Genomic DNA, 72,089 nt, shown 5'->3' on the forward strand with positions numbered 1-72,089 from the left:
TAATAGGTCCATACGTTTTCGAGGAATGTCTGAATGGACATCGATATTTGGAGTTTTTCAATATTGATGTACGAAATTATTTATCCATTATGTTATGTTGGTAATAAATGAATTGGGAGAGGCGGCCCATTTCCATGGCTACCACGTTCTCCAGACTTTAACCCGATGGACCTCTTACGTCGGGAAGTTTAGTGTACGCAACCCCAGCACAGGCAAGGGATGAATTGCTACAAAGAATTAATTTCCATTATGATAATATTAGACATACCTCAGATATGCTTTTTGTGTACAGACAATAAAATTCGTAGACTTGGGAAGTGTGTGGAGGTGGAAAGTGCCCTTATTGAAAATGTATTTTAATGGTTTTCTACCTTCTAAATTATTTTCTTAACTTACTTTAACTTATTATTGTTTTGTTTTTCTATTTTATGTTATGTCAAATTTTATTAGTGAAAATTACATTAGCAGACAGAAAATATTTACGTAATTAAGTGCAATTAAAAATTAAAAACAAAAAATGGTGGAGGCGCCGCTCGATGTGCATTGTGACATAAAATCGCAAATATTTCCTAAACTGTTAATTTTACCGAGTTGAACCAAGGGGGTATTATCGTTGGCAAATTCTTCACAGAACTTATTTTTGATACAGGCAGATTGCGATCGTCATCTATGCAAAAATTCTGGGTTGTTAACCATTGGGCATAGTCCGTTCCTGGCGTTCTGGGCATAATGAAGTTTCACTTATAACATCAAAAAAAAGCTGTACGCATGTGTTATCGATCACCAAATTTGCATCATGCTGAAGTTAATGGTTTAGAGACTGTAAATAAAAATAACTTTTTAATTTTCACCTTTGAGAAAGAAAGAAATAAAGAAATTTTACTTACTTATTTTAGAAGTTTATGTTTAAATACATTTAAAGAGACACAATTTTTAATATTACTTGGCAAGGAGTTAAATTCTTTGAAACCTTTATAGAAAATAGTTTTTTGCGCGGATGCTCTTTTTGCATGATTCAAATATAAGCAATTTGCATTTCTTATATCATAATTGTGTATTTCTCTAACATATTTTATAAATGGCTCGAAATAAGAAGGTAATTGATGATTGATTATTTTGTAAATAAAAACTAATGCTAAATATTTCAAACGTAGTTCTACAAACGTCTATTCCAACACGTTAAGCATTAAATACATATATGGGAGTACTTAGTACTTCTATTGCATCGTAATATAATTATTCTCATTCCTCTATTTTGCAAAATTTGAAGCTGTTTTTGCACGTTACTGTCAAATAAATAACTACTTGTTCAGTAGTCAAAACGTGGTTGGATAACTGTTTTATAAAGAATAATATTTGTCATAGTCGATAAATGTTGAAACTCTTGAAAAGAAATAAAGTTTTTTTGTTATTTTATTTTTTATATACAATAGTAATATATAATCTTTAAAACTTAATGTATTATCTATATAGAATCCCAAATATTTAATATTTTTAAGTTATTTGCATTAATTTTAGAATATTTATATTTTGTTGTAATTATCACCCCTTTAGTTTTATTAGTATTTAATCTTTGTTTATTGCAATGTAAATAATGTTCTATATTTTGTAGATCCTGATTCATTCTATCAATAGACTCATTTAAATCACTATCCACAGTGGCAATTGAAGTATATCATCCGCAAACAAATTAATAGTCACTGGTAGTGAGGGCCCGTAACTTGTTAACGAAGGCCCATACGAAAAAAATTTATATGAAGAACTGATATTATTTTGACCTCATCTATTTGTAAGTACCGGGACACCCTGTATAATGCAACAAAAATACCAATATGGTGTAACTTCGTTAAATAAATATTTTTCTTAAAAAATGTTTTTATTTCCTAAAAAACTATATTTTTTAGGTAGGTATTTAATAATTTAAAGTACGACCAATTACCAATAAAATGTTGCTAGGTCACTCCGGATTAAAAATAGATAATATTGACTATTTGAATGTTTATTATTTTATTTTACGGTTTAAACTATGCATTATAAGGTATTTATTTTAATAGTTTTTCTTTAATTAAACTGATTGTTGTTAATTAATTGTAGATCCACATTTCATAATATTTGAAAATAGATTTAGGTGGTAGTATTTACCTATACTTTTTGTTCATAACATTTTATTATTTTATTGACTATTTTTTTTAATTAAATTAAAATTAGCTCGTTTGTAACTAGTACAATAAAAACCATGATCGAATAAATTATTTTTACTAAAACAGTATCATCAAACTTGAAATTAAGGTAAGCACTGACGTAATAAACTGTTTAAATTGTCAATATATATTTTTCGAGTGATGACTGAGACAGTATTTGACTAATCAATCTGAAATTAAAATATAATTTAATTTACACAATATAACCTTAGCATTGTCGTCCTCCAAATTTTATATTTAAAAAATGTAATAACTTATTCTGAAGAGCACACACATGGTATTTGTAATGAATTGAATACCATTTGAAAGGTACAAATAAATTAGTTTCTACCAAGAACATCCTTTTACAAATACCACCCCGTCACTGCGTAATATTGTTACACTTCTTAATTCTTTGATCGATTGATAGTTTTATGAAAATTGAGAAATTAAAGGAAATTTTTCATATTTACAAAAAGCAATCTCCAACAAAAATTAAAAAAAAAATGATGTAAGTCCGATTAACCCTTTAATAAAATATTGAACACTTGTACTAATGAAATTGTAGGAAATAGAAAGACCTTTAAATATAAGGCTGAATTGAGGACGCCCTATATTCTATTTATAAATATAGTTCTACATTTTCGATCTAAATTATTGTACTGAAAAAAGAATAAATAAGCTCATTTGTTTAAAATGCGCTTTTATAAATAGACCACTTTAATTACATTATTATTATTAACCAAATACAAATTTATATACATTTATTTATATAAATATGCTTTTTAGTATCTAAATATTTTTTAATTATAAAATTATTTCTATTATTTTAACTTTAATATGTATGCACCTGATATTTATAAAACGTTGTCTTCAGTGAAAGTAATTTTGTCGCATTGGTATTTTCCCGCTTCAGCCTGCTGCTACTATTATTTTTTAGTTGTACCACATCTACCTACTTGATAAGTGGCACAAACTATGAGTATACTAATTTTAATGTTTTTAAACATTATATAAAAATCTGTGAGTCATATTTCCTTAGCGGTCAGTTGTATCTTAATACGTCGTATATATTAAAGATATCTTCTAATTAAGAAAAAATGTAATTTACTAATTTTATGAATTAAGGTATGCCAAACTGATTCTTTTATATGATATAATACTACTTACTTGCTTTTATAAATTTTTAAAGACAACATTTTTGTAATTTCGTCACCTGTACTAAAAATACGCCAATGCATATGCCATTTTTGTGGCTCACTCAGCTGGTATATGTTTATCGTCAACTAGCAGATGTTCATATAATGTAAATGTTATTTTCGACACACCTTGTACAGTCGTTATTTTTTAAATGTAGATTATGATGGGGTAAACCTTATTATTTTTACGAATTATTTACGACATACATTTAGACATTATTTTTACGAATTATCGAAAATTTTATTAAAAATACCAATAACTGAAAGCGAAGAAATCGAGTTTCATTGTAAGAATCATTTTAATTCAGCATTTATTTTTTCATTTTTTATGTATGATGACATAACGATTATTATGGCGAAATTTATTTGTAGACATGACATATGACCTATGGCTTAGGTAAGCAAAAGTATTCAATAAAACCAAATTATGCAATAAAGTTATATATAATTTATTGTTTGAATATGTTATGAGTATCTGATGGTTATTTATGTTTCAAAATGAATGAATTATATTTACTAGAATCATCTAAGTAGCATTGTTCTTGTTTTATAAAAGACATAAATATGAGAAACAACATTCTTAAAACAAGAATAATATATTTGTAGATACCTACGCAAAGAAATACCTATATTCTTAATGCTCATATACCATTATCTGAAACTAAGGAAAATCTCTTCCATCAAGAAAACAAGAAATTTTATTTAGTTCAAGATTGTGGTGTATGAGCATCAAGGACATATTTCTTTAGGTATAATTATGTTATTCGTGATCAGTGGCGGCTGGTGCGGGGGTGGCGCCTAGAAATTAGCATAGTAAAAAAATTAAATTTAAAATGTAGTTTATAATGTTATCTACATAATTAAATAGATTAGCTTTATGAAGCACATTAAAAAAATGTTAAATTTGTAATGTGCAGTCAATTTAACTTGTAAAATTCATCCGAAAAATTTATTAAAGGTAATTTGTTTACGTGTGGTTTATAATTTTGTTACTTATTTCTTGTGTTTTTTAAAAAATTGTAATAGTTTAAATTAAATTGTAAAGACACACTAACAGCACTTGCAATGTTATCTATTGAAAAATTAGTGGTACGAGAAATACCAATTAATAAATAGTAATTGAAAAGTTTATTTCGGACAAAAGCAGAAGATTAGACATTCACTATAAAATATAATATTGAGCACAGTTTCCCTATATTTCAATAGTACTTATTAAAATAAAACTACCTAAATATATTTTGTTTTCAATACTTTGTACTAAAATTTTTCTACCCTCCCTGATATGAAAGTCAAGAACCGCCACTGTTTTTGATTTTTAGAATATTTTTTGTGTGCAATAAATTATTTTATATAAAATCTGCACTAATTTACTCATCTGCAAAGTTACCTTATTTACAATTAATTTTAATTGAGCACTACTCTCAGACAGTTTTCAACAATTATAATATCTGAAAATCTAAAATCACTTGGTGCTAAATCAGGAGTAAAAATGTATACCAGAAGAACAATAACATAACAAAAGCGCATGCATTGTATGGTATCCAAAGGTTTATTAACTGAAGTTTAGGCTCTAACTAAATGGTTGTTGCTAGAGGATTTGGTTAAATCCATTTTTTTTTGCGATAAACCCAACCTAGTCAGAGTCTGATAGTAACTATCTATTTTTATTGTTTCACGAACTCATTTGAACTCAATGTGTTCTATTGTGAGCAGGAATTAAATTTAAATACTATTAAGCGTTTGAGGTAGGCAACCAACATCACACAAAGATAAACTTATATTATTTGTGGGTCCATTTTTTCAGGTTAGCAAGTGTTTTTTCTTACTCCAGGCTTGAACATTTTCATAATGGAAATAGTGGTGTTAGCAACCTTAGAGGTTTTTGAATCTGCTATTATAATTGTGCAAATAACAGGTCAACAGGTTCTTTGCTTGGCGCTATGTAACACTTTTATTGTATTATAATCACATAAGGCCCAATAGTTTCCAGTGTGGTTCATCGAAGCACTTATCCAATAAACTAATTTTGTCAAAAATATTTATCTCGAGACATACATAAATGGGAGAATTGGCTTGAACTGAGAAAGTGAGGAAGGATTACTAGTGTTGAGTGCCAGATATTTGCATTTTTTCAGAATATACGAAATTGTCCAAAAGAAAATAAATTATTGGAATAATAAACATAATAATATATAATTATTTAAATAAGAGGGTAAGGTGTAATATAAATGTAAAGAAATTTCATCAGAGCCAGAGCACCATTGTAAGAGTTTCTCAAGGTCATCTGATACTCATTTGAATATAAATTGACTAGCAATGTTAAGCCAAATATCGTTGCTATATGTTAATTCAATAAAATCGTCAATATTTCTATCAGCTCTAGAAAAAAAAAAAAAACAGTTGTGCATCTAGCTAAATTGGTCCTTTAAGTAATAAACTTCACACACCTTGCTATTTTAATCTGACTGTCGATCGTTTGTTTGTAATCTTGTACAAAAATATTTTTTATATTCATAATAAATATAAAAACTGAAAATATTTGTGCATGAAGAATCTAGCTTTGTAGCGGTATGTTGCCGATTTAAATATTGAAGGATTTTGACATTTTATGGGATTCTATGATGTAGGTATATTTATTTTACTGCTTATTAAATTCATATTCTGGAACCCGCAAGATGTATAAATATACCAGTTATGTTTTCGGTCCGCACAATTCGCTTTTTAAAAACAAATGTCGAACTCGATTATAACAAATTTATTTGGTTCTCAAACGTACAGGACACTGAGGATACTGATAAAAGAGCGAGTAGGTAGCGAGACGTCTAACAAGACCAATACGTACCAACTTACTAACTAGTCGCCCTTGCACATCTTTTATAAGTAAGGGTGGTATTTACATTAACGTTATCTTAATGACAAACAAATGATTAGAAAGTATCCGTTTGCTTTCCAATGTATAATGGGAAGTCGGCGACATAATTTACCTACCTAAATAAAATGAAACATGAAAGTACAATCTTATAAATGAATATTATCCCATAAATTATTTTCACACCATAATTGTATTTAAAATTAAATTATCTTGACAAGTATTAACGTATCTTTGGAGTAGGTAGGTACCTTCTGCATAAAATCCTAATAGGCAAAAGAAGAAAAAAAGAATATAAGTATTAGTACTATTTGTAAAAGGGACAAAGTAAGTACAGATTATTTCCAAATATGGTGAATAAAAAAATGCACTATTAGTTCAAGAAAATATTTTGTAAAACAGATTTAACATATGTTATAACAGAAACATTGAAAGGTAGGTAACTGTTAAATTAGCTTAGTAATTATTTGATTTCTTACAATATTTGTTTTTATTACAAGTATTTTATTACATAAAATTATATATATTTTTTTAGCGACACAGTTATTGTTAATCATTTCTCCCATATATTCTAAAAATCATATAATTGAAGCAGGCAACGGCCATACCACGATGTAAAATACCAGTTCTCGTCCGATCACTGAAGTCAAGCATCGTCGGGCGCGGTTAGTACTTGGATGGGTGACCGCTTGGGAACACCGCGTGTCGTTGTCATCTTTTTTTTTTCATTTTTTCGTTTAAATATTTCTTTATTTGAACACCTTGGCTTTTTATATTTTTCTGTCAGTACTTATGATATAAGTTATGGATTTTTAATATTAAGAGAAACAATCGAATGTTTTTATATTAGATTCATTTCTTATAATACGGTCGTTTTCCTCTTTCCATATGTAAGTAACATCGTCATTTTAGAGAAGTAAACAAAACATTTACTCATGGGCTACATGTCAACTATGAGATTGTATATCTTTTGCATGCCTATATTTTGGCATCTAAGGATATCGTTTGAATTCATTGATAGGAATTATTGAAAAAAACATTGTATTTATTTGAATTAGCTTAATACCATTTGTAATAAAGTAAACATACTAGAGCCTATTATAAAACACACACAAAAAAAAGAAATTTTGTAAAAAGGGCAATTGAATCTGTATTTCTGTTGGGCTATTTTGTTTAATGCTATTTTGCTAACGAATTCAGGTTTTCACCTAATTTGTATCTGTCTGTACATTTTCTCAGGTTTATTGTTAAAACACTAATGGTTTTTAAAGTGCAAAATGATTGCGAATAAATCTCCTTAAATTATGCAACACACCATTAACAGATTATTGAAAGCCATCTCAGTATTTGCTGAATGCGAAACTTGCCATGAGGATGGTTGTCTACATATGGATTTCATATTAAATATTCGTGAAGAAATTTTGTGTTCTCAATATTTTAGCGTAGTAGAATATGTATTTTGGTTTCTTTAGTTCTTGTAGTAGTTTAGTTTAGTGGTAGTTCTTTAATCTCCGTTTAGCAGTAGAATCAACTAAAGCTTATGCTGCTCTCTTTATAATGTAATATTACTGTAAATTGCTCTCATTCATCTCATTATACTTTGTCAAAACGATCTTCGCATTCTTTCTCTTCTGGCAAAAGAACTTTTTAAGTTAGAAGCTCTTGGATTTACCAGAATTTGGGCATCAGATGCTTCAACTTTGAAATTGTATTGCTTGTTCATATTGATGCTTTTCTCAATATAATTCAAACTCTGTGTTTTGCATGACTATAGATTTGTTATTATAGCAAGCTTCTTATTTGTGTCCTTTCTATTTCTCTATTACTAAATAAAAGGACTGTGGTATGAGATTTTAGTTGAGCTTTCAATAAACATCGCAGGACAGTTGTGGAGACGCATACGAAATTCTTCTCATATTTCAAGGAAGTATGCAGATATCGTGAGAAGAGTTAAGTTCAACTTTCTTCGGCGGGTTAACCTTTGTGTCCAAGAAAACGGGAGTCATTTTGAACATCTACTTTTAGTTAATTGAATTAACGTACTCCATTTCTTCTTTTTCATCTCATCTTCACAATTTTTTTTTGGAATTTTGATTGTTCCTGACGCCTTTGATTTCTACATAAGTACCTGTTGTCGTTGTTATTATTGGTATTTAATTTTTTTTTATTACTATTGGTTCATTGGCATCTAAACATGCTCCAAAATTATATAACTAGTTTGAATCAGCCTTTATAAAGTGCAAAGCTAGGCAATGACAAATTTATGAAATGAAACCTTTAAATCCAGATATCCAAAAAACGGTTGTTGGAAACGACATTTACCAGGCTTACCTTTTTTTATAAAAAACGTCAGAGAATAAGAATTTTTTATTAAAAATTCAATAAACCAGAGCACGAAGAAGTTATGAAAATTTACATGCATGTGGGTACTGGAGGTGGCACCCTCTAATAATTCATAGCAAATTCGAGAACAATTTCTCATGTCAGAAAACTTTTCTCTACGAAGTTGTATGTATTTACTAGAATTAATAATGAAGTTACTGAAGAAAAATGAAAATAAAATTGTAACTTCAATACCCTGTATCTCGGAATCATTTTTGGACTAATGTAACTTGGATTAGATCATCATATATTGACCCCAGGAATATGTGCTAGAAGTTTGTTCAGACATTAAATCAAGTACTAGAAGAATTGGAAGAATGGAGAGAGTAAGTCATATGACTGTCCAACGAATCCTGCATGATAATTTGTTATACCCATACCATCTGCAAAGAGTTCAGGCACTTTCTGTCGAAGATTATGCACCACGTCTTAGATTTTGTACCTAGTTTTTAAATAAGTGCAATCGAAACTTGTTATTCCACTCATCCATTTTATTTACCGACGAAGCTGGATTTACAAGGGATGGTATAATCAATTTCCACAATAGTCATATATGGGCTGATGAAATTCCGAATGGAATAATACAATCCCGGCACCAGCAACGATTTTCAATTAATATTTGGGCCGGAATAATTGGCGATTTTTTTATTGGTCCCATAGTACTACCAAACAGACTAGGCGGTTTATCGTATCTGGATTTCTTCGAAACAGATTACAACCTTTATTAGAAGAAGTTCCAATTGAAACACGCCAGAACATATGGTTTATGCATGATGGCGCCCTCAATGAAACGTTCCCCAGTGAATGGATAGGTCGTGGAGGGCCAAGAGTGTGGCCTGCTCGTTCTCCCGAACTTAATCCATTAGACTATTATGTGTGGGGGCACTTAAAAAACATAGTTAATTCCGTTTCCATTTCTGGTGTACAGATTCTTCGTCAAATAGTTGAAATGGGCTGTCAGCAAATTCGAGATAGTCTGGTATTTTTGGACGAGTAAGAGAATCCATGAGAAAGTGTATTGAAAAATGTATTGGGGGCAACATTTCCAGCACCTTTTGTAATATTGTTTGTTGTTTATTACTTCTTATTACTTACTCAATAAATTCTTTATATTCCTAAATCGCAAGTGTTTTTTTATTATTGTTAAAACAATGTGATATTTTAATATCATCTTGAAAATAAACAAGTCTTTTTTTAATGCCTATTTGACCATTTTCGGTAGCTGAGTCAAAACATACTTCATAATGTTTTTGTTATTTTCATTTTCCTATGTTAGCAGAGGGAAAAAGGTATTTACAAAAGTTTTATTTACGGAAAAATAACAAGAGCTAGGAATAAAACACAAGAGGGTAATTTAGTTTAAAATAAAATGTGGATTACAAAAAAATATTTAAAAAATGTTTTTACCAGTGGCGTACCACAATTTTCTTCGAAAAACCTTACGGTATAGTACGCACGCACGCCACTGAGTAACTTACAAAGCCAATCTTTTTCCTTTTACTAGGGGATTATCAAATTAAGCTATGGATAAAATTTCAATCTATTATTTTCTTTCTGTTCGAAAGTTATTGGAGAAAAACTAAATCTTTTGAAATTTTTTAGCGCCCTGTAGCTTGGAAAAGAAAACCCGTAGAGCATAACTTCATATGACAAAAATTTATTTTTTATACTAAAGAATCCACCGTTTAATTTATTCCCAACCTTTACGTTACACCCTGTATANTCCCCAATAAATGGATAGGTCGTGTAAGGCCAAGAGCGTGGCCTGCTCGTTCTCCCGAACTTAATCCGTTAGACTATTATGTGTGGGGGCACTTAAAAACCATAGTTTATTCCGTTCCCATTTCTGATGTACAGATTCTTCGTCAAAGAGTTGAAATTGGCTGTCAGCAAATTCGAGATATGTCTGGTATTTTTGGACGAGTAAGAGAATCCATGAGAAAGTGCATTGAAAAATGTATTGGGGGCAACATTTCCAGCACCTTTTGTAATATTGATTGTTGTTTATTACTTCTTATTACTTACTCAATAAATTCTTTAAATTCCTAAGTCGCAAGTGTTTTTTTATTATTGTTAAAACAATGTGATATTTTAATATCATCTTGAAAATAAACAAGTCTTTTTTTAATGCCTATTTGACCATTTTCGGTAGCTGAGTCAAAACATACTTCATAATGTTTTTGTTATTTTCATTTTCCTATGTTAGCAGAGGGAAAAAGGTATTTACAAAAGTTTTATTTACGGAAAAATAACAAGAGCTAGGAATAAAACACAAGAGGGTAATTTAGTTTAAAATAAAATGTGGATTACAAAAAAATATTTAAAAAATGTTTTTACCAGTGGCGTACCACAATTTTCTTCGAAAAACCTTACGGTATAGTACGCACGCACGCCACTGAGTAACTTACAAAGCCAATCTTTTTCCTTTTACTAGGGGATTATCAAATTAAGCTATGGATAAAATTTCAATCTATTATTTTCTTTCTGTTCGAAAGTTATTGGAGAAAAATTAAATCTTTTGAAATTTTTTAGCGCCCTGTAGCTTGGAAAAGAAAACCCGTAGAGCATAACTTCATATGACAAAAATTTATTTTTTAAACTAAAGAATCCACCGTTTAATTTATTCCCAACCTTTACGTTACACCCTGTATAGTAAACATATATCTTATATTTATGTACAATAACCATTCAGATTATATTATTTCTAGTTTATACTAACATGTTGTTTTCAATTAATGTAATGATCCAATTTAATGCTGGTCGTCTAATACCGTAGTTACCTATTTAATTTCAGCTTTAAAATTGCATGAATGAAACATTATACATTTTTATTTATATTTTTATTATAAATACGTACGTATATATGTACAAATCATTTTCATTTTATAAAAATACATAAAAACTTAAAGTAGTGTCGTTGTTAGTTTTTAAATGAGCATTTCAATAAATTACGTATAATTTTGTAATAGATAACTTACTAACACTATAATTATATTATGTAACAGTAGGTACACATGAATAATTGAAAATTCCTATTTCTACTTTAATGTGATCATTATGGTACATACATGATAGATACATAAAGATATCTATACCAGCAGTAAATATTTTCGATATTTTTGTTACTAGCTTTCATAATAAAGATAATCGTTGCAATGGAAATTATTTTCTTACTTCCGATTCTTCTTCAGATAAATTCGGCAGAGGAGAAATTCTGCTAATTGTAAAAAAGGTGTTGATTCTAACTTTTAATCATAATTCCGTTGTTTCTAGTTTCCTGTTGGGTGGTACAGGCAACGTCTGGTATACGTTTTGATTTCTGGAACTGTGAGAATTCTGTTGCATTTGCTGGACAGAATTTGTCGAATCTTCACAACCAACAACATTTTCGTCTAGTGAATCATGATCTGATGTTTGACTGAAAGAAAGAAATAATCAACTTCATTTTATATTTATATTTCACTCTCATATAGTCATAATCAATTTTAGGAAACCAAAGTAGTGATTTGTAAGTAGATATAGAGTGCGCCAGAGAGATTAAAAGAACCTTAAATTTTGGAAAATTTTACAGATGTATTTTCACTCTTCTCTTACTAATTTCGAAAAGGAAGACGCTTGTTAGGTACTTTCTTTATTAGCACGATAGAAGTATATATTTGATATGAATTTTGCCGTTTTTTTATTTTTTGGCAAGGACAATAACTTTTATTTTTCTGTCATACTGAATAATTTCTCGTGTACTACCACTTGAAATAAGCTATCGAATTCTTTTATTTCATTTAAATCAGAGCCCAATGTTGGTTAACATTTGAAATGACATAAGGTCAATGTGAGGGAGCTTATACTTTGGAATAATGACAAAAAGAAAATAAATAACGGCCTATTAGATCACGATTGGTATTGGTTTTAACACTTTTTTTAATTACTATACTACTGTCACTTTATCAGTCGACATCTTAAAATAATCCAAAACAATGTAAAATCCCAACAAAATTTAACCACGAATGATATGCATTAAATGAAAACTATATATATGTCCGAGTCTGTTTTCGTCGGGAGGATTGCCAAACAATAGTTTCAAAGCCACGTGCTTATTATCCGTGTTTGATCATTGTATACTTCATTGGAATATGTAAAACGACCATAACTTTTATCGAAATTACCTATAAATTTTCTTGTTAAATTGTATATCTTTGAAAAATTGTTGAAGTGAATAAGAGATAGAAACTTGAATATAAAGTATTTGTTGCCGTTATAACATTGCAAAACATAATTTACACATATTTCTATCTTATACAAATTACTGACGTATACATTAGAAATATATCTCGTTTAACATATCTTGTGTTTAAAACAACTGGTTCAATTTCTACAATTTTCTGTTAAATTAGAAACAACATTGGTCAAGACAAATTTTATTTTTATAAGAAAAAAAGTAAAAATTTTAAGCTAGTTCGGAATGAAAATGATGCACAATACAAATCCCTCGTTCCTTTTGAGAACCTTTATTATTGCAACTTAATTTAGTCGGGTGATACTTTATATTTAAAAACTAAGTATTATTTATATTGCGAATTAGTATCAAAACTGTTTACACGCTTTACATGAAAATAAGACTTGATGCTCTAGTCCTCTAGTACTAATACCTAATGTATTATACCAACCTGAATTCGTCAGCATTTTTGTACCATTCATTTTCATACGCCCTCAACCAGATTGGATTGCTTCCTTCCATGCTGTGTTTATTCGTGTTGGGTACTCTGCCGCTTATCATACTGACCCCTCTGCCATCAATTTCTGAATCTGCACTCACTAAAACAGATTAATATGAAAATACCTTTTTAACGTTATCGATTTCTAACGAACCATAGGCTGTCGCGGTAGCAGCTTTCAGTTTTCTATGGTATGTTTGTCTTTGGTTTATACACAGAGCTAAGCACAGAAACAGAAGTAAAAGTAGGAAAAGGCAGGAAGCTGTAAGCCAAAATGTAGCACTGACGTTTTGCATCTGTGATTTGAGCGCAAGTGTTCCTCCAGGTTGCGTATCCAAAACGTTGAATTCCTGGAACATTTTAAAATTAGAAAGGAATTACTTCACATAATTAGATATTTTTAAAAGAAGTTGCAAAATTATTTGGGATCACAAAATATATACGTAATAAGATACTCGCAACAATTAAGGTCTTACTAGGCTTTGAGTCATTATAGCTACTAGATTATTCAATAATTTCTTAATAAGAATTCGAAATGAAAATGTTCCTTTTACAATAGCTTATCTTGTTGCTGATGACTTCAGAGGGGCATATTTTCTGAAAATTTTAACCATATATTTAATGTTTCGTGGTCAATAATAAAAGTTCGCAGTTTATTGTTTTTTAAAACTCATCAAAATTACTATAATCATAGTTTTTTTTAACACTTCAAACTTTCCACTATAGCAATGGCGACTTCAATTTAGCATTTTATTCTCAATATTGTTTCCTCATTACACATTATTGCTTAAGTAGCCAAAGTAGCATTTACAAAAAATCGATAAACAGTACCTATCTTTTTTTGCTCTATGCTTTTAAATCGCCTTCAAATATATACATTACACTAAGAAAATTGCTTATAGAAGTGAAATATATAAGCTTAAAAAGACACTATTTATAAAAAAGTTGTGAAGAAAATACATGGAGGAAAGACAAGGATATGCCTATGGCAGAGAAGAACAAATGATTAATTAATGGTTCTCTGAGGTAGCCAGTGATAGCAAATATAGTCAGAGCACAAAGAATGAAATCTAGGAAGATTAGAAGAAGAGAAAGTGAGAAAACAAATACTGGCAAAAGGGGAGAAATACTGGGCATAGGAAGAGGCAGTCAACATACCTACCAAATGGATACAAATGGTTGATATAAATTTAGTGTATATGGGAATAAGAGACTACAGAAGAAATATAAGAAATAAAAAGGAATGGAATATAACGTGTAATCAAGCCATGGACCTTTTTGGCAGCGCTTAATGCTACATTATATAATTTGATGTAAACATTTTATCCCCAATATCAATATTAAATTTGAATAATTGCCCATATTTTGTCACTAAGGAAAGATGTGCCAAATTGATAAAAAAACAATTAAGAGGGTATAAAATATATTTTATTGTTATTAAGAGATGAACAGAGAACATAAGTAATAAGTATATTAATAATTTGGTTGTTGAGTTAATTAATTCTGAATTTACTACAAAATTTCACAAAAACTAGTCGTCCGATTTCAGTTTCCTTATTTCATTGAATAATAGGTAGGTACGTAATTTTATGCACATTCAAATGATATATTTGAGACTATGATATCCAGGATGTCCACAAATTTCACCGACAACGTTTGACAACATATTCACGACGATAAATAAATACGATCTACGAAAAAAAGTTAAATAAAAACCTTTTGGTTTTTGAGTTACATGCTTTCAAAGTTGTCAAAAATAAAACTAATTTAATTAATAACTTCATAACCCTTTTACCAATCGCGTTAAAATTTGGTACATTTATTTGGACTATTATTGCGTATTAATTCTTAAAGTTTTAGTCAAATCGATATACTGGGTGATAGTTTTCTCCGGTTACCTCCCCCTCTTAACGGTCAAAACTTTTACAGTGGTCGTATTTTTTTAAAAAGGTTAGCAACATTGAAATGGTCGTTTTATTTAAAAAAATAGTGTCCTTTTAAAAAGTCGCCTGCAGAAAGCCATTCTAGAGAAAAATGGCATTATTTGCAGGTCTGTACGTTTCGATTTGTATAGCGGTGTCACGGATTTAAAACTTTGAGTTCAGTAGACAATGAAAATAAGATGTCGATTGCTGTGGCTATCAGGGAATGTCATTATTGTCGTATTTCTTTAGGTTCTCATCACTCTACACATGCAAATTATGAAGTGTTCGCAGTGTATCAAGACAATTAAACGGAGTTATAAATTTTCATAATTTGCATGTGTGGAGTAATGAGAATACTAAAGAGACGAGAATAATCACATTACCTGATAGCCACAACAATCAAGATCTTGTTTTCATCGCCTACTGAACTCAAAGTTTTAAACCGAAACATACGCATATACTAATAAGTAATGCCATTTTTCTCAAGAATGGCGATATTAATATAATATAGGCGATTTTCTAAAGAGACAATATATTTTTTTTTAAATAAAACGACCTTTTCAATGTTGCCGCCCGCTTTAAAAAAATTCGACCATTGTAAAAGTTTTGATCTTTTGGCGGTCAAAGAGGTCCGAGAGGTAGCCAGAGAAAACTATCACCCAGTATATCGATTTGACTAAAACTTTAAGAAATAATATGCAACAATGGTCCATCATCATCATCATCATCATCATCATCTAGTGGTTGGTCCTTTAAAAGTCCCATAGCGCTGCGGCCTAATTAGGCCTATTGTGCGTCCCACTACTAGTCCTATTCAGCAAGTAGATTTGTCCTTTTTACAAAGTCCAAAAGCTTCCTTGCTGACACTTCTCTCAGCTCCTTGGGTTCCAAATAGGGTCTCCCAAGGAGCGCCATTCTGCTACGTGCAAATCCCGGGCACTCGCCCAGGATATGCAGAGAAGTTTCATCCGCCGATTCACATCCTCGGCAGACCGGACTGTCTACAAGCTTTAGTCTATGTAGATGTTTCTTAAAGTGACAGTGTCCCGTTATGAGTCCTGTCACTCTCCTGAGCCGGATTCTATTCAAGCTCAGTAGCTCATTCGCTCTTCCCTTCGAAGGATACTCCATAAGCTCCTTAGAATGGCTATGTCCTGGCCTTGAAGTCCAGTATTTCCTATGTTCTGTCTCTGTCCATTTGCCCAGAGCCCGCCTGACCACACTGGGAGATGTGCCACAGAAGGGCTCCGGGCCAATGAACACTGTTTCGGATCCCTTCCTCGCAAGTTCATCCGCTTTCTCATTTCCACAAATGCCTTTGTGCCCTGGCACCCAACACAGTCTGACTGTATTGTTGGTGGCCAGTTCAGTTAGCATTTGTAAACAGTCCCACACCAGTTTTGAACTTACCTTGTGTGCGGCTAAAGCTTTAATTGCAGCTTGACTATCAGAGAATATATATATGAGTTTACGTCTATAACCTCTACGTACATTCTCTGCCAGACACGCCATTATTGCGAAGATTTCTGCTTGGAATACAGTAGGGAACTCCCCCAGACTGTAGCTTGCAACAATGGTCCAAATAAATGTACCAAATTTTAACGCGATCGATAAAAGGGTTATGAAGTTATTAACTAAATTAGTTTTATTTTTGACAAATTTGAAGGCTGGCAAATCAAAAACCAAAAATTTTTTATTTAACTTTTTTTCGTAGATCGTCTTTATTTATCGTCGTGAATGTGCAGTCAAACGTTGTCGATGAAATTTGCGAATACCCTGTATGTTCTTGAAATAAAATGAAAAGGTAGCCGCCAAGTAATGACTTTGGAAAATTCATTCTTACATGGAAATGCTTTGATGTAGTAAAAGATCATCAAACCGATGAGTTTTTTTCTTTGTATAATAATGTAAAGAAACTACACTTAATCGCGCAACGCATAAAAATATTAAATAAAATCTAACCTTAAATAGATCGTCTAGTTTTTCAGTATTTTGATCCACCAACCGCAAAACTTCATCCACTTCCAAAATAGAATTATCATTTCGGTTTACCAAGTGTAAGTACAAATCCGTTCTTGTTTTATCCACTGTGCCATCATGATTGGCATGAACACGAAACTCGTCAATATTAACGATTGCTCCAGTAACGTTACCTAGAACCCTAAAAAATTTAATTAGTCGATGGTGGATTTTGAGCAAATATTATATTTACTCTCTGAATGCCTCTATGCGACTTCTCAATTCTGGAGGATGCTGTCGCAATACAAAACGGACTCTTTGGTCTTCTCGAAGAAGATATATAAAAACCCTTGCCATGTCTTGTAAACCTCCAGTATCATTAGCTAAGACCTACAAAGTAATATGTCTTAGTTCTAGAAATAGTTCTCTATAATAAGCGTGATTCACACATTTTTTTTAGTTTAAACAACTGTTTTTTTCCCTAATTTTTTATGTGATTGGAAAGCACATTGAAAAAATTGCAATTGAAAAATTCAAGGCGTGTGACATCAATGGCTTTGACTGTAATAACCAATCGAACATAAAGCGCCTAGAAATGTTCGCAACATATTGCCTACTTTGTTCGTGACTAAGCGTTCACCTAAGTTCAATTGTAATTGGTATATGCATTTAGTGACAAGGCTATTATTTTCACTTATACACATAATACAAGCTTTTGTCAACCCGAATTCTGATAGTTTGTTACAATCCTGTGTTTAAGGGTTTGAGCTACATAAGAATATTTTTTTTAATCGGCCGAGTATTAAGATATAGGTAGAGAGAAGAAAATTCTAAATTACAAGTAATTACGGATTTTGAATTTATATTGTATAATCGCATTTTCATAAAATAAATTCAATTTCAAAACATTACCTTTGTTACTTCTTGAATGACATTTGTATTAATTCAACCTTATGCTAACGTGTCTTCATTGTATACTTTAGAGTTACCTTAGCAGGAAGTTAAAGGAACGATTCTAGAAAATAACAAGGGATAAAAGTTAGAGTTGGTGAGCAAAAAAACAGATCCGGAAAACTTAAAAACTTACTAAAGAAGAAGAAGAAACTTAAAAGATCTAATACCAAACTAATACCAAAGTTCTAATAAGAAAATGAAAACTTTGGTAAAGGTTGAATAGAGAAAAAATAGAAGTCCAGAAAAAAATAAAATAATTGTGGCTTCAAGGCATTCACCAGGACTACACAGTAAATAAAGGATGTCGCAAAATTACGCAACAAGTAATATTAAAGGGAAACAGATTTTTAATTAAAAATTGTAAATTTTTTATTTATTCATAAGGTATACAGTATTGGGTTATGTATGGAATAGTATATCGGATAAATGACTCCACGGCTTTGATGGCTCACTCTTTTGTCGAAATTTTTTATGACCGTTTTACATGAATGCGGCTGAATTTCGTTGATAATTTCCTCCTTCAAGGCGTGGGTGGTTGTGGGCTTGTTGGTATAAACCTTAGACTTCAAAAAACACCAATGGCGTTAATTCGTATGATCTGGGCGGCCAAATTTTGATCACAAATAATCACACAAAATTACACGACTGGGAAATAACTCATGCAGTAATTGATCTGTTTGTCGGTTGTACGGCATATAGCAGCGTCTTGTTGAAACCACATGTCGTCTACTATATCTTGCATTTTAGGCATAAAAAACTGGATTAACGTTATTGCCTGATCAGTCACAGAAGACTGGTCCGATGAGATCCCCAGCCCCAAATCCGCACCAAACAGTAACACATTGAGGGTGCAGTTGTTTCTCAACCATCCCTTGTGGATTTTCTGAACCACAAGTGATAGTTTCATCAATTAACGAACCCACCAAGATGAAAATGACCCTCATCACTGAATATGATTTTGTTCGAGAAATCATCATCCACTTGTTGTTCCATAATCTATTCAACAAACTCTCTTTGTTCTGCGTGATCAGTAGTCTTCAACTCTTGAGTCAATTGAACTTGAATGAAGATGTAAATCTTGAGAATACGCTGTAGAGAGCTTCTCGAAATGTCCAATTCTTGACCACGGGGTCGAATTGATATTCCTGAACTCTCAGCAATACTCACACGAACTGCTTCGATGTTTTGTATTGAAAAACTTGTTGTAGGACGGCCAGAGTGTAGATCATTAATTGATCCAGTCTCCCTAAATTTTTCCATTAATCTCTTCACAGTTGATGAAGTTAAATCACTATTCCAACCATATTTTGTAGGAAAACTGCGCTCAACAATGAAAACGCGTTGTTCTTTCGTGTAATGCTCCATTTTTAATAACCGCGAACTGTCAGATGACAAGCTGTCTTTTTTTTCCTTCGCAACACTTTACCACATCAATAGCGTAAAATTTAAATCTTGGGTGAATATTGGGACATCCGATATAAATATCGATGAGAGAACTTATAGCTGGTTTATTTAGAATGAATGAGAATATATTTTTACGAAATAGCAACAGTAGTGTTTGTACGAAATGTTGTTGTTCATATAAGGGCGAAGAATTATTTTTACCAAATTTTTACTATTGTTTTTAATTGTAGCATGCAATATGGATCGTAGTAAACTCGAGTTTTTGGAAAAATTATTTATTTTCATATTCCGAGAATTGTATGACATATAACCGTGAATTGTATGACATATAACCCTAATTATTTGTCAGTTCTGAATTTTGTCACAAATCCATAAAAGAAGTTTAAATTATTTGAACTTTTTTTAGATATGCTTGCCATTTTCATACCATAAAAATTGCAAATTTAATATGAACCAGCCCTTAATCTCCGGAATTGGAATATTTTATGAAGAAAATAGTAATATGTTTCTGGAAACTCCAGAAAATCTAAACCAATGACTTAGCAATCAGTTTTGCGGTTCGCCTCCATTCATTTTGAGTTTGTATTAATTATTTTAATGAATTTTATTCTTATATTGTTGTAATTGTTAACTTTAAACATGTACTAAGTTGTTGTGCCTATCAGCTTAAGTACAAGTAACTGTATCTAGGAAACATATAAATAAATGTTACGTCAACTGTCAACGTTCATATAAAATTATTTGTCCTAACCCAAGGAGATCTTCGGGCTCCCAGAAAGACTACACGTAAACAATCAGTTCGAGAACTGTTTAATCAGAAAAAAGTATAAATGTCTAACCATAAAATCAAAATATCCTTTCATTCCTTGCTGGGGATCAAAGTTCAGCTGTACGGCGCCCGTCTCTTTTTCCACTAAAAATGGCAATCTTTGTAGATTTTCCAAGCCTTCCGTTAACGTCATTTGTATCCTTCCAATTAAATAATACGATATAACAGCATTTTTCTCTATATCCGCGTCTTCTGCTCTGACATGCATGAATTTTGTACCAAAACTGGTGGCTGTACTAACGCCTCCAGTAAAGATTCTGTGAGTAAATTTAGGAGCATTATCGTTTACATCTATTACTTTAACTACTACTTTCAACTGAGTGTCATCGTTGGAATCAAAAAAACTTTCATTTCTGGGAATTCTGGAACAATCTTCAGATGCTTTGACGAGTAACAGATGTGTGTCTTGTTGCTCTCTATCTAGTGGTCTGGTAACCTAAAAAAAAATGTTTAATTACTAACCAGAAATTTTAACTAATGTAATATTTGTACCATTAATGTGTGATCCAATGAGTTCAAATAAAACAGTCCATTTTCATTGCCACCTATAATATAATAGCAGATAGGAACTGGTGGGCCATCAAATTCAAATTCATCTCTATCAATGGTGTCCGGTAGTCTTTTAATCTCACGATTTGGTAGTTCGTTTTCTAAAATATAGTTGTTTTCTTTAATCTAATAATGCAATTTTTTTTTGTGAGCTAATAGTACATTCTTATAATAAGGGTGTCATTTCATACACACTTTTTTCCGGAAATAGATAAGAGAAGAGATGATAAATTTACAATCATATTTTTTAGCACCATTTAAAAACCTAGACCTAGGTATTTTAGATATATACTTGTGTCATGTGTTGCCTAATAATATGTACTAGCTTAAAGTAAGAATAACAAAATTTTTAAGAAGTTTCAAAAGCAGGATGTTCATCCTTTCCATTTCTGAGATGTCTATACCTCCTTTATTACCATTTTTAGAAAGAAGTTGTTTAAGGGAGACATCCTTATTTTATTACGTATTAACTGTCCTAAGAAACAGGTGATGAACAATTTAGGACTACTCTCTGTATAGAGAATTGAAAACATAAATAGAATTGTTTTTTTTTTCATAATCTTACCAATTTTGTAAAATCATGCATCAATGATTAGATTTTTATTAAATGCATCAAAAAGTACAGGATAAAAGTAAAATACATAATATCGCTTCTCTGGAGGAACATTATAGAATGTGTTAAATAAAAAATGTGTTGGGATTATTATAAACAGAAATTTGAAGTTACGTTATTGTTCTTCCTGACAGAAATTTGAAGTTTACGTCATTGTTCTTCCGGAGAAGCGATATGTACTTTATATGTGTTTAATTGAAAAGACATGTCCCTAATAATTCAAAAAATTAATATTTCATAATTATATTGCACAGACCTTTCAGGTACATCCTTTTAGTACAAGAACTATTTGTACTAACCTGTGAAATTCACCGTGAACTCATCTAATAAAAACTGTGGTTGATAGTCATTTATGTTACTGACGTACACTGTTAAATCTAAATCAGAACTTAAGGGTGTTGGAACACCTAAGTCATAAGCTTCTATACGTATCTGAAAACACAATAAATTATTATTAAAAACTTTATCTGTGGTGCTCTATTTACATCATATATTTTTTGCTTCTTTCTGTTTAATGGCAATCTCAACTCTAATATCCCAGATACAGGTTGCAGGTGAAAAAATTTCCAATGTCCGGCTGGATCAGCTTTAAGTCTATACCGTATTGCCCCATTGGGACCAACGTCTTCATCTGTAGCTAAAATTTGAATAAGGGCACTTCCAACGGTTGCATTCTGTAACAGAAATTTATTCGTACGTATAGACGAAATAAGTAGCTAATAAGATAAATAAAAATTGTTCATTAAGAACAGTAAATAGACAAACTAGTAATGAAAAATTAAAGGCATTGTGAAAATGGACTGAAAAAATAATTATGCATATAAGTTATAGAAGTCGGAAATTAATATAACAGAAAAATAACAAACCAAGTAGACAAAGTAAAAAATAATAATAATTAAATTGATGTAATAACAAATTGAATCTTTAAATACAGGCAATTTACTAACCTCTGGAATTCTCAAAGTAGAATTATGAGGCGGACTGACAAACACTGGTGGATGGTCATTGTAATCAGTAACACAAATTCGTATTGGTTCTTCCACTAAATGGCTAGGCATTCCTAAATCTTGCGCTCTCATAACCAAAGTGTAATTACCATGTCGACCCCTTAGAGACGTGGTTGTTTTGATATCCGCCGACCATTCATTAATTTGTTCTAGGTCAAAGAGGTTTTTCTGATTCCCATCAGCTATATCAATAATTACCTGCAAGTAGAATTATTATATTATTATTATAAAACAAATAAAATTAATTGATAAAAAGTAAGTTCTTCATAAAAACATATTTTTTTTACCTGTCCATTAGATGTGTTGGGATCATCAACATCTGAAGCATGAACTGTCGTAACTGATCGACCAATTTCATGAAATTCTGTAATATTCACACAGTATGAAGGGACGTGTAAAAGAGGTGCGTTGTCGTTTACGTCCAAAATTGTAACACTGAAATGGATATTTTGTGAATTTATTTCATAACAGAGAAGCTCACTTACTTTATATGTTTAAAGGCATTCCTGCTTTCACCGCTGTTAAATCCGTACTGATAATTATCCCAAGCTTCTATTACTAATAAGTAATTAGCTTTTTCCTCTCTGTCCAATTTGTCAGCCACCTTCAATATTCCGGTATCGGCGTCCAAACTAAACTTGCCTTCCGATGATAATCTATCGAGAAGGTAAGTAATTTTTCCAAACTCTCCCGAATCTGAATCTAATGCTTCTAATTTAGCAACTTCTGTCCCTGGCGGAGTGTCTTCTGGTACCTTAATGGATTTGGGCTCAGTAAGGAAATAAGGATTGTTATCATTTTCGTCCAAGACTTGTATAAACAATTCAACTCTTGAAGATCTAGGAGGATTACCCGAATCCAAGGCTCTCACCTAAAGAAACGCTATTGTTTAATAAATTCTACAATTTTGGGAAATATAATACCGTTAGGTTTAACCATTTATGAATTTCATGATCGATTTTACTAGCAACTACAATATCACCGTTATCAGGATCTAAATGGATGAGAGATGCTATTTCAAAAGTACCATCTAAAATGTAAGTGATACTCTTGTTCTTGTCCAAATCATCAGCAGCTATGGAACCCACTAAAATACCGTGCTTGCTATTCTCTGCAACGCTGAATTTATAAAACGGTTCTTTAAACTTAGGGCTGTTATCATTGACATCCTCTACATTAATAGTAATGGTTGCTAAAATAAAAACCTATGACATTTTTTATGTTTCTGCACCTGTTTAAATATTCTTACAAGTTGCGATTTGAGGTCCAGTTTCAGAATTAATATCTTCCACAATTATTCCAACTTGGAAAGTTTCTACGGTTTCACGATCTAGACGTTTAGCAATTGATAAAATCCCTGTAGGCCGGTCTAAATGGAAAGTACTTGCACAGTCATAATCCAAGGGTTTTAATACAATTCCCCTTTCGTTCTTTGCATAGCACGCATTCAGGTCAATTCTATAAATGAGCTTAGCTGTGGTATCCAAGTCTTTTGCGTTTATTTTAGTAATAACTGTTCCTACCTAAAGATAAATGAAAAATGTATTTAGACGTTTTAATAAAAAATTATTGACTACTTAGCAATTTATAGATACAAATAATTTTTCAGTAAGTAATTTGTGAACAGAAATATGTTTCCACAAATGTCAAATTAATATAACAGTAAGAATATGACCTGAGAAAAAACTAATGTAAAACTTGTTTTCATTTACTTTTTGATCCTAGAAATTGATTATATTTGATGTCATATTTTTATATGTGATCAAAATGTTGGAGCCAATATAACTGGTTCTAATTTATTGGCCAATTTTGGTTATTTCTAGTGACCTTTATTCAATATTTTCGTTTTGACGTTAGTATTTAAATGTCGTATTTTACGTATGCAAATATTTCACGTCTGTGAAATATACGAATACGTATAATCGGACGTTACTTCACGTCCGATTATAGCCGACTTCGTGAAGTATGTGTACGTAAAATAATATTACATCTAAAACTGCATTTTTCAGAAATGAGTTTGTAAAATAAATTTTATGGGGAAGTCAATAGAAAATTACATTTCAATTGGTTTTTAAATTATACAGGGTGTCCGGAAATACCGTTCGAATAATTCTAGGGGTGATTCTACATGTTAAACTATGAAGAAAAGTTCATATGAACATAGGTCCGCAAATGCGTCATAAGGTTGCTATGGCGATTCAAAGATTGCACCGGGATATAGGTTTTATTTTATATCTCTGGAACCGTTTCAGATAGCCATCTGAATTTTGGCATATGAATTGCCTTTAATAGTAGGTACTTTTCAGTGTTTTTACTAAATTATTATTTTAATCAGGGGCGTACCGACAGGGGAGGCCTCGATTTAATTTGTTCACATTTTTATTAAACGTCATATTTTTGCAGTTTTCTTTAGAAATTCTGATTCCGCGGTATAAATGACATAAAAAAGGTATTCTTGTAGAAAACCTGTCAGGCTAGCCGTTTTCGAGAAAATACTCTCCAAAGAAAATAGTGCATGCATGGTCGCCCAATAATAAAAATTTCTACATCAAAGTAGGCTTATGTCGGTGCTAAGTTGAAAATGGAAAAAGGTCAAATTACTGTAGTTACGGTAAACGAATTTGACATAAGGTTTAAAAATAAAGTTTATTCGATTATTATTGTGTTAATAACAGTGTAATTGAAAAAAATCATTGTTCTCGTCTTTCAAAAAATGCCGGAATACTCTTTTGCTGAAATGGCCGACATGCACTTCATGTATGGCAAAGCAAACGGTTGTGCTTTGGAAGCTCGGAGGTTGTACCAAGAAACTTTTCCAAATCGCCAGCTTCCTTCTGATAAACTGTTCAGCAGTTTACATCAGAGATTAAGAGAAACTGGTAATTTTACGCCAAATAAGAGAGATTGTGGACGAAACCGTACTACCCGAACGGCGCAGACAGAGGAAATTGTTCTACAACAGATTGAAGCTAATCCAGGTAGTAGCACCAGAAGAATTTCAGTACAAACGAATATTCCCAAAAGTGTTGTATGGGAAATTTTACACGAGGAACTTTTGTATCCATACCATTTGCAAAGAATTCAAGCGCTAAAACCTCGGGATTTTTTGCCTAGAGTGGAGTTTTGTCAGTGGATGCAGATGAAATGCCATCAGGACCGTCATTTCCTCGATAAAGTCTTGTTTACAGACGAGGCAGGATTTACGCGTGAAGGAGTGGTAAATTTTCATAACAATCATATTTGGTCAGATGAAAATCCTCACGCGATTTTCGAAGCTCGATTCCAAGATAAGTTTTCCATTAATGTTTGGGCAGGTATTATAGGAAATAGGTTACTAGGACCATATGTTATGCCGCATCGTTTAGATGGGCCCGCATACTTACATTTTCTACAAAACACTTTACCAGTTTTGCTCGAAGATTTGCCTTATGGATTAAGATTAGAAACATTTTTTATGCACGATGGGGCTCCAGCCCACTTCAGTTTATTAGTTCGACAATATCTAAATCAGACTTATCCAGATCGGTGGATTGGACGAGGTGGACCCATAGCTTGGCCTCCCCGTTCGCCGGATCTTAATCCGTTAGACTATTTTCTATGGGGTTATTTAAAACACTTAGTTTATTCAGTGATTGTTGACAGTGTACAACAACTGGAACAAAGAGTCATTCATTGTTGCCAAGAAATACGGAATATGCAGGGTGTTTTTCAACGAGTTAAACGTTCAATGAGAAATCGTTTAGCCAGTTGCATTGAAATGAATGAACATCACTTCCAACACTTGCTGTTACTAAAGAAGTAACATTCAGGTTTAATAATAAGTCACTAGTATTATTTGTTTCTGTATTGTTCCCTGTTTTTTTTTAATTATAAATCTGTTTTCCATTTACCGTTTCTTTTTTATCACTATTTAACAATACCTGACAGGTTTTCTACAAGAATACCTTTTTTATGTCATATATACCGCGCAATCAGAATTTCTAAAGAAAACTGCAAAAATACGTTTAATAAAAATGTGAACAAATTAAATCGAGGCCTCCCCTGTCGGTACGCCCCTGATTAAAATAATAATTTAGTAAAAACACTGAAAAGTACCTACTATTAAAGGCAATTCATATGCCAAAATTCAGATGGCTATCTGAAACGGTTCCAGAGATATAAAATAAAACCTATATCCCGGTGCAATCTTTGAATCGCCATAGCAACCTTATGACGCATTTGCGGACCTATGTTCATATCAACTTTTCTTCATAGCTTAACATGTACAATCACCCCTAGAATTATTCGAACGGTATTTCCGGACACCCTGTATATCGTTGTACTTACAGGTGCATTTTCCTGAACAGTGACTATTCCACTTTCGTAAATTATTGGATTTTTGTTATTTACATCCAAAATCGTAATATTAACAGTTACAGCTGCTTGAAGCTGGCTATTTCCTGGAGCTCCGTCTATAGCTAATACATTTAGTGAATAGTGCATTCTTCGTGGTTGAGTAAGATCTGGATCTAAGGATGCTCCATGGGCAATAGATATGATACCAGTTTCTGCTCCAATAACAAATTTATCAGCTGCTCCTTTCTGGATTCTATATACTACGTGATTATTTGGTGACGATCCATCTAGGTCATATGCTTTAACCTAGCAGTTTTAAAAAATAATATTTAATGCGATATTTATTTATTTAAGATTATGTTCAGTATGGACATTATAGTTTACCTGAAGTATGGAAGTTCCTCCTGTTAAAATTTCTGGTATCGACTTATTATAATATACTGCTTCAAACATGGGAGAATGATCATTGACATCTTCTACATATACAAAAAATGGAGCATCACTAAACAGACTAGGTCTTCCCCAATCTCTTGCTCGTACGGTTAAAAACAAAGTTCTAATATTTTCAGATACTGAACCGTTTAATCTTTCAAAGTCTATAGGATGCTTTGGTTTTATTACTCCCGTAATACTATCAATTGTGAAGTTTTGCTTCCACTCTCCAAAAACGATGTATTCAATTTCACTGTTTTTTGTACCTACACAAAACATGTTTTCATGTATAGTAAATTGTTCTAATTATATTAACATTTAAATTTTACCGTTTAAGTCAGCATCCCTTGCTTCAGTTTTCAAAGGATGCTCAAAATCCATTTTGTTTTCTAAAAGACGTGCTTCATATTTACTTTGCGTAAACAACGGAGCATTATCATTAACGTCTTCAATATTGATAATCAACTGGACTGAATTTCTGTTACCACGTCCAAGATCGTCTCTGGCTTCTACTGTCAGGTAATGTCGGGATACCTGTTCTCGATCCCAATTTGGTCCACCAGCAGTTTTCACAGTTATTATGCCTGATGTAGGATGCAAGTTTAGCCTAGAAATGTTAATATATTGAATTGGGAATATTTAATACTAATTTTTAACATACATGTAGTCAATACTTCCTGCTATATTTGTATATCTGATACCTCGTGTACCGAAATTTCCAGAATCATCATCAAGAGCTTGAATCCAAGCTACAGTAGTTCCAACATCGCAATTCTCTGGTACAAGAACCTCGTAGATACTCTTAGTAAATTCAGGAAAATTATCATTTCGGTCTAATATGTAAACAGTAACGGGTATCTCACTGAATTTTGGATTATGTTTAACAATTTCTTTGGCCACTATAGTAAGGTTTATCATTTTCGTTCTCTCATAGTCCAAAATTGTACTGTTTTTAACACGAATAATAAAGTTAGCTTCGTTTACAACTTTGCTTGGACTTATGTCAAAAGTATCACCAGCGCCTTTGACGTATAATTGGAAAGTACCATTGATACCCTATAAAATATTGTGGTGCATTATTTTAATGGGTTACGAACAAAGAAAAGTTATATACCTGATCGTTATCATATACTTCCGGGAGAGTATTTCCTAGAAACGTAAGAGGTGTGTTTATGGGAGCATTTTCAGCTATTTCACATTCGTAGTAGTCACTGAAGAATTTTGGAGTTTCATCGTTAATATCAGTGACCATCACTGTTACTTCTGTGGTAGCGGTAAGGGGTGGTTTTATTCTGCTACCAACTTCAGTTGCCTAATAAGCAGACTAATGATGAAGAAATCATAACACCAGTGAGAAGTAGTTTCAGTCAAAAATAGAATTACCGTTATCTGAAGAATGTATGTCCCTGAACTAATTGGCAATTGTTCTCTGTCCAAAATGCTCGCTGTGTAAACAATTCCAGTATCATTTTCTATTTCAAATATGTCGGAAATCCTTCCTAAAGTGTTAGAAGTAAGAGAATAATGTATTTTATTATTTACTCCTCGATCACCATCTACTGCTGTGACTGAAAATAATGTAATTCTTGAAAAATTTGTTTCATAAACAAATATTTATTGAATCAGTTAATGGTACAGTATTGTGTGTCACATGTTACACATTACATCTCATGCTGTTAAATAAACAGATTCAGATTTGAAACATGATTTAATAAAAAATGTTTAATTTTATCATTAATTTAATCTAGGCAAACCATCTAGAAAACAAAGATAGAAAATTAAATATTATTATTGAGATTCAAATAATTTTATATCCATACAATATTAGAATTTAGTAACTATGTACCTTGTAATACCGATGTACCAATTGGACTGTTTTCCTCAATTCTAGCAACTGGTGTGACTCTGACAAATTCTGGAGGTTGATCTTCTACATCCTCGACCTTCACTAAAATGGCCGCTGTACCAGTATTTACTCTACCTTCTTTGGCTCTGTCAATTGCTAAAATTTTTAGTTGATGAACAGTTTGTCTTTCATAATCCAGAGCTCCTGTAAAAACAGAAAATATGTGAGGATAAGAAAGCTGATTAGGTATTCGTTTTTCTTATTATTTATGTATCATCAAATTTTTGAAACCAATCTACAGGAATGTATAGTTCGATTTAATTTTTTTTTAATGCAAATGCAGAATTTCGGAAAGATGAAGAAAATCTGTGATTAGATCTATAGTCTCTTAGGAATCCAGATGTGACAATTAATGATAAACCAAGAATTTATTACAATATTAATAAAGAAAAGGAAGAAGAAACAAATTAATATAGCAAATAAAGCTCTAAAATGAAGATGAATAACATGAACAGCAATAATTAAGCGTAAGTCATTAGTAGGTATATATAATAAATGGGTATTACCTATTAGACGCACCACAGCTTTTTCGCCCACTGTGCTTACTGAAAAAAGTGGTTTGTCAGGGTCCATCTCTTGCAAGTGGTACACCACTTGACCGTAAGGTCCTTCATCGGCATCGGTAGCTTCGAGGGTTGCAATTGTTCGAGGTTCAGTATCTTCCGGCAGGCTAATAGATGGCTGGTGATTCTTAAATATTGGCGTATTATCGTTGACATCTTCGACTAGTAATAGCAGACTTTGAGTAATGTAATTGCCATGACCCAGATGGCTATCAGTTAATGTTAAAACTAAAGCATATTCGTCTCGTTCCTGAAATTGAAAACATGTCAGCTAAATAGAAGGATGTCTTATAACCTTGCACATAAAATTATTTAAATTAGAAGAACAAGATATTAATTATTATTATTTTTTTTAAGAATGTGTATGCGACTTTAGGGTTGATGAGAAGAGCTTGATCAGCTTTCAAATGCTCGTGTTTTTTTAAATTCCTCCAGAAACATTGAAAATATTAAAATTTGGTGCAGTGATTTACTCATTTATTTCCCTCTATGTAAATTTTGAAAAAGTACTAGAAGGCAATTCAAAGTTTCAACTGTCAGAAAAAATGATTTGTCATTAAAGTAAATCTTATATTAGATTTGGGTGGACCCTTTCCACTAAAAATCTTTCGTGTTTGGATACCTTTTGAATATCTTTTGTAAAATAAATGTATTGTTTATAAAGTCGCATTTATATTGAAGTTAGCTATATGGATAAATTCCATAATTACGCTGAGAAGCTGGAGCAACTTTTTATCAATAATCTGTCGAGTTTTTACTACATTTAGACACAAACGATTTGAATATGATCCAACCAAATTTGCAAATTTTTATGAACAAACATTTTTTAAGTTACTATGATAAAACTACACCGAACTAAGTACATATTTTCTATCAAGCCAAACGAGATAACAATTGTGCTGCAATTTTAAATTTTGAAGAATCATAGAACCCTTAGGAATCATTTTAATGAGCTGAATTAGCCCTGAAAGTTTATTGCAAGCTTACTGTATAAAGACTGGGAATATTATTGACGTGAAGTGCGAAAAATTAAAAAAAAAATAATAGAATCTTAGAAAGCATACAATAATCCTGTGTACCAATAACAAAGTTTGATCGTTTGACAACAACACAGAGGAGCATTGTGGGTTGCAGACTTACAGTAAGCTCAGATTTGGATTGCATTTCGTAAGCATTGTTCTCCATCGTAAAATTTTATTGTAAATTGTGCATAAAATATAAATATAAATTATCCCAAGTAGATTTGTTTTGAAAAATATGTTATTAGAATTTTCTAAATTAGGAGTGATATGGTGTTGTTCTTGAAGTATCCTAAAAAGACTAAACAGGTCTTTATGTTTCTTTCTATCTATTTTATTACCGAAGATGGTGGAAAGGTCCTCATAAATCGATTTACCCTACACATTAAAAATATTAAAATATTTTCGCAGTTAATTTTCATATAGATGCCTTATTGGATTCTCATTTTGACAATACTGAATGTTAAATTAAATCATTGGTTATTTCATTGATATTACCATCTTTGAGTCATGCAACTATATATATTAAGTCAGAAACCGACAATTTCATAATTTATTGAAACATCATGGTTACTATTAAAAACACAATTTTAGTGTATTATTACAGACAACTGCAAAACAGCCATACAAAGGCAATTAGACGATATTAAATAAAATTTAAACTAGGTATATAAATTGTTCAAACTGTTTCGTATATTTCAGGAATGATGCAATTTATTGGAAATTTTTCTCATAGTCTTGAAATGCGTTTTGATTAATTTTGTACTTTTTCTATTTTAAAATATCCTGGCGTATGTCGAGTGTATATTTTTAAGGTGGTTATCGCTAAATTTTAAATTATTTCTTATATTTTTAGCTTTTGAGTATACTTTCTAAAGATTGTATTCAGTGCTTTTATTTGTATGAGAAAATACGTTTCTTAATATTATTGTTCTGTCTGAAACATAGAAGTCTTGATACCTATTTCACAGTTATAATAGCTGTGTAGTGAACATTTTATGACTTCTATATAATCGTTCGGATAATTTTTAATTCCTAATGAGAAATATAAATTCACGTTGTATAACGTACCTCTCTGTCAAGTTCTTTGTTAAGGTAGACGTTCGCTTCCGAGGGTGAACTGTTCTCGACTCTTATTACATCACTTCCTGGAGACGATCGCACTCCAAATTTCAATGGATCTCCGTCCGCATCATATCCTCTTAATCTATAAATTAAAGTACCTACAACAATGAAATAAGATTAATATTTTTGGTTTTTAATTTATTTTTATGCTGATAATTTACAATTTTGCACAAGTAACGTGGTATACCTATGTGCATAGTATGTCTCTGTATTATGTTCACTAGAAATGTAAAAGTTAGTAAAAAATATTGACCGCACTACGAATGTTTCAAACGAAATTTTTAAGGCTTTTATACTAATGCATATTTAAAGTATCATGGTTTTCTGAGTTGTTATTCCGTGGCTTATTTTTTTTATTTTAGCCAAAGGATAACAACTTGAAAACGATGTACTTAAATATGGTATAACAGCGATGTTGTGACAACTTCTGGGAGCTGATTCGTCAATACAAACAAAAAATCAAGAGTAAAATTTTAAACATAGAGGTTTCCTAAGAGCTTTCTTTCAGAGACTGGAAATAGAATGCAGTTTTAAATCCATCAAAGACATACATTTCAAATTTGGTTATAGTCCAGTTTCGTCATAGTATTACCACTACTATTACCAGTTCTAAATAATAACTTTGTGCCTTTTTTTCACAGAGTGCACCGTTGATGGTTAAAAGTTCAAAAATCATGACAATGACAAGTGAATATTTAGCTTTTAAATTCTGGCGTTCACCAACGTGTCTCCGAATTTATTAAATGTCGTTCCAATCAGGAAAGTGTGGATCTTATATTCACTAACATTAACAATCTTACTACTCTTCTCACTACCTTTTCTTTTCTGACTATCGATACTAGCATAGGTTCACTTCTTTTTATGGTTTACTTACTATGTGCCTCTAAGTAAATAAACTGATTTTCAATTTTTAAATGCGAATTATGTTGCCATGATTAAAAGTTTAAACTGGTTCCAAGATTGTACGGATTACAGTCATCTTGATGAATTATGGCGTAGCTAAAATTAATTCCATTACAAATGTTATAGGTACCTTATATTCACTTCCATGAAAATACTTAAAGTTTACAAGAAGAACTCAATCAATAAAAAGCTTCATAGTGAAGACCGAAGACACTGGAAACTTATCTACATAATTCATTGAACCTGCTCTAATAGATTGACTTGTTTCTCATGGAATGCCATATCCAATTTTAAAAATCGGTTCGTTGGTGCATTTTTTTAAACAAATTCTGTTGATCCAAGTATTAATTCTTCCACACATCTAAGTCATAGAGCTGCCCAGTCATCGATAATATTTTTCCAACACTTGGAATCGTGTAATTGGTTAAACTGCACATGAACTCTTACAGACTCGTACAGACCAAGTCAAGCCATTCAGTTAGTCCAGATGTGCATATAGTGTGCCTATACCTTTAAGTCATATTATGTACAAATCTACTATGGATTGTGGAGTATTATCTGATGACTCTAAGATCGCATCTATTACATCCATTATAAAAAGGGCGTTAAACGTTGTAGCAGCAATTACAGACCTATTAGTCTCATATCTGTTCCTTGAAAGTTAATGGAACTTCATACCAACTATTCAATATGGTTTCTTACCCGGAACATCTGTGGTATCCAATTTGCTTCAGGTTCTAAATTTTAAACATTATATATGGATTCTAGTGAACCTCTGGATATAATTTATTTACATTTTTGCATATTTTTGATAACGTACCAATATGAAAATTGTTGTGTAGGCTGGAATATATTGAAGCACATGGAAAATTACTAGATATCCTTAGTAACAGGCAATTTCCAGTACGTGTTGGTAACTATCACTCTGAGCAATAAAACGTTTTAAGTTTAAGTCCTGGGTTCTCTCTTATTTTCAGTATCGGTCCTTACAAGCAACTATGCAACTGGATCGCTTTTCTATGCCGATGGCTTGAAGCTTGACTTTACATTAATCGTTCCTATTACTCCAAATGTTGTGTGACGCATATACTCAAACAGCTCTAAATTACATTTCACAAATGAAGGTCACTATCTAATTAATGCGTCACAGTATAACTGACTTGACGTTACCAAGATAAGATTCGTTGAAGTGAAGTGCCCATGTATTCAAAATTGTAAGAAAATGTAACCAATTAATTTATATGATTTATAGATCTTCCCAAGAGCCTAACACGATTACTTTTATCAAGATTTGCAATACATATATTTTATACGTCCGCAATTTGAGTTTGCTTTAGTTTGTTTGTTTTAGAAGGTGTATTAGATTTTAGTATAAAACACATCTTACACACCTAAATCTGCAATCTTTGGAGGGTAGGAAGATGCGTGGTGATATCTTCACAATAGCTGTAGACTAGAACACATCATGTAGGATTACGAGCTCATTATTTAAAATTAAAGAAGAAGTGGTACTATAGTTTTTTGGATGTTGTGCCGAGGCCTTTGTACCTATTCGCCGTTACTGACTTATATTGCATTTTTTTAGTCTTTGACCCACCCCTGTTGTCCTCGGGCTAGGGTTTAGAGGGCGGACCCGCTTTCAGGAGCCCTAGGCCGCTCTGATGCTCATTCCGGTTCTTATTGTTGGTTGTAAGGTCGTTATGAAGCGAACCTATCAGATAATTATGGTCTTCTGACTTTCTGTAGAGGTCTCTGCAACTGGTCACATGTAATGCTTCAAAACGTTTCGCCGATCTTCACTGTCGGCATCTTTAGTGGTGACCCTACCAAAGCATCGCTGTGACTCAGTCGCATCTATTCATAAAGCAATTTTAATCTATCTTTAATATTATTAAAGATAGATTGACCCAAAATTTGTAAGTAAGTGTTTTGAAATAATTGAGCATTAAATCATTGTTACTTAACAACTGTTCTATGGTTTTTAACTCGTATGCATTTCTATATGCAGTTTTCCACTTGCTTCCTTGAAATATTATTGCGGTATCATTCTGTGAACTCATAAGCATAGTTTTACATCCGAATTCATTTACAGCTTTTGCCTGTTTTTAAAATTATAACCAAAATTTGCGGCCATTCAGCTATTAATAAAATGTTATTGAAAGAGGTCATTAGTTTATTAAAAAATTTCTTTTCAGTCTAGTTGAATATATATAATAATAATAATTAATAACTACAGATAATACATTTCCAATTAGAACTTTTATATTTTGACTTTTTTCCTGAATTACTTCGCTCTCGACTAGAAGCTCAAAAACCATAGCATTGTTTGAAGCAAAACCAATAAGTACAACATAATTAATGTTGCGCACAACTAAGTACTATTTAATTTAAACATATGACCAAGTAATTTATAGAATATCTTCATAATTACGTATCTAAAACAATTGGAATATTAGAGAAAAACGATTAGCTTTCATGGAATCACCTAAGATATAGTGACAATGGTGATTCTAACATTATTGTGTTTTTTAAACTTTTATTTACGAATAAGCAAAGCTTTAGTTGGCTATAGTATCCAATTCTAATTATTCTTAGGTAACTGATTTAAGATTGTTTCGGAAGGAATTGTATCTAGAAATATGTTCTGTTGTTCATTTTATTTTTATTTCTTTTAATAGGTATAATCAACCTTTATAGTTTGTCACAACACCATTGTTAACTATAAAGCTAGCAATTTTTCTGAGTGAATTACATCTCTAATTTATTTCCACTTTCACTTTTGCTATCGCATGGTTTAGTTCAACATCGGAGGCTAGTGACATGACATCATAAAATATATCAGAGTAATGTATCCAAAAATAAAAACAATAGATTGAAATTTTGGTTAACCAAATACATTGTCTAGTCTATTGTTACTGAGAACAATAGACACCGTTATAAACGGAATTTTAGCCGATCACATATAGTTTACAGTAATAGACGATTTTTACCTATTATTCCAATTATTTTGTTATAAACCTTACCTACTGGTGTATCCACACCTTCTTTCAGTCTTAAAACAATTTCAGTTTGTCCGTCTATTAAGAACCTAGGAGGCCTGTTACCTTTAACAGAAATAACACTATATAACAACACCGCGAAAAGGTAATGAAACCTTGGGAAGCATCGCTTGCTTTTAAATTTGATTTTTATAAAATATCCACAAAATGTTCTTATAACATTTTTGAACTTTTTACAACGATTATCCATTCCAGTGGTGTTTGTAATATGAATGTGACGATAACGTGACTACATTTTAATGCTTGGGTTCTCTGTTTCTTCACCGTGTCTTCTGGGGCTGATGGTAACGTTGTTTTCGATATCACTCTCACTGAAACAAAAGGCATGGAATTAGCAAATGTACATATTTAATTGCACACATTTATTCTCTATTGTTGTATATAATAAGTGTCGTTAGGGAACCGAATACGCATTCACATACATATAGAGCAGTATTACTAGAAGATTTTAGAAACATCAGATATAAATATAAATTACTTTACAGATGTTAAAAACCTGTACCATTTCAAATTATTAATATGAAAAGTCGGTATAATCTTTTAGCTTTCTATTCGTTATAACTCTTTTTTTTATAAAATATATAAAATTAAAATACTATTGGTTGGTTTTGAAACATCTTTGTATACTATAGAGGGGTGTTTCTTAAACACACTATATTAACAAAGGACAAAGGAACTTCACAAAGGAGAAGACTATCGTCTTCAGTTAATCTTCCGCTACAAAGATCTATTCCATATTATTCCAGTATGTCGATAGACCTAACTTGGAACACTATCTAGGAAAAAGTGAAACAATGCCAATAAACGCAGATTTATAATCTTGCAGCGTTCTTCTTCAGCCACAACCTTGTTTCTATCATAATCCGAGAACTTTGAGAAGGCACTATATACTATATATACTATAGACTATATGATGACAATGTTAAAAGAGTAGTATATTTTTGGTTGAAAACGCATCAAAACATTTTTCTATAATTTAGTAAAAAAATTAATAAAGAGTATGTAAGTATTTTGTTGAAAAACGGATAGAATAATAAAACTACATTTATATCTTCAATTTAATTAGTACATATTTGGAAATAATACATTTATTTTATTCTTATCTTTTTAAATAGTTTCCTATATTTTATTGTTATGATTTTATTATTCGTCTAAACTTTCATTTGTTCACTATATTAAAAACAATGAATTTGCCTACTATTGACTTAATATTTGTCGTAATGGTTTGCAAATTCATTGTTGTTTTTCTCTGGGATTAAATTTAAGATACTTAATTTCATAATAAATGCAATTAAAGAAATTACAAGTAATGACCAATTTTAGGAAATTTTGATTCTACTAAAGCTATTGTTATACAATGCGATGCATCTAAAAGTAGTCTAGGATGTTCTATAGAATAAACCCATCAAGGAGTTTGACATCAATTCAAAAAAATATTAGGTTAAAGAAGAATTAATTGTTGTCAGTCACGTTTGGAGTACAATATGTGGTCGAAAGTTTACCGTAATTTCTGATAATTAACCATTAATAAATACGATGAAAAAAGATATAGAATAGATAAAATACATTTAGAGCGATTAATAACAAAATTATGAAAATATGATATAAGTAATTTTAAATTTTCACCGGGAAAGGAATGGATATTGTAAATCTTTTGTCAAGATCCTATATTAGAGATCCAGTAATTCAGTTATTAAAGAAATATTTTAGTTTCAATGAAAAATAAATAATAAAAAATAAGAAAAAAAACAAACAGTGATTAGAACTAACTCAAAAATTATGTAATACCTACATTCTGAATGACTTGTACAAGAAATGTTCACAACCAGGCCATATTGAATATACAAAAGTAATATAAGTTTATCAAATGATTTCTAAACGACAGAAAAATAATTTAAAAATCTTTAGTCAAGGGTATGCTTAGCTTGGTATTATAAAAACTCAAACTAGAGCTAAAAGTATTATCTACTTGTCTAATATGTATATTGTATATAGATATAGAAAATTATATAAAGAACCATATAAAGAATAATAGCTCAAAAAGTGCCAGGTAAACTTTTTAGTAAGTTAGCAAGTGATTTTTTTATATATTTGTATATTTTACTATCTGTTGACAACAAAAATAAAAAACGCCAAAAAGGATCAGTCAAGGGTAGTTTTGCCCAATTAAAAATCTCACAGTGAGACAAATACATACTAAATAAAAAAGCACATCACTGTATATTGCTCATATCAAAAAGTTGTTGACGTTTCGAAAAATTTAAATATTCATAACCATTAATGATCTAAATTCACGGGTAATTTAAAACATGCCTTTCATCACTTAATAAAGAGATAAAAAAAGGAAAAAGTCTAACCACTTTACGTGTAGTTTTATTCTGGACTCACTTATAGCTGTCTTTAAGGTTTTCAGGCATATAGTGATTGGAGATAGAGTACTTTTCAGGGCCTCATCTAAAAAGAAACCCACTAAATGTAAAATTGTAGCAGATTTTCGGAATTCAGGGAGTATCCAACAGGATAGACCGATTTACAGGACTTATTTTGCCTTTCTGTATATATGCCTGGGGTATAGGGTGAGAATGTCTTACTATGTGCAGTGTCTATGAGTTAGGAATTTGGATTCCTAATCTATTGTGTAAACGTGCGTCAGTCACTTGTCTGCTGCATAGGGTGTGTGGATATGGCTGTCTCCATGGCTTGAGTTTGTGATATGAATTCGCCGAATGTAAAACTTTAGCTGATTTTTAAGTTTTAAGAGTAATTTTCTGAATTCTGAGTTCACTTGAAGCTAAAAGATTGCAAAGGCTGACTGAGTCTTCCAATATCCAAAATATACAATGAGTTTCACTGGTACATCGAATCATTTTCAGGGCTTTGCCCAAGCAGAGCATCAATTAAATGTAGAAATTCAGCTGATTTTTAAGTTTTAAAGGTGGTTTTCTGGTATTTTTGATTTTCGGCAATTTAAAAAAAATCTGGAGGATGGTGGAGTATTTTCTGTGGCAGATTCTGTTTCTGGGGTAAAGAGCGATAGTACCAGAAAGAGACCGACATAAAATAACCAAAAGGAAAAAGTACATAGACTGGCAGGTTTCATTCGTAGGACAGACCACCTTTTGTGTGCCGATGTTACCAAGGAAATTTTGTGTGGCTGTGTAATCATCAAAAGTCATTTCTATAATTAAACATTTTAATTGAATTTAATTTGTTTTATGAATCGTTTGATGTTGTTTCGGTTACGCTTTTCTTATATTTCAATAAGAAATGTGGGTTAATATTTTACATAAGATGTTAATGTACCTATTACTTAAAAAACTTTTTTGAAAGTTTTCTACAAATGCAGACTCTGTGGATGTATAATGTTCTATGGTTTGGAATAACTTTTTTTGCTTCTTGTATTTTGACGAAGATGTTATTTGCTAATTTCAGTTATAGACCTTATTTAATTTTACTATGACTTTAGTTATTTTCGTGTTCCACACTATATTATTCTGAAGAAAGAATAGTGGTTATTTCTTTCTGTTTTTCATGCCGTCCTTAGACTAATGTAATATGTATGGTAATTGTACTCGTTTCTGACTTATCAAAACTATAATAATTGTAACTAATAAAAGTTTGGTTATCCCAAGTCACAGTGTATTTCAGTGCCTATAAAAATAGCGTATATATCTCGGGACTAAAGTACCTTTTCATCCCTTGAACCTCGGGATAATATCATCGAATTTGTGGAAAAGAGTTCTTAAAAAATACAGTACAGAACAAATAGAGGCGATACACTTATAGGTATCTATATCTAATTAAACCTACCTACATTAATAATTAAATAAATGTTTAATAACATCTTTTATCAACATTCAAACCATTAGCTTGTAATTGTGCTGTTGGCCGTTTCCTTCCTGTTCTTGGTATATTCCCTCATAAAGTCAAAGGGAATGCACGAAGTGTTAAGTTAATCCACAAAGCCCATCAATAATTACAACAGAAGTCCATATTTTTCTGTTTTCCATAAATATACCCATTCCTTGATTAGTATCCCGTCCAGTGGTCAATGTCCGACATGTAACCACGATTGGATGCACTTCAGATGTTTCGCAACAACCATAACGATGAACTAATCTCTCATGTACGTGCACACGTATATTTTAAAAATATACGCCTGTTACAGTTTTTCGCAAAGTTATTTCACCTGGAGTGCCTTCACTTCCTTGACTTGTTAATTTGATGAATGTGGTGTTCCAGATGATTTGTTTTTCACCTCATCAAAACTAGTTCTACCTACAGTTCCACATATTTTAAATTAAATACATATTGGTTCTTAGGTACAAATTTGTTTGCACTATCAATTTCTGCATAATTTTTCTTATGTCTATATGAAGGAGTCTTGTTGGTAATGGTAGTCGGAATATTAATAAAGGCTTGATAGAACGTTACTATTTAACAAAAATTACCTTGGTAATATTATACATATACACATTTATACCAGGTGTCCAAAATTTAATGGAACCCAAAACAAAAGTGAATTTAGGCATCAAAGTACGATGTCTGTTCAGAAAACAACCGAACTTTATTTTTCTTAAACTTTATTATTAATTTTATATTATTGATCCTTGTCTCCTTCAAAGTACTCCCCTCCTCTATTCATACACTTTTCTTAGCGATGTTTTAATATCGCAAAGCAGTCCTGGATAGATATTACTCTTGGAAATCAGAAAAAATCGCAAGGAGCCAGGTCTGGGGAGTAAGGAGGGTGAGGGAGGATAGTAATCTGATTTTTGCACAAAACTAACGAAAGACAAAGCTGACTGTGCAAGAACCATGAGTTATCTGGCCACAACTCTGATTTCTTTTCCGGATTTTTTTTACGTAACCGTTGTAGAACGCCTTGATAGTACACATGATTGACAGTTTCACCTTGAGGCAAAATGCATACCATTATCGAAAAAAAAACCAGTCAGCAACACTTTGACATTGTACTGAGGCTGACGTGCTTTCTTGGAGCAAATCCATTGTGATGATTGAACTTTTGTCTCAATGTCGTAGGCGTAAAGCCAGCTTTTGTTTCTCGTTATGATCCTTTGAATGAATGTTTCATCGTCACTGAATTGTTCAAGGAGTTACCGACAAACGTCCACACGCTTTTCTTTCTGTTGTTCGGTCATCAAACGAGGAACAAATTTTGCCGCAAGTTGGTTTGGTTTGTTGGTTTTCAAAATTTTATGGCATGACCAAATTGAAATGCTAACATCTTCTGCAGTTCCTCTAATAGTCAATCGGCGATTTGCACGCTTCAGATCTTCGACCTTCTGAACGTGGGAGTCATCAGTTGAAGTCGAAGGCCTTCCTGGTCATCTCCGAAAGTTTGTTTCAAAAGTTGAAACGTTTCCATGAAAGTTTTCCCCAGTTTCATGCAAAATTTTACGTTGCATCGTTATTCCAGAAAATCGCACATTTCACAAATCTTCACTAACACGTAAACACGTTGTACTCAAATAACAATATCATGAAAACTAAATGAGATATCAACATTCCAAGAACATGTGGTTACAGACGAGGCATTGCGCAACGCAATGCTGCCAACCGGATATCACTAAATATCTCCATTATAGTATAATTCAAAATGTTCGGTATTTTCTGAACAGACCTCGTATGCTATTTAATCCAAACTGACCTTAGTCGAAAAGTTCATCCCAAAAGAAATTCACTGTGCTAAAATTACTACCAGCATAGTGGAATCCTGGAAAATATTGGTTAATGATCGGCATGAATAAATCAAAGCTAATGCCATATAATAATTATTAAACTAGATTGAATATAATTATTGTCAATTAACAATTTTAACGAAACATCTTTAAATTATCTTAATTAAATGTTTTGAAATACCGATAGACAGTAGCTTAAATTACAGAAAGAAATAAATGCTTACAACTATAAAAACCAGTGTGTAAATTTAACTAAGCGGATATAATGAATTAACTTCTAATTTTACGTAAAAAAATAATGAAAAAAAGTGTATACAGAGAATTAATATCAGAGAAAACTAGTTAACCATATCTAAAGAAGAAAGTGTTCTTCTAGAAGGAAACAATTGTTATGTAAACCAGTTATTTTGAATCGTATCGTTTTACAAATTATACAAACCGGATTCTTATATTTGCAACCTATTAAATCCTTTGCTAGTAATAATATTTAACTATGACGAAAATTGATGCTAAATTAATTCTCGTATTAAGAAAAAGAGATGTTCTAAATTATTGTGCAGGGTGTTTCTTAACTAATTTAAAGTATTACAAATAAAATATTCAAAGACTAAGAATTATTATAAACATAACTTACATATGTCCTAAAATTCCCAGTTCTTGAGATAGAGTTTTTTTGCTTTATAATCCCATAAAATGTTATTCATATACTTTTTAACAGTATGGTATCCCCCTGTATTTTGACCCGATGAAAACGATGAAGCCATCAGGAATGCTTTATGACGTCAGGATCTTTCCCTAACCTGAAGAAATAGCTCAAAATGAGCAATTTTAAAATGCCCATAATTCCTCAAGAACGCATTTTAGAGAAAAAGATGCATGAATGAACCTAATTTTGAAAGCACATATGAGTAAGTATGACTAAAATACAGATACCTCTTTTAAATTAGAGCAATCAAATTATTTTAACTTCCATTTCATAAATTATTTAAATTATTTTAATTTATTTAATTTCCGTGTCATCAAATCAATTAACACAATTTGCATGTGTCGTGTTTGAATAAATTTCTTCGTTACCGTTTTTAACATACTTGCAATTGCGTCAATATCGAGAACACCAGAAGGCATACTTGACTTAGAATAAACAGTTATTTAAATAAGATAATTGTGCGTTTCTGTTAGAACCAGAAGAGATTTGAAAAAGGTAATTGCTAATCGACCATGACACGTACCTTGTAATTTCAGTATCATTTTTCAAATCTGTATTATTATTATTATTTACACGCACAAAGTAGAAATATTAATAATAACAGAAAGCATAAGAAATAAAACACAATTATTTGTAATACTCTTCAGTATAATGCTCCAAATCTGTAGGATATTGTCTGTAATCAATCTGTAAAAACAGTCAACGGGTTGATTTTATTAACTTAGCTTTGCTATCCAGAAATGTCTGACACTAACGGTGAGTAGACAATTAATTGTAAAAGGAAAGGAATGCCACGACATATTTAATGGAGGGAATTTTACAGGACCTTTTTTAATTATTACATATTTTCAATGTTAGTTTTTGTACTTTCATTTTACTCTAAGAAGTATTTAAATAAATCAAATCATATTCTGGTAACTCAATGCTGGACAGAATAATTGTTTTGTACAGTATCATTAGATATAAATAAATAGTTTTTTTAGCATACTTAGATGTTAGTGGAGCATATGTTAATCAGATAAGTTTAAGAAAATTTTTAAGATTTGAATTAGTGTAATGTCTTTTAAGAGATGCAAGATCATTTAAATTAAAGCAATGTTGCGACGAATAACATGTCGAAGAGAAATTAAATTTTTTTCGTTTTGAAATTATTATCCAAAAAACTGAAAACTGTTATTTTCGTTTAACATTTTTTTAAATCGAAAACTAAACCTCTTACATTCAAAACATTATTAGGACAATTTCAGATGAAACACCTTCCAATATATCTCTTATGAGCGTAATATTGAACTTTCGCATTTTTGAATATAGATTCTGTTTTAGATAACAATAATATGTTTTACATTCTTTTTCCTTCGAAATATCAAATTATTTATCTTTACATAGAGAGAACATAATGAGAACATCAGCATTTAGATAACTAAAATGGCTATTTTCAAATGAAGAAAAGTTTCATAAGCTTATTATATTGATAAATTTAACGAATACTTTTACTACTTTACTTTTTGTGAAAGTTGCATATTTTGTTTTGTAATCTCTAACAATGTCAATGAAAATTTAACCAAACAGTCAAAATTTAATTTGGAGTAACAGTTGGTTGTTTTGTTGTCAAAGCACTTTTTGCAATAATGGATAATTTGATATTTTTACAAAAACAAAAAGTAAATCTTAAACAATTATTGTAATCAGAAGAAAAGCGCTGAATTCAAAATTGTGAAAATCTGGTATGCAACGTTGATTCTCGTTTCCTTGTCTTGGGCGTCACAGCTAATACGACTTCTTATTTTAATTTTTCAGTTTGAGATAAAAATAATAAAAATAACAACCATTGCTTTCGGATTTTCATCGAAAGATAGGTTAGATTTTCTTTTCGAATGTTATTCGTCGTCAAATTTCTCAACTTTGCCCTAATTTGATCGATATTATATCTCACAAGGTGAGGCTCGAAAAACAACAGACATCAGTTATGTAGTTGTATAACAAATATATTTTTGTTTTCTAGATACCTTGGAGTAAAATTGATCAGAGATTTCTATGCAGCAGATAAAGCAAAAGTAGATGAAGATAAGGAAGCGAGAATGACCAACATATTAAATTTGATACGAAAATTGACAACTGAAAATAAAGAAATAAATGTGATATGGAATATGTATCATAGTTCTTTGTATTACCCATGTCACAAAAGCGGGAAAAAATAAAAAAGGAAGCAGATGATAACGGAGATAAAAGCCGACTGGCTAATTACTTCTGGATACTGCTATTGCAAAAACAAGTGATAATGAAACAAAAGAGAAAGATGAAATTTGTGATTGTTCTGAAGAAACCTGACGATTTATTAAACCTTTAACAAATTAAAAAAAATGGGGAAAGGATTTTATTATCAAGGTGATTTAAAAGTGTAAAATATTAGAAGATGGAGCATGAAATAAGTTGCAACTTTTCTATATAAACTCAATTCCATTTTTTACGGTTTAGTAGTTACAATATACAAAATCTAAAAATAAAATAAAATTATTTTTGAACACTTCAAAAACGATCACTTTCTGTTTATTCATTGATCATGTAATAAGAATCATTGAACTACATTATTTGATAAAAGTTTATCAATAAAGAATTGTTTTGTATCGTAGATATGGAAGATTCATAATATGTTTCACCTTGTAACCTTAATGAAGCGAAACTAATTTAATTTGTATGCCGAATTCTATATTCTCAAACATGTTTAAGCAAAAGCTGACCTCTTTATTTGTTACGCTAGCGGCTGTCATCTTAGATTTGTAGAGCTTCAAAGGTAATAATGACATTAGTCATAGCACAACAATTAGTTCAATTATTTATTATTATTTTACGGATTTTTTTGGCAACTTTATTACAAAATAGTATTAGGACTATAAAATAAATAAAAAGAATTATTACATCAAGAATGCAATAGGGATGTCAACAAATTTTATCTTCATTTATTTATTTTATAGTCTCGATTAAATTTTGGATCAAATTGCTAAAAAAATCCGTATAATTGAACTGTTGTGGTGCTGCAATTCTTGTTATTATTGCCCTTGAAGCCCTGTAACTAACTTAAAAATGTCGACCATTAGTATAAGAAACAAATAATATTTTGCTTAAAAATGTGGGAATTCAAAATTTGGACTTCAATTCAAATTTCACTGGCGAAGCAAAATTGATGTAATATTTCAGTTTCTAAAGTATTTAATTTTGCAATAAATTAAGTTTCTCTAATTTTTATATTTTAATCAAATCTGTTTTGATTTGATGACCCACATATATCGTTATACGTATACGTGTGTTCCGGATTTCTGGAAGATGACACTTTTACTGATTAACTTGTATCCCTTTCTTAAATAGGCAATAAATTCAGACAAGAGTCGTTCTACTGATAGATGGAACGGATATCCTTAATTACGTAGTTTCTGAACTGGATTCCGGTTCCATCCTGCTATTAGTAAATTCCTAAAGAGAAGAAAGTATAATTTACCCGTATAAAACAACAACGTGAGAGACAGTTGTATTATATATTTTTGTTACTGTAGGAGAGATATTATTCCCTAAAAGAAACGGTAATTTTGCAAATTGTATATGTACGTGCTAGTTATACAGGGATGGCCAATAGTACGGAATAAAATTCATATCTTTTGAATGAGTTAATTTTTTTTAAAACGCCGAAACACGTTAACTGATTTTGATTTTTTGCCATCTTTCGGTTATATAATATTTAATTTTTCTTCAACCCCCTAACCCCCAGCTCCCCTACTTTTTTTTTCAAATGGAAACATAAGGCGTTAGGGGGCTCGTTGAAAACCGAATCCAGCCATACCAAATAAACAAGTGTTATTTTTTCAATAATAATAAGTTTTTTTTCATTTAGAAATTGAAACAACTAGCTAATTTACAAAAATAAACTCAATGTCGCAAATGCTGAAAATGTCCTCCATTCACTATTTGGCATTCTCCAAGACGATAGTAAAAGCTGTCCACAGCATTCTGAATGACTTCAGCTGGTAAATTATGCATCTCCGCCCTAATCTTGTTCTTTAAATTCTCAATATTATCCGGTCTGTCCTGGTAGACTCTTTCTTTCAAATATCCCCAAAGAAAATAATCCAGGGGTGTTAAGTCGGGGGATCTTGGCGGCCATTCAACTGTACCCCGTCTACCAATCCAGCGATTTGGAAACATTTCATCTAAGTATCTTCGAACATCAATACCAAAATGTGGGGGAGCGCCATCTTGTTGGAACCAAATTCTTTCATTCGGTATATCTGGATCAATTTCATGAGGGAAAATCACAGCTAGAGCAGGTATCAGGTCAAATGTTAGGAAATCCAGGTAGCGTGCGGCAGTAAGATTTTCTTCAAAAAAGAATGGGCCCAAGATTCTGTTGTTGATGATACCTGCCCATACATTAACTTTTTGTGGATGCTGCGTATGCGATTCGCATGTCCAGTGTGGATTTTCCTGGGACCAAAAGCGATAGTTGTGCCTGTTAACCACTCCATTTAAATAAAACGTAGCTTCATCCGAAAAAAGTACGTCTCGTTGAAAACCATTATTGTCGTCACACCGTCTCATCATTTCCTCACAAAATTGTAATCGCCTATCATAATCGTCTTCCAAAAGCTCTTGGACAAGACATACCTTATAGGGGTGGTATTTCTCTTGTTTCAGAAACATTCGAATTGCAGTTCGAGAAGCATCGTGATTGCGGGCCAATGAAACAGTTGAAGTATGAGGATTTTCAACAAGTTCTAATGCAATGTCTAATTTCTTTTCTTCATTCAAAGCACGTGCCCGTCCAGTTTTGGGCAAAGTCTGTACTGTACCGTGTTCCTCAAATTTGTGAAATATTTTACTAACTGTCCCTTGCGAGATTTGGTTTTCGGGATATTTCGCATTAAATAAATCGCGCACTTCAGCCTGACTTCTTATTTTGTCTCCACATCCAAGCAATATCAAGATTTCGATGCGTTGCCTTTCCGACAATACCATTGCAATTCAGTAAATAACTTGATTTTGACACAATAGTAACGTTTCGAACTCCAATTTACAACTAAAGCGAAAAATTAACCAGAAAGCCTGGCAAGTAAGTGGTGCCAAAAAAACGCAACATAAAAAATATATCTTTTTTGCGTTAGCAGTGATAGGTACAGTTTCAAATTCTTTATTTTATTCTGTGCAAATTCATGGAGGATAACACTGAAGATAATTAAATTTTATTTCACTTGTTAAGTAGGTGTTTTATACAACCCTAAAAACCTTGCTATTGAAAAAATAAAACTTGTTTATTTGGTATGGCTGGATTCGGTTTTCTATAAGCTTTTCAACGAGCCCCCTCATGCCTTATGTTTCCATTTGAAAAAAAAGTAGGGGTAGCTGGGGGTTAGGGGGTTGAAGAAAAATTAATTATTATATAACCGAAAGATGGGAAAAAATCAAAATCAGTTAACGTGTTTTGGCGTTTAAAAAAAAATTAACTCTTTCAAAAGATATGAATTTTATTTCGTACTTTCGGCCATCCCTGTATAGTATCCAACACATTATTTACAGTAGTAGTAGTAGTAGTACCTATGGCTTTAACAAATATTTCAGTTGACAGTTAATCGATTTTATTATGTTGCTCACTGTTAAAAAAAAACGTGGAAACATTAAATTTAAAAGTTCAAATGTTTATTTCAAATATATTTCCAAATTTTTTTTGAAAATAATTTATTTTCCTCGTACTGTTTACAGCCGCTATTTAAGTAATTTTTTTATGAGGGATTTTGGAAGCATAATATTTTTCTTTTTTTATATAATATTTTGCTAGATTTTGAATATTAAGAATCTAATATACCTAAGTATTATTATTTTACGTGCCCATCCTGTATATTTAGCGTACCACTTTAATGCTCTTATTAAAATTTTTTACTTAAATAAACAAACAAAAAACGTAATCTAACTCGGTATAGGTACACATTCAAAATTTGATTTTATATTTTTTATTAATAAAAGCATTATACTTTTTGTTCATATTCCTATACTTATTAATGATTTCAATATTGCTCCGAGGCTTTATCTCCTATGTAGATTGAGAAGTTATCAATTGATTTTTTTTAATAATAAAATAATTTACCCATGGTAGCAGTAACTGCCTTTTTATACCTATGTTCATGTTTTTAGGTTCTTCTATTCAATGTCGATAAAAATCTCCTTTCGGTGTTAACTTTCTGTCATATCAATGTACTTAAAATGAAAACAAGCCTAATTTAAAATAGATACATACAACTTTCGATGTATTGGTATTCTTCCAATTTTCTATTACACGAATAATGTAATTGTGCTATAATAATATTAAACTACATATATTTACGTATATATGTTTAATTTATGTTTATTCTCTATTACTCTTACATGTATATTAGCCTTACTCAGATCTAGCTATTCATTTGTGTTATTGTGATTTTGTCAGAAGTGTTTTTGTTGTAAAATAAAAATAATGTGCCATGAAACTCTATTAAGAATTTTACTTCAAAATCTTTTATATGACTTACTTTATTACTTACTTTACTGTATTACTTTTCTCAAATGTGATGTTTTAACAATGAATACAGGGACACAATAAAAAAGGTCATACTGTAGAAGTTCCACCCTGTGAATAGTCGAAGGAAATTAGGATGTCTTTTAGGAGAAATAATTTATAAAGTTTTTAAAATTTGGGTGCGAACTCCTTACATACTACATGCAAATACAGATCAACAGAGTTCCCACCTATCCGGAGGGTGCTTCATCCTCTTTTGCTTCAGAAATCATCCTCTAATGTGACCTCGCACCAGTTTTTTTATTTTTCTCAAAAACTGCTGCTCTGACCAGGAAAATGAATAGGACCTAAAATATTCGGCACACAATTCTACATCATTTATGTTCTATAAACTTTTTTCTATCGTTAACTATAGGTACTCTCACAAATATGGTTTGAAGAATTCGGATTTGTATCTAAATTTAAGCAAAAACGAGTAAAGTGCCAAATATCTTGAAATACATTGGCCATAAAAAAATGTTGCATACAAAGCAGATTTTTCTACACAAACCTGGCTATAAGGACAAAAAAATATGACTACTGAAAATGTTATTATTACTAGGTCTTTTATATTCAAGCCCGTTTCCACACCACCCCTGAGGTAGCGTTTTTTTTGTAAGTACTTTCCCTTGGAGGCCTAATCCACTAAAAACTAACTGTTGTTTATTCATTAACAGAATTATCTTCAGTTAATTCTTCCTCTACCACTGAATTAAAACATTCTTGACCATGACCATTGGAACACATTGTTGAACACTTCAATCCAACCTTAGCACAACTGCATCGTTTTCCGCAATCCTTTTTACAACGGCATGATATTAATTGAAGAATAGGTGCTGGTATCTCAATTGTAGGAATTGGCACCAAAATTTGGCTAATTGTTTTCCATTCCCATTCATTAGGCTTCAAATTTTCTCCACGCCACGAATGAATTTGTTGAAGAACGCGAAACGAATGTTGTTCTAAAGCAGCACATGTAGTTAGGTAGTCTTGATAATATCACTGCTTGATTAGGTTGACCAACAAATTTGTTAAACGAAATGAATCTAAATCTATTTAATGATGTGACAGTTCAAGGTGCCTTGTATAAAACTACTGCGATTTTTTCTCCAGCTCGTACAATGTCTGGTTTGATCGATGATGGATTGTTAAATATATGGAAAGCATCGTCTAAGTCCCTTCTAGTATTTATTAAATTTACAGTTTGTGTTTTTCCTTTGCCAAAAAATGCTGACGTAGTATCACACTCACTGAATGCGTGAGCTAATAATATATTTCGTTTACAGTTATGAAAGACTTCCGAATTCTGTAAATCGAGAGAACTATATGCTATGCATACTAAACATGTTTAAAGATATGTTTTACGTTTTATGGATACAATTTGCATTAAATATTAAAAAACGAAAAGGATTATATTAATAATTTATCGCAAAGCTATTAGGCAAGGCTTTATCTTGTTGTGTTATGTTATTTTGTTATGTAGTCCAAAATCCGCTGTTTAGTTTTTCTCAAAAGTCATCGTAATTTTAAGGAATTTGTCTTATCTTTACCAGCATTACCCTATTTCAAACGTCATTTGTGAGGTTAAGGCTAGATATAGGAAAAAATGTATAGAACATAAATGATGTAGAATTTTATGCTGAATGTTTTAGGTTCCATTTATTTTCCTCGTCAGAGCAGTAGTTTTTGAGAAAAATTAAAAAAATTGGCGCGAGGTCACATTAGAGGGTGGTTTCTGAAGTAAAAGGGAATGAAGAACCCCTAGAGAAGTGGGAACTATTTTGATCTGTATTTGGATGTCTATTAAGTGTCTGCACCCAAATTTTTAAAACTTTATAAATTATTTCTCCTATTTGCCATTTTAATTGCTAATTTACTTCAATTAGAATGCACACTGAAAGAAATGTGTTTTATTCTTTATTAGAATTCTATATGCCATTATAAGGCCATTGTATACTATATGTGACAGTTAAACAGGTGAATATTGGATATAAAACGCGTACTGCTAGCACAGTTGTATAGTGACTATAAACCTTATTCTTTATTAAATTATTGTATGACTAGTATAGGGGTCACCGGGGCTTGTTGTCGCAGAGGTAAATTGTCGCAATTACTATAATTCCGAAATTAGAAAACATTGGCCTATAAATCTCTATCACAAGTTAATTACAGATCCCTTCTTTATCTTCCTTGAGTTTGAACTCAAACCGCTAAGATGGCAGCACCGTAGGGTACGATATAAGAACTAGTGCGCACGTCGTAAATTTTCGTGTTAAGAATAATTTAAGTGTTATGCCCGTTATTGAACGTTAAAGTAAGCAAATTTTATATATAATTATAACTTAGGATGTTCGTAATATGATGTGATATTTTTAAATATGTTTATTAATCATATATAAAATTAATTAGATATAACCAATATTTTGTCAAGTGGGGGTAATTTGTCGCATTCTTTATGGGGCAAGTTGTCGTGCGACAACTTGTCCCATAAACAACTACGTGGTTGGTAAAACGTTCATATTGGAAGATTTTAAATACATAGAGATGCACTATACAAAGGGTATTTCTAAAATATTTTAATTTATCTTAAAAAAGGTCTAATGAAATGTAATAGGAACACGTTATTTTATATGCATCGCAGATAGTGAGAACATATAAAAGGAAAACTGAATGAGCACCCGTCAGTTCAGATGTTATGATGACTGCAGCAAGAGCAGTTAAGCTTAGAGATCCACCAATTACAAGTTAAAAGAAAAGTTTTTCTTGATGAGGAAAACCACTCACTAAAGAGCAAAAGCATTGTTAAGCAAAAAAAAGTAAAGTTAGGGAAGAAGTAACCTTCTCTGATGAAGAGGAAGAAGAAGAAACGTTTTGCCTCGTATGCCATGGTCGTTACAGTTTATCCACAATAGATTGGTTGCAATGCACGAAATGTAAATTTTGGGCTCATGAAAGTTGCACAGGCGGCAATCCCTATTCCGTATGTCTACATTGCGATTCCGATCATCATCACTTGTAACCTTGCATTTCATATAGATATAATATTTTTAGTTATTTACCTATATTTTTTTAATGTTATTAAACACTTATAATACTTAATAAACAGTTTTCTCTCATTCTCATTTTGTTAACGACAACTTACCCCATATAAAACGACAACATGCCCCGCCATGGGGTACGTTGTCGCATTTGTCTATAAAAATAATATATGTCATAAATTTAATTATATTTGTATTTTCCAATTTATGCTCCTTAGATATTTTTCATCAATGATACAAAAATCTTATGACCATATTTATTTGTAAAAAGTTCCAAAAACAACTTATAAAATTAATTAATACCAAATCTGCGACAAGTAGNAAGTCTATAACACCTAATAATGTACAAGTAATTCATTATAACCTTTATTTCATAGATGCGTAAGGTGTATTAAGCACCTTCCAGTTAAACTCATTCTATAATGAGTATGGAGATGATTGCTTTTTTTTTAATAAAAGTTGTATATTTGTTATAAAAGTTTTAATATGCGCTATACACATTATTCTAGATAAACAGTTTAATAAGCCCATTTCTTTCAGTGCAGGTATCAAAATTTGTGAAACCGCCATTACGAGCTCTCGAAGTTTTTGAAAATTTATTGCATGACTTTTAAAAAATTCGTGAGCCTATAGGTATCTCAAACACAGTGCAAATTGTGACCAGCCTACATGGTTTTTGTTTTATAATTTTGACAAAAAGTTACAATATTAAATTTTCATTATGTTAATTCTCTAATTAAGTATATTTATTAAAAGTAGAACATTTTGACATTTACTTCGACTATTGCAGATCATTTTAAATTAGAAAATGTGCATTTTGTATTAAAAACAACATCAGAATTTTACCTATTTTTCTTGTACATGCATAAGAATACAAGTACATATTTACATTTATTTTATAAATATTATTATAAATTTTATAAATATTATTATAAAAATTATTATAAATATTAAAAAAATTAAATTTTTTCTTAATAATTATTCCATTAATGAAAGCTATGCAATTTATGTACATACTGATCTTTATTAACATAATAACATCCAGAGAACTTGCAGGTATGCGTGATATGAAATAAACATATCCATTGCTCTTGAATATGCATGGTGGCTACTAGCATTTCTTTTTATAAATCGCTTTTACTGTTATTTATTGTTAAATCTATAAATTCAAGTGATTATAACAAGCGGCGAGTTAATTATTCGATGCAGTTTTCACTCTATAAATATTACCATATGGTAGGTGTTAGCAATATAATAAATTGTAAGAAAGTTATACGATATCATTTGTTTCTCTATACATCAGGTCATGGGAAAGTGATATGAGAGAAGTCATAATCTATGTGAACCGTACACACAATAAAGTGTCGGCAAGGTTTTGAAGTGAAAATTTTATTTATTATTAATTTAGAGGTAACCACCCCTTATTTCAAGGCTGTTAGAAAATCTTACTGAATTAAATAAAAGATATTGACAGTGATTTATTTTAAAATAGTAAAATGATGATCCAAAGTACTATTGTGATCAATTACAAGCTATGTTCAAAATGCCTAAAAATTTCATTTACTGAATTCCGTACACGAATTTCACGTTCTTGTAAACTGTCTACTGGCGTAAGATAAACTAAACTTTTGAGGTGACTACAGAGACTATAATCGAAAGGATTGACGCCCTGTGAACGAGGCGGCCGAGCGATTAGTGCAATTTATGCAAGAAATTTTTATATGTAATATATCGTCGTCTATCAATCATAATTCGCTTTAATTTAAATTATTTTGTTGAAAATGACTATAGTCTTCTCTTGGTAGATACAGCATAATAGCTGCGCCACAGTAACCATGACCATCGCTGTAAACACTTTACAGATGTAGGGCTACGAGGAGCCAACGTATTCAGGGTTTAGCAAACGAAATATGCAAGTCGAGTTAAATTGACCGCACATTACAAATTTAACATTTCACTTTTGGATGTGTGCCCCCCGCACCAGCCGCCTCTGTTTGTTTGCTCATTGAACCAATAAAAATTCGACTACTGAACTTTATACTGAACTCTATAAACACGAGAACACGAGTAGCATTAATATAATCTGTACGGAACGTATTGTCAGTACGACAATTTCAATTATTCAAAAATTAAATTTTCTATTCACTTGATAGTACAAAAATAATCCAGGAATGAAACATAACAAAATGGGGAATGAAATAAGGGGCGGCTGTATTTAAATTATCAACATACTTTGAAAATCTGCCCTTCTCCTATCATATTTCATGAAATGGACCCCGCACTAATCTTATGGATTCTGGCCCTCGGTGAATTTCTCTGTAACTTTGAGAAAAGATAGGTTTCGACCTACTGATCAAATATCTCCATGGGCACAAAGCCGAAAAATCACTCCTATGGGCCCTACCGGGGGATTTTAGCCCAAAAATGATGGGGCGCGAGGAAATGACACATCGCTCAAGAAACCAGTTCCATAGCCGGGGAGAAGGCTGAAAATGGATTTTAAGGGCTAAAATTGTCCTCTCCTTCATATTCTGGGATCAGTTCATGGCTGCTGACCTCCTAAACACCCGAAAATGGAGTGCGAAAGGGGTAAAAACGTGAATAATAAGACATACTATAAAAACGAATGTGGACCTCGCAAGTTGCGCCTGAAAGTTGACAACATTGTGGATTTCATATTATTATATAGTCCAACGGGAGTTTCGGAGTTGTTGAATCCATCATAGGGTCATGGCCTGAGAAGAAGGCTGTTAGGTGAGAAATCCGACATTGTTTTTGTATTGAACAAAACAGAATGCGATAAATAATGACAGTGGACTCTAGTCAATCTTTCTCTAGACAGGAAGGGGTATGGAAGTGGGAGACAGGGGAGTGACAACATAATATGCGGGGATCCAGCGGCGGGGGTATTTTCTTCGATTTGTCTTGACTTGTGCTGTTGTTTTCAATCAATTCGCGAACGGAAAACCCAATTTTTTTTTCAGTCTCGTGGTTTATCATACGGGATCACCTCGTTCTAAAGACAGTGTCTTTGTGAATTTTTTTTCGGCCTGTGGTCTCAATATGGCAGGACGTGGTCCAAATATTCGCATGATGTGCTTTGTCTGTGAGCAGGGGGGACATTTGCAGCAAATGGCTCGAATAGGGGGCGAAGTTGATAAGCACCAGGTAGCAATACTTCGACGTGCTGCAAATGGTTTCGTGGACGCAGTTGTTGCAGATGATATCAGGTTTTGTTTTAATTGCAATCAGTCTATTAGGAATGAGTTAGAAAACCTGTCTCCCAACTATGCAGTGTGAGATTTCAGTCCCAAAACAACCTTCCAGACTATTATCAAGGGTCTGAATCATTTATTGCATTTTGACTCCTCCCAGCCGCTAATTCAGTGCATTAAGAAGGTGAGTATGTTTGAACTGACCCTTAAAAGGGAATCAATGCCCTAAAAAACCCCAAAAACCAGTCTCGATCGCCTAAGGCGGGCTCGAACAACATCATATTTTCACCCCCTCCCCCCAACCCCTTTATTGTTCCTTTGTAGGGGAGAGGATGTATTGAAATCTCAAATCCACAATATTGTCAACTTTCAGGTGCGAGGTCCGCATTCGTTTTTATAGTATGTCTTATTATTCACGTTTTTACCCCTTTCGCACTCAATTTTCGGGTATTTAGGAGGTCAGCAGCCATGAACTGATCCCAGAATATGAAAGAGAGGACAATTTTAGCCCCAAAAATCCATTTTCACCCTTCTCCCCGGCGACGGAACTGGTTTCTTGAGCGATGTGTCATCTCCTCGCGTCATTTTTGGGCTAAAATCCCCCTGTAGGGCCCATAGAAGTGATTTTTGGGCTTTGTTCCCATGGAGATATTTGATCAGTAGGTCTAAACCTATCTTTTCCCAAAGTTACAGAGAAATTCACCGGGGGCCAAAATCCATAAGATTAGTGCGGGGTCCTTTGTGGTACCGAAATTATGTTAATTGTTTTCGTAGGGTTTATCCATTTAAGTTTACTTTAAAATTATGTTTGCCTTATATTTGTAAGTAGATATGTTCCCTAGTAACTTCCAATATATTTTAGAACGTTCGTTACTTATTCAGCTATGTTTTATTTTTGGGAATGTCGTCACTTTTGGAAATTTAAAAAAAATAATAATATTTTTGCAACACAAGAATTTTTAATTTATTTATGGTATTATTTACTGTCTAATATAATTTTTTGAATCAATCAAGTTTCTATTGGTTTGTCTAACTTGAAACCTCACACGAAATTTAAAAAAAAATCCAAGTTCATAAACAATACTTTGTTTACAAAAATGAAAATCTGCGTGGAAGGAAATCACGCTAAACAAACAAAATTTTGTATTTATAATTGTAAAATAAATCATATTTTCAAAAATATCTGTTCTATCTACGAACTTCACTAATATATTTTGATATTTTGTCTGAAATTACTGTTTTGTGGGCTAACTTTATTTTTTTTTTATTTATTTAAGTATCTATATTACATTGCAGAAAAAAATTTGAAATTAATTTAATTAATTAGTGTCAAAAAGATCAGTCGATATGAAGACATAATAGGTAGTTAGCCACAAATGTCTTCAATCATTTAAATTTAAGATAGGTTAGGAAACTAAAGTTAGGAAGTGTTTGTTCCCGAAACTTACACTTATTCAAAATGAATAGCTTCAATATAAATAAAATGAGAAAAAAACGTATTTGAACATACAGTTGATGTCTAATAATAAAAAGTGAAACTGCGAAATCAATTTTTAGTATGAAATTTGCATCCTGACAAATGCTTTCCAATTTCACGCAATCAAGTGGTCATGCATGTAAAGTTTCTTCTTAACATAATTCAATTGCTATTTACCTACGTGTTGCGTCTCTACATAACATACGTAAAAAAACACTTATTTCTTTGACAGTATCAACCTATTTCCATAACATTATAATGGAATGGCTTTCTAATTGCAGGAAAATGCACTTAATAAATTTCACTATGCCATATAAAAGTTATTGAAGTTTTTTGCTTGGATTTGATATACAAGGTTTCGTTCTAACCAAAAACTTTCTTGTAAACAATTGTTTGAAAATGTTTAGTTAAAAAATTCTTACAAAGTGAAAGTCTGCCAAAAAACTCATGTTTTTTAAACTCCAAAATGCCTTATCAGATAAAAATGAAATTCAGCATAGATTTTTAAAATATTTATACCATAGAGGAATATGTTTGTGGCATTTTCGGCAAAGTAGTGCAAAGTATAAGAAGTGTAAGTATAAGAAGGTATCTACAAAGATAAGATATACAAAAAATATGCTTTTGTTCGTTTTTGAGAAAAGTTAATAAACGTTTTTATTTACTTTATGATACCTATAGATGGAAGTCAAAAGTGTAATTGATTACTGATGCGTTGTACGAAATTAGAAAAAGAGTAAGAAGAAAAAGGGTTGTGGAATATTTTAGATATGGATTCATCAGTTAAGTAGATTGTTGTTTTTAGAAAACTGTTTGATTTGAAATTGATATTTTTAAAAATTTACTATTTCACTTAACTTTGTATCTTTACTAATTGCCTCGACTTGATTTACTATTTAACTTAAAAAATACAGAAATTTAACACTCTTTCTGAAGTTTAAAAGAAATATTCGCAGTAAAGTACAACTTTATTTTAAAATTTATAAATTCTGATTTGAAGTAGCTTGATATCGTTTTTCAAAAATAATATGTACCTACCTAAATGTTTGTTATATTATATACTTTTGATATAATAACACACTGTAATGATGCGAATGATTTCCACAGTTTACGAAATATTTGCTTTCCATAGACATATCCTTTGTTGCAGTACTACATTTAATATGTCTAAAATCTTGGGTAATTTACAAAACTCAAGAGTAATGTTTGCTTCAATTGCACTTCCGATTACTTCATACTTTTTTCCCAACTTGATGTATTACTTGAAATTATTCATTAATCCTAATTTGTGCCTGCCACGAAAGCGAAACCAACTTATTGCATGTCTAAAGTTTATAATTACCTGGAAAATATCACGAGGAACTTGATACCTCGGACGGATTTCAGAAATTAGTCCAATAACCTGTTCTGAAAATCTGACAAAGTACTGTTGGAAGACACCGCAGTGCTATGTCACACATTTCTGGTGGATGTTTATAACTAGTTCTCGGTAAGTATGAATGTCGTTTTGTTCTATATTTTCAGTTACAAAGGTAGTTAAGTGAACTACTTGCTTGAACTACTCTTGAATTATGTTTGTAAACAATGGATAAGTATGTCTTCTGTGTTTATTTCATGGTTACATGCAATTAAAATAACGTAGATTTTGTACATTTTAAAAGTAACTTAGGTAATTTTTTATAATTTGTGAATGTATTTCTAATTCCATTTATGGGTATTTTGTAAGTTCATAATAGGTACAACTTCAGAAGGTTGATTATTTTAAATTTTAAAACCTACGGGGTGTTGAGGTTTAAAAATCAATAAATAAGATATTTATTTTTAAACTATACTCAAATATATTTTAAAACTAACAATACAATAATTAATTTAATATAAAACTATAGTTCGCATAAGTTATAGGTAGATATTTTAGTTAACAAAGAAGCTATAAAAATTATCAAAATGTAATATATAGTTCAGTTTTTTTAACATTGATTTATATGTAAATGAAATTTTGGAAGAGGTTTGAAATATTTTTAAGATATGATACGGATTTATTAGTACCTTTGCAGTAATATATTTTACACAATGTCTAAAGAAATATTGGGTGTCCCAAAATTCGCTCAAAATTTGAATTTCGCACCTTTTGTGCGGTAAAGTTTTGCCTGTGTTATTAAAATGGGGGCGTTACACGAAATAACGACGCGTTTTCATTGCCGAGCAATATTTTTAAAATACTGAAGGTTTGGCAGCTACAATTCGCAATTTTCGTACAAAATATGGTCGGAATAGTGATTTAACTTCATCAACTATGAAGAGATTACTTGAAAAATTCAGTGAGACTGGATCAATCAGTGATCTTCAACACTCTGACCGCCCTTCAACAAGTTGTTCAACACAAAACATCGAAGCAGTTCGTGAGAGTGTTGCTGAGAGTCCAGAAACATCTACTTGGCACCGCGGTCAAGCATCTTCATGCTTACAAAGTTCAATTTACTCAAGAACTGAAGTCTACTGACCACGCAGAGCGAAGAGGATTCGTTGAATGGATTATGAAACAACAACAAGTGGATGCTGATTTTTCGAATAAAATTATATTTAGCGATGAGGCCCATTTTCATTTTGATGGTTTCATTAATAGACAAAATTATCATTTGGGGTTCAGAAAATTTACGAGTGATTGTTGAGAAACAAATGCTTCCACAACGTGTCACTGTTTGATACGGATTTTGGGCCGAAGGCATCATTGGAACATTCTTCTTCGAAAATGCGGCTGGTCAGACAATAACAGCTAATGGTGCTATCTATTGCGACATGATAATCCAGTTTTTGCGCCTAAATTCCAAGATATGGATGTAGACGACATGTGGTTTCAACAAGACAGTGCCACATACAGTCTGAGAAACAATTCATGAGACAATTTCTGATAGTATAACTTCTGGTTTTGATAATCGGAATAGGCCCACATCATGCGATTTAACGCCATTGTTCTATTTTATTTCGGATTTTTTGAAGTCTAAGTTTTATACCAAGTCCATCACCACCCACGTCTTGAAGGAGAAAATTGAGTGCGTATCAATGAAATTCTGCATTTACCCGATATGCTATTCCTATATTTTATGCTTTTTTATTAATAAAAAATGTACAATTTTTAATTAAGAACCTCATGTCTTTTCTATCATAATTACATCTTGAGTGAATTTTTGGGACACCCTTTATGTTTATTTTCATAAACAATTGTTGCTGGTACAGTACAGGGTAGCATCTGAGTATTAAATTTTTACTTACTTACATTTATATCTTATTGTTTTTTATCTTTTTAAAATACACGATAAGGCAAATTCACACCGTGAAGCCGCATTGTGTAAAGAATATAAATAATGGTTGTAACAAGAAAGTAATGTATACTTTTGCATAAAATTTTCGGTTCGATGAATATTTCCAGTATACGAGATTTAGATAGAAGTTTATTCTATCTTACGGTTACTCCTTAATAATTAAACAGCTCGGATGTACCGTTTGCAAATCTGCATTTTAAATTAATTGTTCCATTTGGAAACTACCTATTAATTTGTTAATCATTAATATTTATACTTAAGTATCTGTAACTGTTAGAGAATAACATGCAGGTAAAATTTATTTGATTCCTAAAATTTGGCTGAAAGCAGAATCAGAAATGGAAATTCTAAATGGATTTTTGCTGTAGACCAGTGAAGTAGAGACACATACATAATATATTTTTTTTATTCTTCACATCTAAAATGATTTTTTAAGTTGAACTCTAAAAATTATGGAAATTTACTTGAAATTTATTAAAAATTATTTAATAACTATAAAAAGAATTTTCTACCTCTCACAAATTGTTGAGGAATTAAAATTAACAGTTGCTCATTCAACAAGGTATGGCTTAAGTTTATAGTTATTAATTGATAAGGCATAAAAGAGATTTCCAAGGTGCGATTGCATTATTGTGATATCCCCATAATCTATTATCTCGTAGGAACATTCACACAAACGCTTTTGAGGATTACAAGGATTATCCCCAATCAGGGACCCTAATCTTTAATTTCACAAAACTGTGGCAATAGCACCATTTTCATTGTCATAACATAACATTTTTAATTTTCACTTTTATTTGACTACTATTGCATAAGAATGCCCCAATATTTTGCTTAAAAAGTTCTATGTATGCGTGAGAATGAATTTTGTTTGAGACTTTTTTAATGTGGGAAGCTTTCGCTCTCTAATTTAAATTATGTAGAATTTCTACTTGTCCACTACAGTGTTTGATATGTTTAAAGTACTGTGGTAAGAATTATATACAGGCTGTCTACTGTAAGAGGGCCCCTTCTATGTATCTCGCTTAATATACGTCGCACGTCAAAAATCTTTATATGTTTTTTGTTGCATTTTTTAAGGCCTTTATGCCTTTATGCCAAATTTGAGATCCATGGCCAACTTTGTGAGTAATCATAAAAAAACCGGAAAAGTACCGAAAGTTTAGGGTCGTTTAAGTTTTTTATTTTAAGAGATAGAGAAAACTTATTTTAATAAAATTTCATGGCAAAATTGATATCTTTCACCTGGTATAAACAGATTTTAGAACTATCGTATGTAAATTGCTGCGCCCTCTACACGGACAAAAAAAAAATTGTTATCGAAGTCGGCTATGGCCACAAAAAAATTGCTTGTTTTTTCTTCTTTAATGCGATATACTACATGTCCCATTTATCTTTTACATTTATTACATTTTTTATAATTTTGATGTAAAAAATATAAACATTTTCGTGATGTTTAAGTTAATGTATAAATTGTTTTAAACACGTCAAATATAAAAAAAAATAATAAATATAATGTACTTCTTTTAAGAAAAATACAAAGTTTCTTATTACATTATTATACTATTGGTTTTTACATTAGAGAGAACTGAGCCTTAAACATTGTTTTTGCACGGATAAAGCAGCTTGCTAAGTGTAGCAAGCTATGACCAGTAATGTCAACATTTGACAAATTGTTTATTGTTGTCATCTGTTGGTTTGAAAATTGTTGTTGTAATTGTTATTTAAAAAACTATAATTTTTAATAAAAATGGTATTTTCAAATATTGAGAAGTATAATATGTTTGTGTTGTATTGTCAATACAATTTCAATTCTGCTCAAGCACTGGCGGAATATAGAAATAAATTCCCAAATGCCGCCCAACCCAACAGAAGAACTTTTTCAAAATTACGAGAAAACCTTCGAAGATATGGATCTTTTAAGAAGGACAGGGGAATAAAATCAGCTAATGTTGTTAATAACATAGGTAATGCTAACAGAATTTTAAATTATGTGAATAGGAAAAATGAACAAAACACTGATACATCTTTGAGAGAAATTGCAGTAAACTGCAATGTAAAGAAGGATAGTGCAAGAAGAATATTGCGAAAAAATGGTTTCAGATGTTATAAGGTGAAAAAAGTGCATCACTTGAGAGAGGCAGATAAACCGAGGAGATTAAGATTCTGTAGGTGGTTACAAGAAAGAAGGAGGGAAGATCCTTTTATATGCAGAAGAATTCTGTGGTCAGATGAGTCAAACTTCTCTAATAATGGATTTTTTAATAGAAATATTCACTTCAAATGGACTAATGGTAATTTACATTGGCACAGAGAAACCGCATTTCAACAGAGGTTTTCAATAAACGTTTGGGTAGGAATTCTTGATACCAAAATCATAGGACCTTACTTCTATGATGGTAAACTGACGGGTGCCAGATATCGCAGATTCTTGGAAAATGAATTTAGCGAGTTGTTAGATGATTTGCCACTCGAAAATAGACAAAACTTTATTTATTTTCAGCAAGATGGAGCACCGCCACACAATTCGGAAATTGCTCAGAATTACCTTCATCAACAATTTCCAGGACGCTGGTTGGGTACACATGGACCCATTGAATGGCCAGCCCGTTCTCCGGATTTGTCACCCCTTGACTTTTTCTTTTGGGGTTATATAAAAGATAAAGTCTTCCATAGTATACCTGAAACTGTGGAAGATCTAAAGTTAAAAGTAAGAGAAGCTTGTGCCTCGGTGCCTCCTGAAATCCTAAGAAACGTAATAAATGCTGTACCAAGGAGGGTCCGACTATGCGTCAGAAATCGAGGTGGCCTGTTTGAGCATCTTACTTAAATTATTATTATTTGTATGTGTTAGTTATACTAGTATTAGCTGTTAAATTAAATATTTTTGAATTTTTTAGTTTTAAGATTACCTTTTCTGATCTAAATTTAAATAAAAATTGTTTATAATTTAGCACTACTTATTTTTACTATTGAACTAATAACAATTGAATCAATTAAATTAATGTTTTGAGAATTAAGAGCACCTCAATTCAAACGTAAAATGTAGGTACCTTGTTATCGCTATCGAAAATTAATGCGTAAATATGTACCAGTTTTTTATTATAATAATTAATATTCTTATAAAAATATTCTTTGTTACAAAATTAAATTCGTCTGATCAGGAATGTCGCATTATAAGAGGCACTTTTTTCTCTGTAACTACTTACAGAATTTTTAGAGCTTTCCTCTTCCTCAAATGACATACACTTTTTTATTTTATAACACCTTCAAAATGATAGTTTTTCAAATAACAATTTTCAAGCCAACAGTTACATATAACAATAAACAGTTTGCCAAATGATTACATTACTGGGGTCATAGGGGTAACACATTTGTTTTTACAGCTTGCGACATTTAGCGTAAGCTACTTTCTCTGTGAAAGAACAATGTTGAAGGCTTAATTCTCTCTAATGCAAAAACCAATACTATAGTAAAGTAATAAGAAAATCTGTATTTTGCTTAAAAGAAATACATTATATTTATTAATTTTTTTGTAGTTATGTTTAAAACAAATTTCTACATTAACAAGCAATACGAACATTTTTATATTTTTTTATATCAAAATTATAAAAAATGTAATAAATATAAAAGATGAAGGCGACATGTAGTATATCGCAGGAAAGAGGAAAAAACAAGCAATTTTTTTGTGGCCATAGCCTACTTCGATGACAATTTTTTTTTGCCCGTGTAGAGGGCGCAGCAATTTACATACGATAGTTCAAAAATCTGTTTACACCAGGTGAAAGATATCAATTTTGCCATGAAATTTTATTAAAATAAGTTTTCTCTATCTCTTAAAATAAAAAACTTAAACGACCCTAAACTTTCGGTACTTTTCCGGTTTTTTTATGATTACTCACAAAGTTGGCCATGGATCTCAAATTTGTTTCTATGAGCATAAAGGCCTTAAAAATGCAACAAAAAACATATAAAGATTTTTGACGTGCGACGTATATTAAGCGAGATACATAGAAGGGGCCCTCTTACAGTAGACAGCCTGTATATACATATATTATTTATCACATAAAATAGCATATGTATACAGGGTAAGTAGGGAAAATCGCACCAAACTCCGGGAATGGATTCTACACGCCAAAATTATAAGAAAAAACTCAACTTATGCGATTTTCAGTTGTTTTAAGGTTATAACGTAATTTCAAATTTTAAAAATCGTATCATCAATACTGCAGCATTTATTAAATAAAGACATGCAACACGAGTTAGAGACGCCCTTCGTATAGACAAGACAGAAAGTGTTTAAAGGTCAATGATTTTGAACATTTAATCAAAGAACGCTATGATTAATAGAATATCAATAAATATATTTTTTTAAATATACGTTATAGCTCGTTATAAACAAATGAAAATCGCATAACAACATTAGAGTTTTTTCTTATTATTTTGAGGTTTAGAATCCATTACTGAAGTTTAGTTCGATTCCCTCGACTCACCCTGTATATTTTTGTAGAGAATAAATGTAATAATTTCCGTAATTATTTAACCAAAGAAAACTGTGGAATTACTTATTCATTTTAAATGACAGTTAACAACAGATAAATATCTAAGTTAATTAATGAGTTAAATTATCCTTGAAAAATTTAAGGGATTGAGGTTATTCAAATTCTGTGAGATAGAAGCCTACTAATTGTCTATCACTAAATGCGGATAAATATAAGGATAGGTCAATTACAATCGCTTACTGTTGAAATAAAATTAGCAAGAAGTGTTATAAATAGTTTGATTTATAAGAGGAAACTTTCTCGATTGCAGTTAATTGAATTATTTTTTAATTTTTAATTTCAAAACTCAAATAATATTCTTTAGAAGAGACTCACTGATTGGTTTCTTGGCCTTTTTTAAACGAATTTATTAATAACATTAACAGTTGCTTGTATTTTAATATCAAACCATTTTTTAATTCGAATTATAACGTAAATTTAGAAACGAAAGTAATACTATTGTTTATGAAACATAGTATTATTTCTATATATGATTCAATAATTACAATTTTTGAATTTTTCAGTAGTATTGAGCTTAAAAAAATTACGTTTAAGCAGTTTTTCCTTCCTTTTTACTTTGTGATGTGACAGAGTGATTCAAATAAATTCGTTAATAAATAAATATATCAGATTTTATGATTTGATGTTGTGACCCTTTTATGCCGACCATACTATTTAATTCTACGCTTGTTTTCAGTGTTATCTATATTTGGCTATTCATTATAGGATTTTAAAAGGAACTATGGATTTATTACATGAATCGTTCATATGGTCATTTTAGATGAAAAAACAGTCGAGTGCTATTAAATTAGAGGGTGGAAATTGGAGATAGTGGTGAAAATGCACCACGTTCAGTTTTTTAATTGTAGCTCGAAAACGAAGCAAAATTTTGCTATAGTTCGTAGGAAAAATTGTTTAGAGAATTGAATGTCCCATCGAAATGGCTTATTTAAAAATTTAAAATTTAAATTTTATGTAAAAAATCGTTGATAAACAATTTGAAAAAAAGCAAAATATTCGATTTTTTTTAATATGATTTTTTTTTGAGTATAGGCATTGTTTAATAAAAAATTTTTTTCAAAATAAGAGGTTTAAAGTATTTTTGGATGAAAATTGACTGATATATGGCCGCTCATTTTCGTCGCGTTTACCCTTATACGTTTTAATTCACATTTTTTTCAAAAAGGAAGGAAATAAGACGTTCAAGGATTTTCATCACATGACTTATTGGAAGGGTCCTTAAAAATGAAAAAACCGCGGGGTGCTATTAAATTATAGGGTTGAAATTGAAGATAGGGGTGAAAAGGCACTTTGCAGTTCTTTAAATATAGCACGAAAGCGAAGCGAAATTTCGGTATAGTTCATAGGAAAAATTTTGTAAAGAATTGAATTTCTCATCGAAATGGCTTAATTAAAAAATTTAAAAGAAAAATTATATGCAAAAGATCGTTAATAAACAATTTAAAAAAAGCAAAAAATTTGATTTTTTTATTTCTTTTACTTTTTTTACTCAATTTTTTTTTAGAAGGCAAAGAAAATTGCTGTACAAAAAAACTAGGTGAGATTCCCTTCAAAATGATGACGCATTTTCAACTTTTTGGACTAATATTGACTGAGTTGTAACCGGTCAAACTTAAATATTTTTTAGATTTTCGTCGTTTTTAACATAATAATTTATTATTTTTACTACAAACTGGTTCTTTACTTAATAAAAAATTATTTCAAAAGTTTTATTTGTTAATAATAAATAAATATTTTCACAACTTAGTCAAAAAAGTAAAAAAAAAAATAAAAAAATCGAATTTTTTGCTTTTTTTCAAATTGTTTATTAACGATTTTTTGCATTAAATTTTCCTTTTAAATTTTTTTAAATAAGCCATTTCGATGGGAAATTCAATTCTCTAAATAATTTTTCCTATGAACTATAGCGAAATTTTGCTTCGTTTTCGAGCTACAATTAAAAAACTGAATTGCATTTTCACTCCTATCTCCAATTTGCACCCTCTAATTTAATAGCACTCCCTCGGTTTTTTCATCTAAAATGACTCTTTGAACGATTCATGCAATAAAATTGCTTGAACGTCATAGTTCCTTTTCCGATTTTTTATATATAATCAATATAGTCTATATGTATAGGACTATAATGCGAGATTACGTTCCACTATAACTAAAAAAAAAACTGATAAGAGATAAATTTAAAAGTCTAATGGCTTGATGCTTACATAACATTCGTGGGACCTGTCAAACCTGCTTTTTAACTTAATAACTGAAAATTATATGCCAATTTGACTATATTTTTTAGAACAAAGGAGAGGCAATATTGTTTAATAAATGTATAAATTAGGTATATATAATCTAACCAACATCATGATCTTATTTTGATCGTATATTACACGAACTTTTTTTTAGATTTTACGAACGTTTAAATTTACCCATATACTAAATTAAAATGTGGATCAACCGATTCACACAATTGTTGATGATGGAGTTCATCGATTTTAAATTGTCATTTTCACTTAAAAGTAGATCAGTTTTGGAAATGTAAACGAACAAATTTTCAAAACGCTCCCAGATGCCCTTGTTATCGAAATACAGGGTGTTAATGTTTTTAAATGTGAATTTAAAAAATTTATGCTGACGTCTCAACTCAATACCGATAAAATATAGAATTATATCAGGAGAGCAGAGATTGTGAGAGATACAAATACTGCGACACTGATAAAAACGCTAAGAATTTTAACGCTTTCACTCTTTTGAAAATTCGATCGCTTCATAAGATTAGTAACTGTATTTATAAAAAAAGATTTTTAACTAAAGTTAAAAGCTCTTATATTTAAATATAATAGTAGTTAAATCACCAAGCAATTATTAATTTATGTATGTTAAACAAGTTTCAAGATATCTGAGTATACATATGCAGTTGTTTTTGAAAACATTTAAACATTCTGTATATCGGAAACTAGGCTTAGAACATTGTAGCTGCTAAAACCATTTCGTTAAATAATCCAAAGATTGCAAGATGTAGGTAAATAATTGATCCAATTTTAATGGTAGATTTTTCATTAAATTTCAATGAAAAATGTTCCTATAAACATATGCCTGGAAACAACGTTTTTGAAATAATTTAAGAAGAAGATGAATATTTGTTTAAATTGTTAGAAAACAGCTAAAGTTTCAAATTTACTACGCATGTTCATTTTTAATTGTCCACAAACATATGTGTAGGCTCCTTCACATAACGTTAATCCTACACTGATCATTTTAGCAGTTTTAATTAATTTCTAAATATTTTTTTTCGCAGGGGGCAAAATACCAGTATAAACAGAGAGACAAAAAGATAGACATTTGATTATCAGACACTATATATTTACATGGTGCATAGACTTTTTTTATTTCACGGTCGATGAAAAACATGCGGACTACTCCATCGCATGCGCATGAGTGACGGGGGCACCCCATCATTAATTTCCGTGATTTTGTATTATCGTGGCTCCGTTTCCTGCTGCATTAATGCGTCCGGTAACAAAATATAGTCACCCCTTTTTGCCAATGACCTCGCGCACAGTCATTGTCGAATGTACACAAAAAACGTACGTGAGTTGTAATCACCAGCAATTGTAATAATTCACACTCCATACATGGTGTTTCCTTTCACTGGTCGCGGTGGTCAAAGTCATTAGCTCACTGCGACATGTAAGAGAAGCAAATTGTGATGTGGTTCTATTTTAAAAATATTTGTTTGTCAGTTAAATGTTTAAAACTAAAAGACAATTAGCAATTAGATTTTCTTTTCCTACGTCATTTAATATGCGGGAGTGAGATTGAAGAGAAAATCAATTTTTTTGACGTAATACTTTGAGAAATTGAACAAATTAAGATAGACTTCAAGGTTAATGAATTTAGTCAACATTTTATTCTGATATTAATTAATGTAAAGTACTGTATGATAAAACATGTTTCCATTTTTCAAAGGACTATTTTTTTTTTAGGAAATTCAACAGTGAAATTGTGGTTGCCAATAACCGTGCGAGGATGAAGTATTACACCACCATACTTTCCATAAGAAAAAAAAATGGTAATTCTAAAATTTTATCCCCTATGTCAACATCCTCTACATAACAGATGCACCTTCAATATTTTGTGTATTTCTAGTGTTACATGAGATATGACTGAGATATTGTAACATCTAACAAACTTTTATTAAGTCAAAATCATATTTATATGATTAATAGATATTTAATATTAGTTTTTACTGAAATATAAAAAAATTAATTCTATGATTAATTGATGTTCCTTTATTAAACTTGAATGGGCATATCTGTCACATACAGGGTGTCCCTGAAAAGGACAGACAATGATTGATTACAGGTTCCTTAGAAAATAACACTATTTAGACTTCTAAATATAGAACAGATAACCTATTATTTTTTCTAATAATTTGAAAACTGTTTTTCTTAGAAACTTCAACTTTGTTACACATATTTTTTTATATAAGGCCAATGCAAATATAGAATTTGGTAAGAATACATATACAGGATGTTCTCTTTCTAGTTCCTGTGCGCCACCGGCTATCCCGTAACTTTTTTGTGTGCGTCAATGACGACAGAATCTATATTTTTAAAAATACAACCGGCCAATCACATCGATTGAGTAGTTTTTTTTTAAAGTTTTGCATAAAAGTTAAGAACAGCAGTTCTTATTCAAGTTTTAAAGACCTATAAGGTTTTTCGTATTTTGAGAAAGTCTCAAATTATTTATTGTATTAAAGTTAGGCGAATATAGTTAAATTCGTCGTAACTAGTTTCTTAGATCGAAATAACGATCATTTAGTGAAGATTCATTAGCTAAAATTTTGGTAGTCACTGCAAACATTAGAACAAACATTCAACTATTTTTTTTGGTAAACCTGGAAGGGAATAGGTCACCTTGAGCTCCAGATTCGAGTCTGCGGTCCAGGACACCAGAACATCAGAGACCCGTATCCCGCCGAGCACCCGGTGAAATTTGAGAAATATACCAGTGAGATTTTAGTGTGCTTTTTATTTTAGTTTCTCCAATCCCGACCTACAGGGAGAAGAAACGTTAGGGGGTTGTTTGCTTGTTTTTTGTAGGTTGGCGCCCTTTTTTATGTCTTTTATCTTCCCCTTAACGTTCTTCTCAAACTGATAAATATATATGCTGCGAATCAATCATTAGAACCGACCCACTGTCCATTGCCGCCACTGCCGCCACTATAAGAGCTGCCTTTCGCACTTTGTAGTTTGAACCTAAGAACAAACGCTATAGGATATATCACAATATAAAAAGCTACTTGCCTTTCCAAAACGTCAAAATGACACATGCAAAGCAAGTAAATCAAAAGTTTTGACATGGAAAACGTTACTAGGTTTATAAAAGAGGCTTAAAACAATAAGTTCTTATAAATTAATCATTTTGTTTAAATGAGGCTGATATGCCCCGTGCAGAATTGTGCAGTTTAACTGTTAAATATATAGAAGACACGGGGCAAATTTTGGTTATAACTTTACATGATACCAAAACAAAAAGGAACGTGTATTAACCGTAGTAGCTCAGTCATTATAGACATGAAACAGCCTGTTTCAGGAAAAAAATACTATTAGAAGTTTATCTGCGGAATATTGTTCAGAAACCTGTTATAAACAAAATATCAAAAAATCAGCTCGAGGCTGGTTGGGAAACTTTGTTTAAACAATGGTCAAAGTTATGGAAAAGTGACTTTTGACACACGTAAAAAAACTATTATTCATAGCGTAAAAAAGTTTATACAAAAAAGGTAGGTATTAAATAAGCCTATAAAATGAGACAAGTCCGATTAAATTCCGATAATTTGTTTATGCGCAAGAGCTCAAAAATGGTCGAAAATGGCCGGTTTTTTTCAATTGCTAATAATTAATGCAATTTTCATCGCAGACACTTGTAATTCAGGATTTTTGAGGCTTTTTACACCCTTAGTAAGTGGTACAAATTTCAGCGCGAAAACTTAATTGGTTTGGCGTTGGCGGCATTTGTTACCTAAGAAGATGCTATTTTCAATTCACTTTTCCCAAGCTCATAGGCGTTGTAGAGTTTCGATCATTAGTTGTTCTTGTACCTAAATAGTTGTATTGTCATATGCATTTACTGAGAATTTAATTTTTCAAATTTAATTTGTTTTTGACTGAAAAAATATAATATTTATTAAATTGTTAAGATAGGTAATTATTATAAAATAAAATAGTAACCTCTATACTTTAGTTTTCATCGAATTAAAAAAAAATCGTTGTTGTAAGTTGATTAGAAGCTGAGATAATTTTTGTTAATTTAATCGTAGTGACCTTAATTATTAATATTAAGAGCCGAAATTTGGAGAGAGTATACATTAAGAGCTATATTTTCATGTCCTACATTAACATTAAGGTGAATTCAACTATTTCATTGCGAAAAAGAAGATAGCGGCGATGCGTTCTATTACTTGGTCTAGCGAACGAGTGGGGAGAACGAGGCGGAGCATGCGCGCTTAACAATGTAATAAATATTAACATTTTTTCAAAGTAATTTTTAAACAAATTAAATTAGAAAAATTAAATTCTCAGTAAATGCATATGTCAATACAACTATTTAGGTACAAAAACAACTAATGATCGAAACTCTACAACGCCTGTGAGCTTGGGAAAAATGAATTGAAAATAGCATCTTCTTAGAGAACAAATTCCGCCAACGCCAAGCTAATGAAGCTTGCGGGCTGAAATATTTACCACTTATTAAGGGTGCAAAAAGCCTCAAAAATCATGAATTACAAGTATCTGCGATGAAAATTGTATTAATTTATTAGCAATTGAAAAAAAGCGGACATTTTCGACCAATTATCGAATTTTAATAGGACCTGTCTTATTTTAGAGATTTATTTAATACCTACCTTTTTTGTATAAACCTTTTTTCTCTATGAATAACAGTTTTTTTATGCGAATCAAAAAACCACTTTTCTATAACTTTGACCATCGTTTTAACAAAGTTTCCCAACTAGTCTCGAGTTGATTTTTTGATATTTTATTTATAACACGTTTCTGAACAATATTCCGCAGAGAAACTTCTAATAGTATTTTTTTCCCGAAAAAAAGCTATAGTGACTGGCCTATAGGATCAGAGTGCAACAGATGTGTAATTATTTATCATAAGTATTTACAACTAAAGGCCGATTCTCACTTGCGTGCAAGGCATGTGCTCGGCATAGGCAAAGCACCGGCTCGGCAAAATATCTTAACCGTTGTATCTTATGGGTTTGAGGGGTGTAATTCACACTATACGTACAGCGTCTCGGCAAGTAACAGACTTTGCACGCGACGTTCTTCCGAAAGAATATTTGCAGGGCATGTGCCGTGCATGTTCCGGCAAGTGTGAATACTCTTCAGGCAGATAACTTGCAATCATAGGGTTTTTAGTTGAGTTTCGTCAGAACAAGATGAAATTCTTATTGAGTATATCAGAGAAAATGAGGTTATTTACGATTTTTCTCACAAAAAATACTCAGACAGTGTCTACAAAAACATGATATGGAAAAAAATTGGCGAGAAATTGTAACAAGGTAGGTATATTTA

At 31.4% G+C, this 72,089-nt stretch overlaps 1 protein-coding gene and 1 non-coding gene across 2 annotated transcripts; one reads left to right on the plus strand and one right to left on the minus strand.

The window, feature by feature from the left end:
- Positions 1-6,842: 6,842 nt before the first annotated feature.
- On the plus strand, positions 6,843-6,962 carry LOC111692220. Its single transcript, XR_002763182.1, has one exon. It is a non-coding gene; the product is annotated as a 5S ribosomal RNA (ribosomal RNA).
- A 4,750-nt stretch (positions 6,963-11,712) lies between these two features.
- On the minus strand, positions 11,713-36,114 carry LOC108913345 (cadherin-23). Its single transcript, XM_023456026.1, has 24 exons — positions 35,889-36,114; positions 31,909-32,060; positions 29,762-30,068; positions 29,196-29,399; positions 28,733-28,917; positions 28,464-28,661; positions 28,011-28,405; positions 27,679-27,956; positions 27,302-27,615; positions 26,909-27,223; positions 23,832-24,105; positions 23,506-23,774; positions 23,068-23,453; positions 22,870-23,017; positions 22,523-22,780; positions 22,061-22,249; positions 21,875-22,007; positions 20,963-21,063; positions 20,424-20,849; positions 17,480-17,616; positions 17,230-17,428; positions 13,497-13,692; positions 13,295-13,442; positions 11,713-12,048 (listed from the first exon to the last, which is right to left on the minus strand). The coding sequence occupies exons 1-24, from the start codon at positions 36,112-36,114 to the stop codon at positions 11,883-11,885; spliced, it is 5,604 nt and encodes a 1,867-aa protein (XP_023311794.1). The 3' UTR covers positions 11,713-11,882.
- Between the last annotated feature and the right edge of the window lie 35,975 nt (positions 36,115-72,089).

Source organism: Anoplophora glabripennis, unplaced genomic scaffold, assembly GCF_000390285.2.
Source record: "Anoplophora glabripennis isolate ALB-LARVAE unplaced genomic scaffold, Agla_2.0 scaffold37, whole genome shotgun sequence".
Classification (NCBI taxonomy): Eukaryota; Metazoa; Arthropoda; class Insecta; order Coleoptera; family Cerambycidae; genus Anoplophora; species Anoplophora glabripennis.

Bases quoted from the DNA above. Each gene is read 5' to 3' on its own strand.
- LOC108913345 (XM_023456026.1), bottom strand. From the start codon at position 36,114: ATGGATAATCGTTGTAAAAAGTTCAAAAATGTTATAAGAACATTTTGT. The intron at 32,061-35,888 runs GTAAGGTTTATA...TCATTGTTGTAG, and splicing joins AGGTGTGGATACACCAGTAG to GTACTTTAATTTATAGATTA. The intron at 23,454-23,505 runs GTATTATATTTC...GCGTTTCTTTAG, and splicing joins ATAAATGGTTAAACCTAACG to GTGAGAGCCTTGGATTCGGG.